This window comes from Manihot esculenta, chromosome 2 (genome assembly GCF_001659605.2).
Source record: "Manihot esculenta cultivar AM560-2 chromosome 2, M.esculenta_v8, whole genome shotgun sequence".
Classification (NCBI taxonomy): domain Eukaryota; kingdom Viridiplantae; phylum Streptophyta; class Magnoliopsida; order Malpighiales; family Euphorbiaceae; genus Manihot; species Manihot esculenta.
Window position 1 is genome coordinate 15,430,347 of NC_035162.2, and position 72,089 is coordinate 15,502,435.

Here is a 72,089-nt window from a genome sequence, read left to right on the forward strand (position 1 = left end):
TGACAACTACTAAAAAAAAACTACTTATATAGCACAAAGGAAAATCTGATGAAAAAAAAAATTATTATCTAATTTTTATAATTTAAAAAAATTATTAATTAATTTATTAATTTTTAAAAATACATTAAAAGTCTATTAATTTTTATATTATTTTTAATCGTTAAATATTAAAAAAAATTAATAATATTTTTAATTAAAAATTAATTAATTTATCTTTTTATAAAATTAAAAGAGTAATTAATAAAATTTTTTATATTATAAAAATTAAAAAATTAATTAATAAATATTTTTATAATATATGTACTAATTAATAAATAACTATTATAAATAAATAAATATTAAATTGTCTAATATATTAGAGGGTATAAATGAGCTAAACCGTTTGTGAGCTATTCGAGGTTCGATTTGATAAAAACTCGACCGAGCTCGACTTGATTTGTAAACGAGCCAAGTTCGAGCTTAATTTTTAGGCTCATTTAGTAAACGAACCAAGCTTGAGCTCCATAGTATTCGGCTCGTTAAGACTCGTGAGCTCGACTCATTTCTGAGTTCATAAGCAGGCTCGTGAATAGGCTTATGAACAGTCTCGTTAAGTAAACTGAAATTACTATCATAACAGAAATAAACTAAACCCTACATATACTTTCATGAGTTAAATCTGAATTTTTTAAAATTCAGCTCTATATAGTTTAGTTATAATCTTAAACTTGCATATATTTAGATCATTAAGATTTAAAAATTCATCTTTATAAGTTTACATGCTAATTTATAGAAATACTTATTTAACTAAAATTATTTTAATTTTAAACTTATTAGTTTTAAACTAAAACTCATTATATTATACATGTAAATAAATTAAATTACTCATGAACTATTTGAGACTCAACTCAGCTCGATAAAAACTCGATTCGTCTAAGTTCGTTTGCTAAACGAGCCAAACTTAAACTTCTTAATACTCGACTCGAGTTCGATATGAGTAAAGTTCGAAAAAATTTTAACGAACCAAACTTGAACTCTTCAAAACTCGGCTCGCCTCGGTTCCTTTACACCCCTAAATATATTAGGGCGTAAAAGAAAAAAAACAAGCTTCCAAACCTAACCCACAGGAAAAGAAAATTTGAATTAAAGAGAGTCTCTGATAGAAAGCTTCCCTTTTTTTCTTCCTCCCTATTTCTAGTATAGGGTTTAATTTATTCTCCACATTGAATTTCAAAAGAAAAGAATCTATAATTTAACAAAACACAAAAATCCCTGAATCTCAAATTTCTTAATCTGAATTCTTTTCAGTTTTTATGCTTTAAATTGATTTCTTTTTAAAGCAAATTATAGTTAAAGAAATGGGTCAAATTCCTCTCCCTGTTTGTTCCCATTATTGAAGCATTCTTTAGACTTTGATGGCTGCGGCGAGGAATCTGATCGGAGATGCGGGAAGCATTAGGCCAACAATGAGGGACGAAGAGAAGGCCAAAGAGAACGATTCGCCTTCCTCTAAGAAGCCCAAGTTGGAAAGGTCCCCTTCTACCAGATGGGAATTCGCTGCCGCTTTTGGGGTCTTCGCCGTCTTCTCCACCGGTTTGTTTTGCATCTACTTGACAATGCCTACTTCTGTCTATGTCAACCTCAAGCTGCCTCGTACCATTTCAGATCTTCGCTTTCTCAAGTATGCTTATTTCCCACCTTTTTGTTTGTTGGTGGGTTTGTTTGAATTGCCATGCTTAGATGTGGGTAGAATTATTTTAGCGTTGATTGCTTGAAGATTTTGATTGTAAGGTTTTGTAATTTTGTGATATGTGAAATTTCAACTAAAAATTGATGGAAAAATAATTACTTTAGTTTTGTGGATTCATTTTCTGGGTTATATGGAAAAAAATTTGCTGGTTTTCATGAAGGGTTGACCGTTGACCATAAGGTGTATTGTAGAATAGGACAGTCATTCAAGTATGGATGAGATGTTGCATAAGATTTGCAACGCTATCTATGAGGATTGTGCTAATAATTTCATGGGTAAGGGCTTGGTCATGTGGTGGGATTTGGAAATGGATTGATTATTCTGCCTTTATGAGTTATGTTTACAAAAAATCCAATGGGAAAATAGCAGAGTATATGTTGTTTATAGAAGGATTGTTTAACTTTTTGTCAGATAATGTCATTGGTGAAATGGGATACGCTTCAGAAATTTATATTTACGCTGATTAGTCATGGTTACACTTTTTTTTTTTCTGTTTCTGATAAGTTATTATATATTGCTTCAAAATTGGTGGCCAACTAATTCTATATTTTCACCTGATTATAGTCTGAAAGCATGTAGAACTCTAATGTGATATATGTATGTTTGTTGTTTTTGGTTTTTAACCTTATATTTGCATTTATTTATGAAAACCTTGCCTTATATAGCTTTTCTTTATCGAACATTTGACCTGTTTGCCAGGAAAGCATTATTGACTTTAGTTTTTTTATATTCTTATTTCAATTCCTCTTTCCTGAACTTCATTTTATTTGTTTCAGGGACCATCTTGCGACATATGCCAAAGATTATCCAGCACAGTTCATCCTGGGTTACTGCTCTACATATATTTTCATGCAGACTTTTATGATTCCTGGAACAATTTTCATGTCACTACTAGCCGGAGCTCTTTTTGGTGTTGTTAGAGGGCTATTCTTAGTTGTCTTGAATGCTACTGCTGGGGCCTCTTCCTGCTTTTTCTTGTCCAAGTTGATTGGGAGGCCTATAGTAAATTGGTTGTGGCCTGAGAAGTTGAGGGTTTTTCAGGCTGAGGTATTATTTCCTTTTGACGTCTTTACATTAACAAACATTACTAAGTCAATTGTCTTCTACTTATTCCTGTCGCCATACCATTTCTTTTAATGCGGCACTCCTTTTTTTTTCTCCCAGATAGCAAAGCGTAGGGAAAAGTTGCTGAATTACATGCTCTTTTTAAGAGTAACTCCAACATTGCCCAACCTTTTCATCAATTTGGCATCTCCAATTGTTGACATACCTTTTCATGTTTTCTTTTTGGCTACATTGCTTGGACTTATTCCAGCCTCCTATATAACTGTCAGGGTACGTTTCTCATGATTTTATATTTATCAAACTGAGTGTTCGTTTTTATGATTGCTTTAGAAAGTTCTCATTCCTTCTCATCAGGATTTTTTTAGTTATCCTTTCTTTGATTGTTTCTCTAAAATAATGTTGCACCTTCTCTCATGTTTTTACTGAATTATTATAGTACTCGACGTTGATCGTTCAGACATATACTAAGTTGAGATTATAATTAATAATTATTACTCCTTATGTTGGTTAGTTTAGCCTATTTCTTGGTGCATCTCCTATTACTTGTCTTGGGATGTTTGGATGAATAGTGATTAGTTAGTAGTAGAAAGAAAGTGCTTCCTGCACAATTCAGCATGATAGTACACAAATATTCTAGAAGTCATTTAAATGTGGTTTCTGTGAATGATAGTTGTAACAGATCTTGTACCTGTTTAGGAAATAGAGAAGAAAGTAGTTGTCCTTCATGAGTATTGGTTGACCATGATTTCTGATGTAGGAAAAATACTGAAGAGATGGGAAATTGGATAGGGGAGAAGAAACAGAGATGAGGAAAATGAAGAAAAATAGAAGAGGAGAGGAAAAAAGATAGAAGAGTGGCTGAATTAATGGTAGGACATGTATAGGGAACAAGCTAACTAAAATACAGGCAACCAATAAAAATTAATCCTAATAATAAAACCTCCCAAAGAATGCCTCTTAACTAATGCTATTATGAAATATTCTTATTTATAGTAAGCATAGTCAAGAAGATAAAATCGTAATTATTAAAATAAAGTAGATAATTAAATTCAAATCTTGGATTGATCTTCTAGGCTTTTTCATCTAATAGGAAATTTCATTTATGTGATCTGCTAATACGTTTCCTCATTTATTTGAGGTGAAAATTTGTTGTCTGTTTTCTAGTTGTCCTATTCTATAAACATTGTTTTAATTCTTTGGATCTCAGACTTCGTAGTTGTGTTTCTTCTTTCTGTCTTTCTAGTATAAGCAAAAAGGGAAATAAAATTTGCTATATGCAATTATGAATATCATAGTTGAGGACCATGTTAACTGAGCAGAATAATGTACCAGATTTTTTTTGGCTAACAAGGGGATTTTTGCTTGATCCATATATTATACCGACACTCAAGTAAATTCTTGGAAACAACTCAGAAAATGATAAATAGTTTGTGTTAAGTTTCTAATTTATAAGTCTATCTTCTTTCATAATTGCATTGAACTGCGTCTGCATGTATTAGTATTCACATGATCGGAGCTTCTGCTGCATCAGCTCTATCAATTACAGCTTAATATTATTGTGCTGCCTTTATTTTTTTTATAGTGTTGTGCATGATTCCTTGTTATCTGTCAAGTGCGGTTTCTTGTCTTCTGTTGTCTGCATGAGAAATGATCTGTATGGTGTGGTTGATTTCTGGACTTTTGAGGTAAAGCATAATGAGTTTGACTATAGTTGTTCCCTACAAGTGTTGCTAAATGCTAGAGTTCACAAGCACTTCAGAGGGATTTCCATAATCACAGGAGAGGCATATATAGCTGCTAGGTTCTTGGCATGTTTGAAATTTATTTCTCAATGAATTGTTGTGCGTGCGTGTGTTTTGTATCTGTGTGCGTGTATTGAAAGGATTGGATGGTTTCTTCAGTTTCCTAATTGATTCCTCAGTACATTTTGTGTAATGGTGCTAATAATTGCGCTGTTATTGTATAATCAGGCAGGCCTTGCTCTTGGGGATCTCAAGTCAGTCAAGGATCTTTATGATTTTAAAACTTTGTCCATGCTCTTCCTCATTGGTTCCATCATCATATTTCCTACCCTCCTAAAACGAAAGCGGATATACGAGTGAAGGTTTTCTTATGGAGGCCTATCTTTCTGAGGTAGTGAAGGAAGATCTCATGATCTCTAGCTAATCAGAGGATTTGAGAAAGAACATAGACAAGTTCTGCCACAAAGCACTGGAGGCTGATTACTCCTCCCTTGTGATGTCCAGAAGTGAAAATAGATATAGTTTTTTTTTATAATTCTATGTGTATATATAATTTTTATATAATGAATATGGATTATTTACAGTCGGGAGGCAGAAATATTCTAGGAGAAAAGTGTGTTGATACTATTACTCCAATGTTAGAATACCTGTTGCTGCATTGCTGTCGTAATGTAACAAATAGTGTTTTTGTAATGAAAAAGTAATAGTGTTTGTTACCTTTTGTTTCCTAGAGTTACAGCTGATACATTTTATTGATATAAGAGGAAGTAGAAACATAACTTTTATATTAATTTCATGGGTAAAATTACAACTTAGTCTTTGTAGTTTAGCAAAAGTTACATGCTACTTCTTGTATTTTTAAAAACCAGCTACTTAGTCCACGTCACTTCAAAAAAACTAAATTAGTTCTACCATAATTTTTCAAAGACTAATTTCCTATATGCATCTGAAACTTGAAATGCTAAATGTGCTGTATGAGAAATTTTTTTGTCGGTTTTTTCAGTGATAAGGACTAAATAGCTTTTAAAAATAGAGGGACTACAATGTGAGTTTTATTGAACTATATGGATTAAATTGTAATTTAATTTCATTGATATGAGAGGAAGCAGAAACATCATTTCAGAATAGACGGCTAAATTAAACACATCTATAAGTTTTACTAAAAATTATGTTCTAAAACTTGATCCATCTTGTTTCATTCTCCATGCGTATAGCTCATATGTAAGCAAAATGGCTGCATATGACTCTTCAGATCCACATTCCACAAAGTAGCTCATTTGAAATTAATTTTTCACAATTCATCATGAGAATTCAGAACTCAACCTAAAGGCAACCCTATAAAGGAAACTACATACAACAAAGAACAGAAAAGAAATCTCAAAAAATATTGAATGTCATCAAGTACTCTAAAGAATCCTACTAGTCAAGCGTAACTGCTGGATATTCTTGATAGCCTGTGATGCCTGTTATCCTTATTCTTGTATTAGGCTGCATAATCAATTACAAACCATATCAAGACATCACAGAAAGCATGAGGCAATAGAAGGTTGCATCAATCAAACTACACAAAACAAACAGACAGATCTTTCGTTGCACCATACTTTCATTCTTCTTGAAATGTATTGGGCCATTATCTGATGTAAAAATGGATTCCTACTGTGTATGTGCATGGGCGTGTGTGTGGGAAGGGAAGCATCCTCCATTTTATGGAGCCTCTCCTTTTCTGGCTGTTTCGATGACTTGAACCCATGACATTCTATGTGTAAAAGAGCAACGCTGTCATTGCACCATTTTATGACAAGGTGCAGAAAGATACATTATGATATTTTTTTCTTATTCTTTAAATTGCTTTTTATGCCAATTCTAGTTCACCTCTGGGCAATTTGGAGAAAGCAACAGTGTGTATCTAAAGCTTTCTGCAAGGGATACATAAATTACTGACAGTTTTGTTATTAATAATAGATGCGCTCAGGTCAGCTGAAACAGATGAAAGCGCTTTAGCTGGAGCTGGAGGTGAATGGGCTTCAACAGGATTAAATGGAAATCAACGAAAGAAAATAGTGACAAGAATGAGAGTTGAAACTTAACTTGAAATATTTGGATTTGTATTTTAGTTTATTTCCTTCACTATAAACAGGAAAAAACCAAAACTAGAACTTGCAAACCTTAAAATGCACATTTGCCACGTGCCAAGTCTCAAAAGCATCATGTTGTCCTCTATGTGAACTTAAAGTATAAAAGAACTGGAAACTAATTCCATAAGTTCTTTTTGTCAAGTGAAATGACACACGTATAGGTAAGGCAAAAACCTTGCTCAAACTCGCGTATTAAAAGAGTTGTCCAATTATAAGAGACAAGTGAAATACATGCATCAACTATAATTGCATTCATGCAAAGGATTTTGTTTTGGCTAGTATACCAATTAAAATGGTTTAGGAGAAAATAATAAAACAATAAAAACGATACCTGTCGATGACCAATATTTCTTCGATAATTTTTCTTCTTCTTATACTTGAAGACAACAACTTTGGGATTTAATCCCTGCATCAGGAATACAATAGCACCAATAAGTGAAGGATGATAAAAATAAAAGGGAAAACAATTGGAAAGAAATAATGCACAATTGCAGTGAAATTACCTGCTCTTCAACTACAGCGTGAACAACAGCATTAGTCACAACTGGTTTTCCAATATAGGTGCTTGTTTTGGTTCCCACCAGTAACACTTTGTTCAAAGCGATCTACACAAGAATCGACAAATTTACATTTTAATTGAGAAAAAAGTGCAAGCAGCCAGAAACTGAAACTCAAAATATCTGCTAGATGCTAAATTCTGATCAGAAGAGAGCATTATCAAGCATTTAACATAGAATGGAGGCAGACACAATATAACATTCCAGGTTTTTGGGCCCAGCATACTACTCTGAGAATCTAATAAATTAACCATTAACTTGAATCAAAATCCCACAGCAGTTTTGGCTAATATATCCTATTTGTTATTTTTGGCATTTGCTTTTTTTATTCTTCACCAATTATTGTGGCAAAAAGAATTAGATATCCTAAATTGGGAAAAATTGCAACAGCCATTCTCTACAAGATAGAAGTCAGCTAAGCATCAAACTGCCTGTGCTCTGAATTGAAAAACTAGAATAAAAATTATTGTAAATTTCAGTACTGTTGGAAGCCGCCTTTGCTGCTAATATCTAATGGAGGGTCACCAACCAGTTATAGTCCCACTCCCACCAAACTGGATTGCAAGGGAGAATTTAGAAACAGAGCTACCCTTCATTTTCATATGAAATTAAATGCCCACAAGACTCAGGCCTTCACACTTGTGGTGGTACGACTGTATCAGGCAATGGCCCCTACATTGATGCTTATGTCACACACTCACACCTTTTATATCATCATGACGGTCTTCAAAAGATTATACATTGATCTACAGATAGACTAAATGATTTTGAGTTTTACTTTCTAATAACAATAAATGAAGCAATTTCAGGTGAAAGAAAAAAATTTCACCCTCCAAATTGAAAGAACAGGAAGGAAAAAAATTGTTAATAAAAGAGAAGTAGGAAGAATAGATCAACAGAATAAAAGGAATCTACTAGACAGAGCATCAAAACCAAATATCATACTCTTGGTTGGTAAACATCTCCTAAGTGCTGTCATTGGCTCCAGCCAGAAAATAAGATAAAGAGTCAAATGGTACTCATTGGTACAGTGAACATGCTACAGAATAAGATAGCTGATTACTTCCCTTATAAATCTAACGACAGTTAAGTTCACCTCATCCAAAGAGGCAGAAATGAAGGGAAAAGAACCCAACAAACCACCTTAAGATGGTAGCCAGAAATTGATAAATATGTTAAGTCCACACATATATTACTAGCAGCAGTTTGTCCAAACCTTCCACAAACAAAAATTGTCCAACAGGACCATATGTTTTCATTTAAAATACAAGTTAAAAGAATCAAAGGATCTCTTCATGTTCATGTCATCCATTGATTGCCACCCACCATTGTCAATCACCATAGACACCCAAAAAGATGAAAATTTTACTCCAGTGGATTACTCAAGGAATGCTTCAGGTCAGAGGTTCTTCAATACCTTTGTAACCAATGCTGCATACCTCCACTACTAGCACTCATTTTTTCCTACTTCAATTTCTTGATAATATGAAAAACATTCCTCTTAGAGTTATCCTCTGTAACTACAGAGCTACAACTTGTATATGCACACAAGTGACTGATAGTGACTCATGATATCCAAAATAACACGAAATATCTCTATTGGTGGTAGTTTCTTACATGGTTGACTGAAATATTGTCCAAATCTACCAACAGCACAAAGAATGGACCTCCTGGTGGACAACATAACAGGCAATGTGGAACTATCATGAAGGCCTGAACTGATCTAGAAAAACAAAGACATAATACTTCTATCATAACTTGTTGACTATGATAAGGACCCTATCCTCATTTGTTTTTAAAAGAACTATAAATGAAAGCAATACTTCATGAATTCCAACTCCTAAGAAAGCAACCTGTTTGAAGACTAGAGTACCACTCCAGGTGATGCGCTAGCACAGGGGCCAACTCACAGTTGCCAAAAATATGTTTAGGCTGCCACATCATTGCATCACATAGTACATTTTAATTCCTGCACAGCTCCCTCTCAGTTGCGACTCCAACATGACACCCAACCAAGACTGTTAAGCTTCAAGTAATACAGTTCCATTGCACAACCCATTGAATAATCAGAATTAAGGCTTCCTCAGAAGCAACATTCAAATAAAAGTGAAGACACTATTACTGCTTTTATCATAACCACGACATTTACCAATAAAAAATCAGATATACCACACAATCTAACAATTCTACAGCATAAGCAAACAATAAATAATATTACTAAAAATAAAATAGCTACAACCATAACAAGATTTAATTCTAAAATAATCAAATTGTTCAAAGAAAACATTGAAACACATACCTTGTCATTGACATTAGCACCTTTCAGCCTCTGGACATAAATATACCGCCCTGGGATGACAATATATTGGCGTGACCCAATCTGAAACAAATTAGAACACCAGCTTTAGGCAATGCTCTACAGCATTAAAATTCATAAAACAACTATAAACAATCTGTAAAACCATAAATATTAATTTATATGACACTAAAAGGGAAGATGGAAAATTTCAGAGCTATCATTGTGATAACCACATTATCAGTCAACCAATTATGGGTGTTTTAAAAAAAAAAAACCACACAACACATGTCAACCAAAATGTTACACTAGAAACCAAAATTACAATTAAAAAGATTAACTTGTTAGCAATCAAACTAGTATTAAAAGGATTAAATTCAAGAGTAAAAAAAGAAACAAGCTGAGAAATCACAAATTACCCATGAGAAATACGAATGTAATTGACAGTGCCAAAACAATCAAAACCCAACTGAATAGCCACAAAATCAAACTACAAATGCTATCATTGCCATTCATCACTCACCATAACAACAGCAAAAACCTCCTCACGCTTGGGCTCTTCCTTGGCAACATCAACAATAGCAGCAGAAGCAGGTTCAGGTTCAGGTTCAGATTCCGGCTCAGGCTGGGACTGAATTTGATCAGCTTCGACCTCAAGAACCGGTGCTTCGGATTCAGAGGATTTGGGAACGGGTAAAAATGAGGGTCTAGTGTAGGTGAGTGTGTGAGTTTTGGAGAGAAAGCCAAAGTTGGGCTTAGAAAGAGAGAGAGTTTTAGAAGGAAAGCAAGGGTTTTGATGATGGAAAATCCTGCATTGAGAAGTGAAGGAAGAGCAGAGAGAGAGCGTTGAAGAAGAAGAAGAAGCCATTGCTCAGAAATGGAGAGCTCTGCGTCTCCCTCTGTCTGCGTTTGAAGCGAGCGCTTGGGCCATGCTGCGTTTGGCTTATCGGCTTATCCTATCTGTTTCGCTTAATTACTATTCTGCCCTTTTAACTCTGTCGTTTTCTTTTTCCACCCATTTTCTACTCTACTATGAATTCCTCAGTTTTGTTTAGCCGAAATGTGAGTATGCCTACTCAAAGAACATTTATTAATTTGTTGTACGTACCCTTTTCGATAATATTCAGATTGAATGTTATCTTGGTTCATCATCTCTAATTGGATGTAAAATGAATGAGTATTCCAATTTATCACGAATAAGGTATGATTTGGTATGCAAGGTGGAAACGCCATTATTTTTCATGGACAAGAAAGAGACTTTATTAAAATCGATTATTCTGACAATTCCATCTTATATCATGAAACACTAAAATTTGCTATCAACTTGAGCGTTTAATGAATCAATATTGATGATAAAATGGTTCAAATGGATCAAGAATTCTATAGTTGAAAAGGGAGAAGATGTGCACTAGGAAGGAAGAAGGAGGTTTAGGGTTTTGAACGGTTCATGAGTTTAATTTAGCTATGTTGGCTAAACAGGAGTGGCCGTTGATATTTTTCACACTCCTCTTTTTTTGAAATCGATTTATATGCTAATCCGAGTTATATATGGCATAGTATTTTTTAGACTAAATCTCTTCTTAGCATGGGAGTGTATCTTTGGTTTTCGGATGCCACTGATCCTTTCATTTCAACTCTACTTCCTTTTTAGGTTTATGGGTAAATGAACCTGAGTCAAGCTTGGTTTTAAAAGATATCAAGTTTAGTTCATTAAATTTTTTTTTAACTCAACCCGAATTTTGATCTAATTTATTTTAAATTTAAGTCAACTATTAATAAATTTAATGTTAGTTTATTTAGCAAACGAATTTAGACGAGTCGAGTTTTTATCGAATTTATTCTTGAATTCACGAAAAAATTTATTTATAAATATAATAAATTTTAATTTAAAATTAAATAATTTTAGTTAAGTATACACGCAAATTAGCTCACAAACATATAGAAAAACAAACTTTTAAATCTTAAGCATTCAAATATTTACAAATTTTAAGTGTAATTAAACTATGGGTTTAGATCATGAATGTTTATATAGAGGTGGAGACTTGACTCGTTTAGAAATCAAGTCGAACTCAGTTGATTTTTTATTGAATTGAACCTCAACTAACTCATAAATAATTTGGTTCATTTACTTTTATTTGGCTAAGCAGACATAGCGGTTATTCACCGATCCAACGTCCTTGATGGCTAGAATTTTAAAAACTAAATATTTTTCACGCTCCTCTTTTTTTAAAGTTGATTTATATGCTAATCGGAGTTATATATGGCACAGTATTTTTTAGGCTAAATCTTTTCTTAGCATGGGAGTTTGTCATTGTATTGGAGATGGTTCTACTACTCGTGTATGACCTTGTTTTCCAGATGCTACTAATCCTTTCATTAACTGTGGCACTGTTGGGTTGGAAGACTTACCGCTGCAGGAGATGATTAATTTAGTCACTAGATAATAGGATATGGCACATTTAACTCTTTGTTTGATGTTAGAGATATGCAACTTTTTCAACATATTCCTCTAAGTTGTCAAGCTTGCATGGATTCTTGGATGTGGTTGCATGCTAATACCTAAGAGAGAATCAAATCGAAAATGGTAAGATCATAACTAGTGTGCATGCAACAACAGCAATATGTAGGTTCTGTCCCTCTTTTTCAATGGCAATACAACAAGAAGAGAAATCGGCATTTGCAAAATGATACCCATGAGGGATTGTGATGAAATCTAGATGACTACTGGTCTAAGGTTCCTTTGTCTTCTTCATTTGTTCAGCTGGAGATCAATGAATCAATGATCAAACACTACAGAAACTTGTATTCCACAAAAGTTAAGAAAGAAAAAAAGAACACTATTATAGAAAATTTGTAACTATTTATTATGAACAAAAATGGGCAGTACATATCAGCAAAAAAACTACAACAATACCATGGCCCCATGGCTACAAAATCGACAATTGTTAGCATCTACACTCACTCAACTTCGATGAATTGCTGCTTCTGTCGTAGTTATGTGATCCTGCAGTTCAACATCATGGAATAGATGAATTGTTACTGTCGAACATATGGGGTTGGTATATCTTATTTTTCGGTCTACAGAACATGAATGAGCTTTTATAAAATATCATCATCAAAACTAAGAATAACAGAATCCTACCAACTGAGCAAAAGATAGCTTTAAAAAAACTTAGCTGTAGCTTTCTTTTCCTCATTGCTGCATGTTGTTTAAACATATAAAAGAATGCCTTCAGTTGGTAGATGCATCTGGTTCCATGACCGATTCATTCACTCCCAAAGCATCAGCTAGATTTAAGCTTAGACTGCTTCTGATGGTTTTCATCCTTCCAATTTCGTCATCTCCCTTTCTCATCATCGCTGTGAACTCTGCATAATCTATTCGTGCATCCTGGAAAACATAGCAAACCAAAATTAACCAGAAGCTTAGATTTTCTCCACATATGGTAGCACGTTTAGACAGCATGAGGATTGCTAATAAGCCATCTCAGGCAGAAAAATGAAAATATGAAAAGAAATGAGTTAAAATAACTATTTGATGTGATCCGATAATACCCGTAAACACTTACATTGTCCTGATCAATTTCTTTGATCATTTCATCCAGTTGAACATCACCTAAACCAAAGTCTTTGCAAGCCTGCTGAAGCTCATCAATTGTGATGTAGCCACTACCATCTTTGTCAAAATAGGCGAAGGCTGCAACTAAATTCTCCTCCCTCTCCATCTTATTTAAGTGCAAAGTAGCAGCAAGAAATTCTCCATAGTCTATTGTTCCACTGTTGTCAATATCAGCCTGTAGAAGTTTCCAATGCAAAAATCATCCAAATCAATGAAGGTGACACCATAAAAAACATGCTCATTTACAAGGCATATCTATGGTTTTTAATAAATCATTTTACCGCTTCCATTAGAGCCTTGATCTCAGATTCCATCAGTTCAGAACTCACTCTCTTCAAACCCACTTTAAGTTCCTCATATGTTATCGTGCCACTATTATCTGTATCAAGCATTTTAAACAACTCTTTCAAGCCACCAATTTCTTCTTCAGAAAGTCTTTCTGCTATGACCTGGAAAAGGATTTTATCATCTTTTTCGAGAAATGATGCATAAACCAGAAACCAAATTATTTATTACCATAGAAACAGCACCATGTGAAAAAGAGAGGTAGCAAGCATTACAACAGCTTTTCAGGCATGTAATAACAAATAACAGAGAGAAATTGGTTTAAAATCTTTTGGTAAAATTCAAGATCACCTTGTTACTTAAATTTAAGAGTACATTCAAACTAAGGTAAAGGTGATGGTATTTATGCACTGTGTTCTAAATAAGGCATATGCTTATGAAATGCAATAAATTGCTAGAGACCAAGTTAACTATAAATCTGAATTATGCCCACCAGCGGTTAAATGATTAGTGTTTCAATTTGAGAAGTACAGAGTTATGAGACTTTTACTTTACAACATCCAATAAAAAAATAGGGAAAGTTTCTCCTTCCTCCTCTATTCATCCCTTCACATCCCAGGAAGCTACTTAATGATTGATTTGTTTCAAATAAATATAATGTGCCATTCACATAATCATCTGAAAAGATAACCCATCAATAAGCTTAAAAAATTTGGTGGCTTCAGAAGCTAATCATTTCATTTCAGGACCACAAATTAAGATCAGAGCCATTCAGAATTTGATTCCTTGCATCAAAATTATACATTAAAAAAAAACAAACAAACAAATATGTAGTGTCATTTTCCCAGTAAGACTTCTCTTAGGAAGCCCATATTTTCAAATTCTAAAAGTCATGTTATTGACTCGACATCATAACTGCTCATGCAAAATGATGCAATTTATAATTCAACTATCTTGGTGACTGGATCAGTAAAATCATTATAGGAAAGGTGGATAAAACATACACGCAAAGCCATTTTTTTAAGCTTATTCATTGCTGAGAATTTCTTCAGGCGAGACAATACTGCAGAATCCAGAGGTTTGTCAGGGGCAACTCTGTCATCCACAATCCAGGGATTACCTGATGCATAAACCAATTCCATTATTATGAATTTACAATAATTTTTCACAAAGATAAAACATTGCTATATTCAAATGATAACAACTATAAACTAAGTTCTTATTATAATAAGAATGAGACAACTAACATAAGACTTCATGTGCAGAAATTCTCCTTCTTGGGTCCCTCTCAAGCATCTTTCGTATAAGATCTTTTGCATTATCTGAGATCTTAGGCCATGGATCAGACTCAAAATCTAGTTTGCCTTTTAAAATTTGTTTGAAAATTCCTGGTTCATTTTCTGCAAGTAAGAGAAACGAGAAACTAAACCTCATATTAACAAAAAGCAAAAGAGAACAAAGATCAACATTACAGAGAAAGAGAAATGACAATTAAGATCATAACCTGCCCAGAAAGGTGGAACCCCACTTAACAAGATGTAAAGAATAACACCTGCACTCCAAACATCTACTTCAGGTCCATAATGCTTAAGCAAAACCTCCGGTGCAACATAATATGGACTCCCAACTACATCACAGAAATGTTGACCTGCAGGGAGAAAACAAAGTTATAGAGGCATAAGTAACCAATATTTAATACTTGGCAAAGCACCAGGCATTGAGACTGGCAGTGGCACACCCCTAAAAATCCAGATACTTGCGACCATTAAAAATTGATCATTTTTCACAAGGCAACTCTCAATTAAGCATGCTCAGAAAGCCTAGCATTGTTGACACTCGCATTATGTTTGAACCGACTGGATATGGAATTCATTCACTTGCAAATTTTTATAGTAAAACTTGTTTGTAAATGAATTCTCAAACTTTAATATTTTATCCATTTCACCCCAATGATATCTTATACATTAATAAACAGAATTCATTTTAAGCACATAACATGCATATGTAATTCAGAATCATTTTTAAATTCTATCAATTTCAATTTGGCCAAAGTAGAATCATTTTCCAAGGCATTAAAGAAGAAAAATAACCACAAAAGAATCAAGCTTGACTAAGTTATACTTCTAAGGAAAATAAAACAACAAAAGAAAAGAAATCAGTGAAGGCAATCTTGTATAAATTAATACCCTGTATTCTGAACCATAGACTGGCATCAACATTTCCACTCCAAGAAAAACACTGGAAAAGAAAATTTCCAAAAAAGGAAATCAGCATCCTACAATCTTTCCCTAGCAATTAGCAAACAATTAACTAAACATAATATAAACTCCAAGCAAAAAACAATTAAAGTATTCATCAATTAACCAGGCTTTCAGCCAAACAGAAAAAATCAAAATTGACAATTTGATTCCCCTAAACAATCAAATATTCATCTGGACCCGAATATAACTCAAAAAGTTCATGGCCTACGAAATGAATCTAAATAATCTACTCAGTAAAGATCAGGAAAAAAAAAAAAAGAAAAGAAAACGACAGCCAAACACAAACAAGAAAAGCAACGAATGCCCAAAAGCCATCCACTTTTCTGATCAATAGAAATTTGAAGATCCCAACAACACATCAAACGGTCAGTCATAAAGGAATACTATGTCCAAGAGCCAATCTAATGAGGAGCAAAAGCCCCCATAAATAAATAAGCAAAGGAAGAACCAAAACACCAACCTGGCTTATAGAAGACAGAGAGTCCAAAATCTGTAGCCTTAAGCTTGGCATCATCACTAGGGGTATCAAACAAGAAATTCTCAGGCTTAAGATCCCTATGCATAACCCCCAAAGAATGGCAATTCTCCACCACCCCAACGATAATTTTGATCAACTTGGCAGCCTCCTTCTCACTATAATGACCCTTTGCCACAATCCTATCAAAGAGCTCCCCACCTGCGCACAACTCCATGACCAAGTGCACAAACATGGAATCCTCATAGGTTCCTTTGATTTGCACCACATTTTGATGCTCAGAGAGATGATGCATGATCTGGATCTCCCTCCAAACATCCTCATAGTCTTCTTTGCAGAGAAGTTTTCTCTTTGGGATTGATTTGCAGGCAAGTTTCTTGTTTGTGGCCTTGTTGGTACAAAGATATGTAGTGCCAAATTGCCCTTGGCCCAGTTTCTTGCCTATCAGATAGTGGTCCCTCAGTCTTGACGTTTTATATGGAAGAACTGATCTTGAAGGCTTTGTTGTTTGTGTTGATGATGATGATAATGATGGTGATGTAGTTTGCTTCTTCATCCTTGCAAGATTTATCTCAGATGATTTTTGGAGTTTATCTATCTCTTTCTCTCTTCCATCTTTCAAGGATCTGCACTTCTTTTCAGCTTTTTCCTTTTCCTTCCTGTCTTCAATAAATAATTGCCTTTTATGATTCTAACCCATTTTTTAAATTTTTTTTCTAAAATTAATTCAAATTCAATTTAATTAGAAAAATGAAAATAAACAAATCAAATTTCATACTTTATAAATTAAATTAAAATCAATAAATTTAATCTAAAAAATTAAGAAATTTTTTTAATATATTCATAAATATACTAAAAAATCATTGGTTTTAATTTACTAATAATTTTTTAAGTTAAATTGAAAATTAAATTAAAAATTTTAAATTAATTTATAAAAAATAAAAATCGGATTAACATAACTTTCTCAGATAATCTTTTTTGAGTTAATTACAAAAATCTCGAATATCATATATTGTCCTGAATGTAAATTACCAGTTTAATAAAAATTTAAAAGATCATAATGTAATTATAAGTTTTAAATTTTTTTATCATTTTATTTAAAATTAAAATTATAATATTAAAATTTTATATTATTATTATTATTTAATTTTATTTATAATTTAAGTCTATTATTTTATATAAATTTAATTCTGAATTAATCTATTTTTTAAATTGTTGAGATTTATTTATATGTAGGTCCAGTGAGTTTTTTTTCTAAGTATGTTGAGTTTACGGCGAAAATCTATTAATTTAATTTTTTAATTTTAAATATTTTTTTATGAATCTTATTTATAAAATGAAAAATAATAAATTTATTATGGGTTTTGACGAAAATCTATTAATTTAATTTTTTAATTTTAAATATTTTTTTATGAGTCTTATTTGTAAAATAAAAAATAATAAACTTATGGGTTTTGAAGGGTTTAGGCTAGTTCAAGTCCTAGTGTCGATCGCCTTAAAATCAATTAGCTAATTTTTGAATTCATATACACGATTTTAATTATTAAAAAGGCGAAATAAATTCTTTAAATTTTTTATAAATTAAATATGTTATAGGAGTGCATCCATGCATTTTAAACTTAAAAATAATATAAATAGATTTTTAAAATAGATAAAAGAAGATAATAGACTATAATTTGTTTCGATTTAAATGTTATGAATGGAAATTTTTCTTGTGCATGAGGTTTCATATCAATTATTTTATGTGATATATTTTATGTGCTTATCACATGATAAGTATTTAGTGTATTATTAGAGCAAATTATTAATTTGCTGATAGTTCAAAAAGTCTATTAAATTTATTTTTTTTTATAATTATCATCACTAATTTAATATGATCTAATAAAATATAATATCAATTATTTTATTCGGAGATTAATGCATAATATAACCCAGCAGACATAACTGAAAAATATTAATTACAGAGCAATAAGATTAGTTACAAAGCAACAAAGTAGAAATTAATGTATATCTAGCTTATTTGAAGTTTTAAAGGTTTTATTTAACACTTTTTAAGGTTTATGTGTCTTTTAAGAGCATATTTGATTTATTATTAAAATTTAAAATTTTATTTAACTTATTTTAATAGTTAAAAAGGTCTGTTTCGACTTAAAAAAAGTTTTAAAATTTATTTTACTGTTAACCTAAAACTTATGAGCTAAAATAGGCCTTTTTACATTTTTTTTTTCTTCACATCATGGTATCATCCTAGGATCAGTTTTATCGGAGAGATAAATGAAAAATGATTTGAGAATTTTTTTTTTTTTTATTTAACGATTTTAAATATGAGAAATTGTGGTAATAAATAAAAGATGAGACAAGTTAATATTTGCTAATTGCTTTCTCCCTTGCACCCAACAAATACACCATAAGGTAGGTCGTCAATTTTGAGTCATTTTGCATACAAATTAAAGTCTTCAAAATGCTTTTTGTAGAACGATGCAGAGTTCTTCCCAATCAACCATAAATATTCTTCCATGAATTCTTTAGAAATTGTATCCTCCAAAATTTTCCTGCAACATGAACAAGCTTCTTCCAAAGAGGCAGTAATGATGTCTTCAGTTGCTTCCAGTTCAGAGGGTCGTTATTATTGCTGTATATTGCAACTTTCTTTTGTTTATAAGCTTAAAGGCCTATACTGAAAGAGTGTAAAGAGTAACAAGAATTTATAAGCTTTTAGCAGCCAAATCAAACAGAATTGATTAATAAGAAAATTTAGAGAGCAATAGTTCATAGATGTACAAGTAAAATTACATATGTAATTTAGATCCAGAGATTTCTTAGCACCTAACACATTGCTTAAGAACACAAACCACACAATAAACTTTCTTACACACAGGGTTATTATCTGATGCAATATTTTATTTAGTTACAGTAAGGGCGTAGAGAGGTCTCAGTGCAGCCTCTCAGGTCCTGAATGCAGCCGATATGTCCCGCTAGGGACAACTTGAAGAACGCCTGGTTGTTCTGTAAAGCACGGAAATTGAAAAATTTTCAATATTATAATACTCACAATTTTTAATAAAGTCAAATAAACAATTTACATTTTGCAAGAGATGAACCCATATTCATTTGAAATGGCTTAGATTTGAATAAAAGATTTGAAAGCAATTTATGGAGATGTAATTTGTCAGAATGCATTTAAAAAATTAAAACAATTGCATCAGTAGCACATTCTGTTGTTATCAGAATTTTTTCACATCATAAGATGAACAAATAGGAGTTAGCATTTGGTTCAACCGAAATGAAATGTCAACTAAATAAATTTTAGGCACTGCTCCAAGACCAAAGTATAAGAGAAAACCAAAAACAGTCGAAAGTGAAACACTTAGTCAGTTATGTGTTTATAACCTGACTAACTAAAAAAATTATAACGATGATAATTTATATTATTAATCAATAAAATAGTGATAAAAATATACTTATAAAAATAATAAATATGACAATTTTTAATAAAAAGGTAATTATAATTAAAAATATTGTTAATAAAATTATAAAAAACTAACCATAAATGATAGATCATTAAGAAAATTATAGTCTGTATAATGATTAATGAAAATCTTGTTAATTCAGTTTCAAATTGGAGATAATCAAACCAATAACTGAAAATCGAAAATTGTAAAAATTGATAACCAAACCAAAAACTGAATATAATATCCTCTAGCTGAAACAACTAAATTTCATTGGTAAAGTTCGATTATTTAGTTAGAACAAAATAATGCATACCTACAGATGAGATAGCAAGCAATAATTAAGAAATTTACATAACATCATAGAGTTTATCAAACTTCCTGGGTATAGAAAGTAAAATCAAACTTTAAAGGTTAAGCAAAGTATTAAAGGTTCCCCATCAAGGACATGTTCATCTACTCTAAGACCCGGGAAAGGCAGAGGTGCATAAACAAAAGTTACACTTGTCAGATGATCCCAAACTTCTCAATTTTATAACTCACAAACTCATCAATGCATCCATTACCATAAGGGAAGTCTCCACCATGGAATTCTCCCTTTGCTCCTCAATTTTTGGCTGCAGAAGTAGACTCACATTCAAGAATGGAGGTTTCCCACTCAAATAGGGATGGCAGCATTTGCTAGGAATTGGATTCTAAGGATTGGAAGTACTTTACTCTTGAAACTTGAAGAAGGTAGATCCCAAAACAAATCTAAAGTGATTTACTAATCAATGAAATCAATGATATCATTCATAATAATGTCTAGAAGGCTTCCCGAAGAAAGAGTCGCCACTAGAATAAGGAATTCGATGGAATGCTGCAAATTTTCCACCAATATCAGAATTGGAAATGTCAAGTTGGATATGGCAGAGAAGTGGCAATCATTTGAGTGATCAAGAATCTTCCTGCATTCCCTCACCATAAAAACTAAGAACCATTGCTAGAAGAGTGTGTTTTAGTCCCCAAGGATCTTACATCTTCTGCAGATGATAATAGTGGGTCTTGACCAATTCATGACATAGAATTGATGAATATATCACCAAAACAAGCAAATATTTGATTTATTTTTTGCAATTAAGCTTAATAATTGCCTAAAAAATCCAACACCCCTGCCCTCCTTACTGTTTCAACCTTGTTTGCCAGCATGTTTACTATTTTCCTTCTATCAAATTTTATTAATCCTACTCTTGATTGTCTACAAAATTCTTTCTTCAGTCCTTAGGACATGCAGAGAAATAAATAATGCATATCATACGGAATTAGCTGAAAATAACAACCATTTCATAATAACGTTAACCGTGGGTTATAATTCACAACAAACTCCAATCAAATACACTGACAAATAATCAAGAAAACTGAAAGGTGAAAGAAAAAAAAATAAAGGGACATACTTGAGATTTGCTCAACCTGCTCAGGGGTGAGCTTGGCTGAGAATCCACTAGCAGCCGTCTTGTAGCTGTACTGCAAAGCCTCCTTTGCAGCCTCATCACTTCAATTCAATTCAAATTAAATCAAATAAACCCACATAATAAAACATTTGATACCTCAATTACCAAATTGATTGATTAATAGATTGAGAATTTACCTGCCGAGGACGGAGGCGAGGGTTCGGATATGGTAGGCCTCAGGCTCCTCATCCTGGGGCCTCTTGGTGTAGACAATATGAACATCTGCATTGGAAGAGTCAACAGCGGGAGAAGGAACAGATTCCGCCATTTTGATCAGAAGGATCGCGAGCAACACGAAGAGCACCGACGCCGAAGAAGAGTTTACGGTTCTCTGCATATGGAATCGAATCGAAACGGGTTTGGGTTTTTTGGATAGTGATGATTGAGTACAAGACCGGAGCATTTATGTATTTTTGTTGGAAACTCTGCGTTTTGATCCCCCAAGGCGTTGGCCTGCTCTGCTTTGTCTCTCGCTCCCAAGGTTCTTTTTGTCTTTTAATTGCTCATTCATTCCGTTTTTCTGTATTTTAATGTTTTGTTTTTCCTTTGTATAACCAGATGCATCCTTGTCAGCACAGCAACCGCCGGGGTTGAACAAGATGTTTGGCTCTTGTGGTTCATTCTCGATTTTGTGAAAATTGGAAGAATAAAAAGAAGGAAAAGAAAAAAAGTGGATTTCCTTAAGACCAACACGAACATGAAGGTTAGAGATAAAAATTATAGAGAACATCAAAGAAGGTGAACCAGATGCAAAAGGAAACAAAAATAGAGACACCAAAATGTTAAGGTTTAAAGATAGGAGCAATAAGCACTTATATAAGTTTAATCTGATAGTAAATAAGTGTATTCGAGAGATCTCATATTTTACTTTTTTAATATTTAATTTTTATTTTTTTAAAAAAATAAGAGCAATAATGCATCAGTAAAAATTGAGGCATCATAAGTAATTTAAAAATCATGTCCAAGTGAAGAAACATCATAAAGAGAATTATTAAAGAAATTATATATAAAATCAACTATTGTGCACATTTTAAAATTTAAAGACGAAAAATTTATGAGCGAAATTTTTTTGATATAATTCATATCTCACCCACTAAAAATACACTCTTTAATCGTATTTTATTAAGTCATCAAGAACTCGATTTTTGCCCTTTAAACAAATTAAGTTGATAACATAGCACTACTTAAATTATTTTCTAAAACTATGTCTGATAACCTCCTGACTTTGCTAGCCCAGGAATAAGGACGGATCCAAGAGAAGGCCGCAAGTCTAACGCCCGTCAGACCATACGCTCGAAAGACGGCCCAACTTCATAAGCCCGGGACCAGCAACCCAGGGCAATTCGAATCAGATATGGACCCAGGCCCAATAGGGAAGCAGGCCCAGTCACTCACCAACCCTGTTCGCATGCGTGACAGGGAGAATTAAACGGCCGCTTGGCGTGGAGAAGGGGTCTGACACATCCGTACATACGGGCCTGAGTGATATGGACAGGTAGCACTATAGAATGGGGGGTCTTCTCTTTCAGGACACTCTCTTCTTCCTCTCTCTCCTTCATAGACTCCATTTTTATCTTCTCTCTACAACTCTTGCTTAAATATACTACTCTAATTCATAAAATCTAACTTGAACGTCGGAGGGTCTCCACCGGGGGCATTCCCGATAGACCCCTGACCATTTTTTATTATTTTGCAGGTCTTTTCGTCAAATAGAACATTGAGAGACCCATTTAATGGACCCATATGATGGACCAAGAAGAAAACCAGACCCATCAGGGAGCCCAGAGGAAAAAAGATTTATCAATGTCAAAGAGCACATTTGCCCGAAATTTGAACATAATAAAAAGACTTGTTTAACAGGAATGGTTGAGTTTCCAACGCTAAATCATTATCACCAATTTATATAAAATTAACAAAATTTTTAAAAATATGAGATCCAATTAGCACTTTGAATTCCATAGATTATTGTCGATTATAAGTACTCAATAATTTTCATTATATTCTAACTCATATTTAACTTATCTTAATAATTTAATTATGAAAAAGTTAACATAAGACCGACCGGAAATGGCTATTAAAGTTAGGTAGAAAGAGTAAGTCTCAAAAGGGCAAATCACTAAAATCAGGTCAGAAAGGCAAAGTCGAAATAATAGACCATCAAGGTCAAATCTTTCAAAAAAAATATTAATAAGGTTAGACACTTCCAAAAGGAAGACTACCGAGATCCAACCTTTCAAAAGAGCAAACCACCAAGATTAAACCTTTCAAATGAGCATTCTACAAGGGCAGAATAACAAAATTAGACTTTTCAAAAGAAATACCACCAAGAGGTAAATTATTAAGGTTAGGCTGCAAGGGTAAGCTATCGGAAGGTCAAGACCCGAAATGGTAGACCACCAAAGTCATATCTTCCAAAAGAGTAAACTACCCAATGTCAGATTTTCTAAAATAAGAACAATATGATCAGACCTTCCAAAATAATAGACCACCAAAGTCAGACTTTTCAAAAAAAAGATCACCAAAGTCCGACCTTTCAAAGGAAGAATAATAAGGCCAAAAGGAAGATTACTAAAGTTAAACTTTTCAAAAGGAAGGACCACCAAGATCCGAAGGTCTTATTCTTCCTTTAAAAGGTTGGACTTTGGTGGTTCTTTCTTTTGAAAGACCTGACTTTGATGGTCTACTGGCTTTGATGTTCTTCCTTTGGAATGTCAGACCTTCCAAAGGAGAACCATCAATGTAAGACCTCCCACAGCCACATCTCCAAAGTAAGAATCGTAGTGCTTCCCATAGTTAGAACTCTAAAGGTAGTGCTTCCCATAACTAGAACTTTAAAGGTAAGACCTTTAGAAATAAAATAATTATGTTCAAAATATATTAAAATGAACTCTAAAGGTAGGACCTCTAAAGTTAGGGTTTCCCCTCTATTTTATAGGATTCACAATACATTGATATAAATTTTATTTTGGCAGTAGTCTATTGGGCAATAGTCTCGGTAAAATGAGCATATTTAAGAGTGAAAAAAAATCATAAATCCAAAATCTCCACATTAATTGTGTTTTACTATGTAGAAATAAAAAAACAAAATTTGTTGTACATGTTGTTCATTAGGAAACTGACTTTTAATGTATCTTCCACTTAGAACCATATTTCAACACATCATAGGAGAGAAGGCTGTCAATTTAAAAGATCCAAATCAAGTGCAATTGTTTATGCATTGTTCCCAAAAAATTGGTGTTTTAATGCACGATTTTGTATGTGTTTACTTTAGCTTTCGTAGGCATAAAGCTTATTAAGGAAATATAAATTGCTACCTTTTATTATGGTTTATGTATACTTTTGTGGTTCTTTTAGTTTTGAATGCTAAACAACTTAAGAGTTTTTTCATGTTAACGCCAAACGTGTTAACATAATTTTTCCATTTTTGAATGAAATGATGTGTATAATATATATCATAATTAATTTCACTTAATTTAAAATATGATTAATTAATATTAATTTTAAAATATCAATTAATTAATAATATTTATTAAAATATTATCGTAGCATCGCCCGAATTTAAATCTATATAGTATAATGAAGAAAATGTCATAACAAAAAGAAAAACTAAAAATCAGGAGTTCTTGATTAAGAATTACTAAGCATAAACTTTCGTAGTCAAAATTTAAAACCACGGAAAAAGCTTAGAAGATTAAAAAAAAAATTCAAATTTTACGAGTTTTTACATTTATAATTTAAACTTTTAATTTTATATCCCAAATTTTAAATTTGTTATAATTGTAGCATGTTTTTAAATTAATTTTTATCAGATTTCAATTAATTTAGACGATAGATTATGTGTCGTTATTTTTATCACGTAAGTAACTTGATTAATTGAAATTAAATTTTAATTAAAATTTTAAACTCTTAATTATATAAAATTTCTAAATTAAAAAATTGAAATACTTAATTCTCTCATATTTAAATAAAAATTTTAATTGAGAATTTTAGGTAATTAAGAGTTTAAAGTCTTCATTAAAATTTAATTCAAGTTAATTAAATTGTTTATATGATAAAAATAATAATATATTGTATGTCAGGTAAATTAATTTAAATATGATCAAAATTAATTTAAAAAATTATTATAATTATAATAAATTTAAAGATTAAGACTTTTTTATTTAAAATTTAAAGTTTGAACCATCGATATAAAAACTTGTCAAATTTAAGTCCTTTTTGTGTCAATAGGCCCAAAAAAATATACTCTTAGAACACCATAGGCCAACAAACAGGAGAGCATCGTATAAAAAACTTGAAAACAGGAAGAGTCCAAAGTCCAAAAGAAACAACACAGGCAACACCAAACTCAAAAAACAAGGGAGACAGATCCTCGCAATTGGAACAAGGGGAGACCATGAGCCACAATAGAAACACCAAAACCAAAAACCAATAGCCAAGACAAAATCCTTCGACCAAAACCCAGCAACAAAGAAACATTGAAAAACAACCCATTAATTTAGAGTTAGCAAAACATGTTTGAGAATCCAATAAAAAAAAATAACATAAGACAAGAAGACATAGCAGAAAGAGGAAGAAGATTGATAACTGAAACACTACTAAGCATTTTTCCACATTAAATGATTAACTATGAATTCAAGTATTTTGTCTTCAGGCTCAGAGAATTCAAGTATTGATCAGTCCTATATCGCTCTCCCATGGTACAAATTCAATCCTAGTTGCCCACTTAACCAAAAAAATAAAGTAAGGAAATATTGCAATGGATTTGCATTGAAAATTTAGCAATTAATAATCAAATATAACGAGGTACAAACTAAAAGGACTTTGCTTGCTGGCTCGATCTTTTACATTTGCCAGCCACAAACTGGTCTAAAAATATATATATTTTTGTTCATTTACAGTTAGTGTGAACCCATTTCTCCAACTAAAAACAAACTGGCTTCTAGACTCGAACCATCAGCTTCTACACCAACCGTCAACAAACACCCACATCTTTCTTGCATCTGTTTTCTTCATTTCAAGAATTATAGTTAGAAGAGGTCCTATGATAATTTATCTGCAGGAGAAACACGAACCCTTTTGGTTAAACAACACAAAATGATCAAGCTTTGATCCTCCTCAGTGCCAGGTAAGCCAATAACCTATACCCCACAAACATCAATATTAGGACACTGATACAAAGTCCAGGGCTTATCTGCCCTCCAACATCTTCTTCCAGGAACTTGCAGCTTGCTTTCTCACTGATTTTATGGTGGGAGCAACCTAGTATTGCTGAAAGTTGCTTCCCTTCACCATACTGGACACTAATAAGCAGCCTATAGCTGTAATATGTAGTTGAAATGTACTTGATCCAAGCCACACAAGATGGTACCTTATGCACATAAAATCCTCCAGTTAGTACAAATGCAAGCATTATTACTGTTACTATAGTTGAAGCTTGCTTAGCATCCATTATAGCTGCTCCAAAGGCAAGGCCAAGTCCCTGAGAGACGAGCACGTAGCTGAGCAGAACCACCAGAGTCAGGAGAAAAGATCCCAGTTCAGGTTTTAATCCAGCCATCCAATAAGCCACGGTTAGAAAAATGGTTGGGAGGATGAGCTCCATTGGCAAGTCTCCGACTATTCGCGACATGAAATAGGAAGAAAGAGTGTACATACCCGAGGCTCGTTCCTTCATGAAGATAGCTCTTTCTTGTGGGAAGGCAAACACCGAGTTAAAAGAAGGGAAGACTCCCCAGAAGATTGACATGAAGAAGAGGAGACCTAGTCGATCTTGAATGTCTCGAAAATTTGAGTGCCACCACATTAGACCGGCTAATAATGCAGCTGTGATTACTTGGAAGACTCTAAGAGTATTGAATGATTCGTGCTTTCTTTCTTTGAGGCTTCTGCGAAGAAGAATGCTGAATTGGTTAAACCATGTGGCAAAGCCAATTCTGTCGCAGCATCTACTTCCTCTGGAAGAATGGCTTCCGCATAAACTTGTCTCTTTTGTTGAAGTAACGGTGGTCTCCATGCAGACAGCTTTTACCTTTGGAGCTAACACATTGTTGTAAGAGGCAATTAGAGATTGTTTTATGTTCGGCATGTCTCTTTCGCTTACACCATCAAGTTGGCAAACACCTGCACAAGATAATTAAGCAAGAGGCTATTATAAATCTGTTCTAAGGATTCATTTTACTTAAGTTTGATCATATACCATCAGAAATCAAATAAAATGGAATTTAACTTCAATAGCTCCTCATGATTCTCAAGCTGTATAGCACAATACATTTCCCAGCAGAATGTATATACAGAGTTGATTTCTTGGCTATAGGGAGAAAATGTATATATATTGTGTCAATTTCTTGGCCATAGGAAGATTGAAAAACACTTTCCCAGCAGAAAACTCTCTGTTTCTAGCTAAAAAATGAAATATCATTCTATGAAATTCATATCATAAATCTCAAGTCATGGTCCAGATTTGTACTTGTCATAATTTTCTTTCTTTATGTATCAACGATGGACATGTAAAACGTAGAACCCATGCAATGGCAAGTTCATAGCAGCATATGGACAAACAAACAACTATGGCATTTTGAAATTTTCTTCCCCACGATCCAGAATGAATTAAATTTCTTGAGTAATGAGGAAAGGTTGAAGGAACTACATGTGTGTGAAAGGCATAAAATATTACAGAATCATAAACATCTGTAAAATTCTAACCAGGCCTTCTTCCTGGAAGCACACATGCATGTGCACATGTGATGCCTTCTTTAGAGGATTAAAAGCACAGGGTGTTTGATAAATTAAAATTTTTTTATTCCCTGAGAATTTGTTCACATTCCCAAGATATTTCCTTAAACAACACTATTCTGAGCATATATTACTCAGCAGGGAAGCAAGAAAGATATGAAAAATCCAAATCTCTGCTGGACCTCAATATAATTCAAGTGTAATATTAGGGACCCAAAAGAAAGGAAAAAAGAAATTTTTAGCTGATAGTACCACATGGAAGGTGGAGAAGCAAAGAAACATTTCCTTCTTAATTTAAAATTCTTTTGCAATATTAAATTATCAGCAAAGATACAGGGATAGGACACAGCAATCTTGGAATCTTTATAAAATAGTGAATTAAGGGATAAGTGTTTAGACAATGGTTGGTAGAGTGGACATGCTTTATTAGGAAGAAAAGTCATATTAATATAGGATTATTATTCATCAAATATCTTAAAAGAGTATGTGTCGACAGTAATCTAATGTTCAGCCAATGAGAATCTATTAAAGGACCACCAGTAACAAGTCTGGAACCTCATTGGACCACATGAGGCAATTTGAAATAAAAACAATTCAAATGAAATAGAAGATTAGTAGGAAGCGCACCAGAGATTAAGAAATAAAAGGTGGTTAAATTAATGGATTTCAAAGATTTAGTGATATAATGTAAATAGAGCACAAGTAATGAGTAGAACAGCATAGCTTACAAAAGCAGACCAATCTTGGTGGTAAGGTGGAAGTCCACTAATGTTGGTGCTGCCACTGAGGTTTAGGCCACCAATTCTTTTTTGTTTTTTCTTCTATTTTTTTAAGATTTTTACTACATTTATGAGAAAATTTCCATGGAAAATGTAAAAAATCCCAACATTTGTTGGTCTCCAAGAAATTCTTAGCTAAAATTTCAAAAAGATGTTTAAATAAGAATAGAAAGGGAACTAAGTAGGGGAAGAAGTTGCAGCCACATTAGTCTTCAAAGTATAGAATGCATCTATTAACAAGTCCATCCATATATTTTCAGAAAATGTCTCTAAATTTTCAGAAAATGGATGAAGGAAATTATGGTAAATCACCCATTAGAAAAATATGTATTGGGCAATGGAGGAAGGACGAGTGAAAAAAAAAAAAAGAAAGAAAGAGAAACGTACAGAATTCCCACATGAAAAGAATGAATAGGAAAATCACTATTAGCACCACCACCAGAAGGATATCAAAGAAGTTGGCCACTATCTAAATACCCTTAACATATTTTCACCAATGATCATGAAAGTCAAATTGATAAGAAGAGCAAAGTCCTCTCAACATCATATACCATGATATATAGAAGACCAATGAATAACAAATTTGACCATGAAAGAAGGACCAAAAACTAAGAATCAAGAAGTTAATCATCAAATTGTAGTCTTTCAAATTGATAAATTCAACTAAATAGAATGGACCAAAATCCAAAACTCTTCTGTAAAACCCATCTTTTCTCATATATATAAATAAATAAATAAAAACCCATCTTTCTTTTCCCTTATTTATATCTATACATTAAGAAAAGAAAAGTAGATTACCTTCCTTTACATGCGTATCTATCTATTAATAGGAATAAACAAATAACTAAAGAAACCAAAAAATAAAAACTCATGGAGACAACAAGTCTAAGGACACACCAATTAAGGGAAACTTTCTTTCAAGTGCTTAGATTAATTAAAGTCTAAACATGGTTTCTAACGTGATCAATGTCGTCATAAAATTAATATACTTTCTTTCTCCACCTTACCATCATGGTCTCCCAAGATGGAAATTAAAGAGGAAGTTAAGAATCCAATAGTTATCTTCCAATGTTTAGTGTTGAAGAAAGTTGCACACACCTAGCCTTAAAAAGGAGGTTTGAAAAGGATAAAAACATCTAGTCAAACTCCACTTAACCTATTTATTTATTTGTAGACTTTGGGTTGTAGTGCCATACTCCACCAATAATTTAACCCAAATCCACCAATAAGTGCCTATAACTCGTATAACTCGACTAAATGAGCACTATTCGATTCAAACCGAAAAAATCAATCGAATTGAATTAATTTAAAAATTTAATTCGATTTTTTATTTATTCCAATTCGATTCAGTTTTTAATTTTAAAATTTTTAGTTATTTTAATTCGGTTCAGTTTTGATCAGAAAAAAAAATCAAAAAAATCAAATCGAATTAATTAGTAATAATAGTATATTATTTTCAATAATATAGAGAGATTAGGTCATATTAAAATATTCTAATTAAATTTTAAAATACTAAAAATAAAGTATAAAAAATAAAAATTTATTAAAAATACAAACCGATCAAATCAAACTGAATCAAACCGAATCAGACTGGTTCTATCCGATTCGATTTCTAAACAAAATCAGTTTGATTCGATTTTTATAAATACTAAAATTTTTATTTTCGATTTATTCAGTTCAGTTTTAAATCAAACCGACTGAATGCTCACCCCTAAACTCGACTATCCAACTCATATAAAACGAGCTTAATCCTATTAATTCATTGTCATATGAGCTCAAGTTCTCCACAGCCTTAAACTATCTAGGATTTAATCAGACACTTAGAAATTATTGATTAGCCTTCATCTAAACTTAATGAAATGTTCATTACAACAGAAGAATCTTATCAAGAATAGGTCTCTCTACGGCTAGCCTATAGCAATGACTAGTCATCATGCCAGCAGAACCATCAATTAGTCAATTAATAAAGCAACACTAATTTCATCTCTAATTCAACGTTGATGAGGACTCAACATCACAACAAAAGTAACTTTCTCAAGCATAGTCCACCATCTCATATTGTTCATGAAACCTTCATTAATATTGAGTAAAGGATGTGACTCAAGGGTCCACGCAAACTCCATACTATATATCATCTCTTCCGCTTATAGTAAGAGTATCTCTCTCTTAGGTCACATCAATCTATTTTGCAGAAAAAATACTTGAAATTGTAGCCAAAAAAAAAATATTTGAAAAGCACTTGCATATGCAAATCTCTCAGTTCACCCAAATATCTCAAACTCAGCTTGGAGAGGCCACCCTAAGTCGCATCCCAATAAAAAGGAAAAGGCAATAACACCTAGGCTTACCTTTCTTAATCTAAGAAGTAGCTGTCCCTATGAGGTGATAGTCTAAGCCAAAAAGTAGACTTTGCTGGTCGTTTTTGGATATTGTGAGTGGTTCTGAACATGGTATCAAGTCTTCTCAAATAATACATTAAAAAAATCGAATCCAATCCACCCTAGTATTAATTTAAAAGTTCTCAAAGCAAAGAAATTAAGGAATTTGTTTAGTATTACTGTTGGAGGTATCATTAAGAAAAAGAGGATATTAGAAATTATTTAAAAATAAACGTGGAAGGTTTTAATTATAATAATACACTTTTCCAAATCGTTTTTTGAAAAATATTGGCATAATGTTTTTTAGAAAAAAATAAAGGAGTTTCGACCCCAAATCTCAATGCAAATATGCAGAGAAAGCTTACCAATTTTCAGATCAGAAAGGTGCAAAGGACCAGGGAAATGAATTAATGGAGGTGAAAGATAAATAATAGTAAAAGAAGTCTGATCCAGTTAAGAGAAAAAGCAGGAGAGAGACCCTCAAGCCCAAGCAAAGATGACACGTGCTCAGAGAAGCTGAACATTATTTTTCTTCCCCACTGAACCAGATCAGAACCCTTTATCCCCTAAAGTTACGTCAGCATAACATAAGCCATCGCTTTCCATCTCATCCAAACAATAAAATAATCACTACCCATCACCACCACCACCCTCCTCCTCCTCCCACCGCCACCATCGCTTGCCTAATGAAGCTAAGGAAACTCTAAATCTAAGTCTTAACAAGAACGCCAAGTCCCGATCAACAGGACATAAGCACCACTTTCTACAGCTAGAGTAGCAGAAAACATTTAATGCATCCCCAGTGGGACACTGTACACAGTGATTCTTTTAAGCTTTTGGATATGGCCCAGATCCTAGAGTTAACAGATGGTGAGTAGTAGCTATAATATTGATATTCAATTCTTGACATAAAGGAAAGGTATGGAGAAGTAGTACATGTATATACTGACCACATGACCACAGTGGTATTGATTTGTATTTTTTTTTTTTGGTAAGGTATTGATTTGTATTTATAATAATAATAATTGAAATCCTTCCTCATGGGCCACCTCACACTCTACCCACCGCAACTTGTACATTTTTTAACTTCTCAAAACGTGAAATTCTTAGATCAACCTATATAGGAATCTACCATCACCGCATCTCATGGAAAACTAAGTGAAAATCTGATCAAGAGATTGAAACAATATACGTGGTGTCTATCAATCGTCCTAATAATGCAGATGTTAAATCAAACAAAAAGTTAAATCCTAAGCATACGAGTCAACTATAGCATAGACAAAAACAACGATTAAAGCATACGTACCATTAGCGAGATCAAGGAGAAAATCAGCAGGATTCATGGGGAAAGACGGCGAGAACCCAACCGACTCAAAATAACCCATGGCTTCACTTCCTTTCCCAAAATACATACACCTTCCCTCGCTCAATACCAACACTGAGTTAAACATCTGGTAAACTCGGCTAGAAGGTTGATGCATGGAAGCAACGATGGTCTTTCCCTTCTGCGCCAGTGAACCCAATGTCAAGAGCAGCTTGTGCGCGGCGGTGGAGTCCAAACCGGACGTGGGTTCATCGAGAATGAGCAAACTAGGGTTTATGAGCATCTCATGAGCTATACTCACTCTCTTTCGTTCCCCACCGGAAACCCCACGTATAAAACTGTTGCCGATTATTGTGTTCTCGCATTTCTTTAAACCCAACTCGTTTATCACCGACTCAACGACAGAAGTCTTCTCTTTTTTGGACAGTGTCTTTGGTAAACGAAGCAAAGAGCAGAAAATTAGGGTTTCGCGGACGGTGAGGTGAGGGTAAAGGATATCGTCCTGAGTAACAAAACCGGTGCGTTTCAATGTTTGTTTGCTCAGCTTTTTGTTGTTGGCGAGTATAGTTCCGGTGAAGCCGTGACCTTGGAGTCTACCTGCAAGCGCATTAAGGAGCGTTGATTTGCCACTCCCAGATGGACCAAGAACGGCCAAGATTTCACCAGGGGAAACCATTCCAGTAATCCCATTCAAGATCGTGCGTTCTTGAATCATAGCACTTGGTGTTTGATTAGATTGAGTGGGTCCATGACCTAATATCCGTCTGATATTACTGCTGCCTCGTCCCTTTTGCTTCTTCTCAATTTTCAACCTATAACACACGTCGAAGAACTGCATGGAAAAAGAAAAAGTCAAAACTAAGTCAAACTGAGTCAATACCGAGTCAAGAATGCTTGACTCGGGTAGACCAACACAAGGGAAACACAGTAAAAGAAGAAGAAGAAAAAAAAAGGCTATGTCCAATAAAAGAAGTACCTTGAGAGTAATGGGATAACAAGAAGACACCATTAAAGATGGAAGATCACGCGGATCTCGATGAACGTGATTGGATTGATCTGGGCCGTCCAATGAGGCTCCATTGTTGGTGGAGAAGGAGGAGGATGATTCTACAGCGTCAAACGCTGGCATTATTTCACTTACTTGCTAGAGAGGGAAAAGGGCAAAAAAAGAAAAGAAGTGGTCGGGGACAAAAAGAGAGTGATGGGAAATGAGGTATTGTACAGCAAGTGTGTGTTTTTTGGTCTGAGAGACGAGAGAATTTGAAAGAGCAAATGTGAATGAAGAAAGAGAGCAGAGGGGGTCGACACAAAGGGGTATTTATTTAGGAAAAAGGATTGGGAATGGTTGCCACGTCAAAGCAAAACGCCTACAGAAGAAGCGAAACGTGGCGGATTTACGAGCCAGTTGGCAGCTTTCCAAGGAAAGTGCTCTCAGTCCAGCGCCGTTCACTTTCATTCAACGATCATTAAAAAAAGGGGAAGAAAAAAAAAAGAGAAAATTAAAGAAAGAAAAGTTGAGTTGATTCTCTTGGTGATTATCTTTTATTATCAGAAAAATTGATGATCTTGGTGTTTGCTCCTCTCGGCTAGCGGAGGCTGAAAAGAGAGAAAGTGGTAGTAATTGTGGATATGGGAATGGGAGAGAGTGGGGAGAGTAATTATTACAGTGGATGACTTCACATTCAGTTCCTTCAATGTTTATGGCTTAGCTAAAAATCATGTTACTTACTTTATTATTTATTTTGTCATTTTATCAAACACTTGGTGAGCAATAATTATCGAGTAGTTCTTTCTCTCATTAATGTTTTTACATAATAATTAAATTACTTAAATTCCAAAAGAAATATCTTTTAATTAAATTATTTTTATTACCATAAAATTATAATACTTTAAAACAAATAAAAAAAATCGAATTTTAGATTTCATCAACATTTTAGTGTGAATAAAAATCAATTATATTATTTTAATTAGCAAAAGTAAAAAATATTTTCTTTTTAACTTTATGGAAAGTATTATATATATTTAAAATAAATATGAATATATTTCTTTCATTTTACAATTTTTATTTATTTTATTTTTTATTTAAAAAATATAATTTTTTAATTATATTCATAGAAGATATTTTAAAAATTTTTTATAAATAAGATAAAATTAAATAAAATTATAATAATTCATTTATATATATTACTATAGTCTTTAAAAATAAAAATAAATAATAATTTTAAAAAAAATAAAAATTACGTAATGAAAACTGTAATTTTTATAATTATATATAAATTTTTTCATAAATTATACGAAACAAAGTCCATTATTTTGATTTTTTTTTTTTTATAAAGAAGAAAATGTTTCAAAAAGAAGGTTTAAGAAAGTTGTGAAGTATGTTTGAAAACTGGGAAACAGTTAAAGTAATTTGAGAAGTCAAACGTAATTAATATCTTGAAACGTAAAACCGTATCACTTTATTCCATACGCTCCATCTCATGTCAATGAAAGATACATTGCAATTTTTTTTTTCACTTGTATTTTCAAATTTATCATTATTTATTTAATTAAAAATATATTTAATTATAAAGAAAAACCTTGTAACTATGTCTTCCTTCCATTGGAGATTTCTTTGAGGCCCACTGATCAAAAGCGCTGCAACAAGAACACAAAAAAAAACTAAAACAAGGCAGGTAATCAAAAATCCTTATCAATGAAGCATAAATTACTAAACAAAAGAAAATCAAAACAAAAAAATTTTACAAACATTGTCCTAAAATCCAACGATAAGAAAGAAAAATCTACTATCAGATAAAAATGAATAAACTATTTCAATCTGAAAAAAGCACGAGCGATTACAAAATTAACGAAAAAAAAACATATATTACCTCACGAAAAAAGTAATTTCTAACAGGAAATTTCTCACTCTAAAAATTTTAACTTAAATTTTCACAATTTATTCTTTAAATTCTAAACATTAGTATTTTAATTTATTAAAACGATTATAACCTTTAAAATTATTGACAAAAAGAGTCCGTTTAAAAAAAATTTTAATTATATTATATTCTTTTAATTTTTTTTAATTTTAACATAAATTATTAATATTAATAACAATTCATTAATGAAGGAAATGGAAAAATACATACAAATCTTATACAATTATATCAATAAGCAAACAAAGAAATATTTCTCTAAGCATATTAATAAGAAATATTCTGAGATGTAAAAGAAAATCATGTTGATGTGGAGATTAATTTGTTAAGATTGTGTGTTTGATAAGATTTATCAACTCATTAGAAATAGAAGCCAGCAATATATACATAGTACCAATCTCTTTGGAAAAGATGCAATTTTGTTGGAACTTTGTAAATTCTGTGTCTGTTTTCAATGCTTTGCTTATCTTCTAATTTTTCTTTTTAAATAAACAAAAATTCTTTTACAAGTGTCATATTTTTATTAAATTCTGATCCGAAAACAAAAATGATAGGTACAATTACTAATAGTTAAAGTTTTTTTCGTGAGACATGTAATACGTGTTTTTTTTCTATTTGGTGATCATTTTTTTTTCGGATCAGAGTAATTTTTATTGCTGATTGGATAATGAATTTTTATTTTGAAAAGAGAAAATTATTTTTATTAAAATTTTTATATATAAATTTATTAATAAATTCTATTTTTTAAATTAATATTTTATAATAAAAATAAATTATTTTATTAAAAAATATTTTTCCTATAAAATATTTTTCACTTAATAATTATACCCGAAACTATTACTAATAGCAGCAGTTAATCACTCAGTTAACAATAGGTACAATTAAAAACAAAAATTTAGGGCATAAATTGAAAAGTGAAAATATTTTTTTTTTGCCATTTTTTTTAAAGTTACAAATTTATCATAATTTCTTTTACTTTATTTATTTTCAATAATTTTACTAGTATTATTACTTTTCTCTTTTTTTTATTTAAACAATAATTTAATTTTACAGTTTCAAGTAAAATGAAAATTTAATTTTAAAATTTAAAATGATAAGATTTATATTTTATACGTAAAATAAGTTTTTTAAAAATAAGAATTAGAGATTGGAGGAGTACAATCTAAGATCTCTCAGATTTACTCAAATATACTTATCATTAGATTAAATCTTTGAGTGCAATAAAAATTAATTTTTATAAAGTAAAACATTTATATTTAATATTTACATTAATAAGAAGTCTTTTAATTTTTTGAAAAGTTATTAAAACAAAGGTGCATGCATTTCTTTTTTCTTACATTAGAATAAAGGAGGGAATATAAAAAGAAAGAATAAAAACTTACTATATAACTTTTTAAATTCAAATGTAAATTATTTTTTTTCTTTAAAAACTAAATAGAAAAATATATAAAAAAATTCCTTTATGAGTGAAAGAAAATTACAAAAAAGTATTTTTTTTGAAATAATTAAAAAATAAATAGAGTAAAAAAATCATAATGAATTTATAATTTAAAATAATGACAAAAAAATCATAATTTATCTTATTATTAATAGTACAAATAAATTCAATGCAATGATATAAGATACAATTGTTAAAAAAGTTATGATAAAATTATTAAAATTTGTAAATTTTTAAATATTTTATTATTTTATTTAAATTAGAAGTCATTTTATTTATAATTTTATTAGTTAATCTGATAAAAAAATAAATATTTTAAATATATAAAATACTCTTATAAATATTTAATTTTTTTTTAATATTATTAAAAATTTTATATTGTATAAATTACATTTTGAATTAACTTTTATATTTTAAAATTAAATTATTAAACTATAAATAAAAATAAATACTTTAATTGAATTTTGAAATGTTAAATAAAAGTGTAAAAAAATTATTAAAAAATTTAACTAGTTAAATTAAATTAAATTAGATTAGTTGGATTCAAATCGATTTTTTTTTAAAATCAATTTAATATAACTTTTATAAATACTAAAATTTTAATTTTTTACGTATTTGATTTAATTTAATTTTAAATTAAATCGATTGAATATTTATTTTAGTTATAAAAATAAAAATATAATGAAAATAAAAAAAAAATATATTTTTTGACTTGTTTAGCGAATCTAAAACTTCCGTTAGTGGCTGTCCGTTGAGATGGCTACGACATATATACTTCAGCATCTTTTATGGAGTGCTCTTTAGGATTTTAAAAATTTTATAAAGATATGGTAAAAAAATTTAAAATTTATAGGAATATTTTAATTTATTATTTAGAACACATCATAATTATAAATTATAAACAACTAAATAATCAGTTTGAAAAATAAGTTAATTAAATAACAAATTATCTCTTTCTTTTTTTTTTCAATTTAAAAACAAAATTATCTCTTTCTTTTTAATTCGTATAGGGAAGGGGAAAAAAAAAAGGAAAAAGTGCACCGGAAATTCGGCCTTTCCGGTTATACGTTCCGGAAACAACACGTCATTATGTTTTCAGTTTCATTGACTTTTGGTTAATCCTGGATCTCTTGCTAACATAACAGCCCAGCTTTATTGACTGTGACGTAAGGATTGAGTCCCATTTAACTTGATTTAGATTGGTCTCAACTTCACCGCTTTCTATCTCCTAATCAGTGACGTTTCCATATTTTTCTCTTTCCCCATTGGGTTGTCACGGACAAAGGTAGAAGTAGTGGCGTGTGGTCCCCATGTTTTGACTTTTCTCGTCTCAATGGCTTTGGGTTCCACATTTAAGTTCCCCCACCCCACCCGATTCCTCCTGATTTAGTCCTTCCTTTTTCTAATTTATTTATTTATTTACATCCACCGTACTTTAATTTATTTTATTTTATTTTTTTATACATATTAAAAAATCAATTTTTTATTAATTTTTTAATTATATTTATATTAAAAATGCTAAATTTTATTAAATATTAAAAAAATATTTTAAAAGATTTTTTAAAAAGCAAAACTAACGATTATATTAATAAAATTTCATCAAATAAAAAGGAATATCATCTAAAATAGAGAGACGATTATGTCTGATAGATTCTCTAGCAAAATTATGAGCTGTTAGAGTAGTATTATGATGAACTCATCTAATAGAAATATCAATTCTAAAATCTAACAAAAACTTACAATCATTCAAAATCAAAATTTTGCATAAGATAATTTGACAAAAATACTCCTCAAGTGCCTGTCTAAACCCCTGCATAAGATAATTTGGCAAAAATACTCATCATTCTTTCTCATCTCTCGAGCATAAATCATTAAAGTCTCCCGAACAGAGCCACAGAAGAGAGCTTCTACGAGATAAAGCTCGAATAAGGTTTCAAGACTGACGTCGTCGTTGCGATTTCGAAAACCCATAATAAATAGTAAACATTTATTGAACATTACCTTTCGAAACAATCGAATCAATAAAATTTGAAGAAAAGCCAACCACAAAAACAGACCCATGACTCTTCCACATTAACGAAAGACCTCCTCCCAATCCTTGTCTATTGACTGAGAAACAACTATCAAAATGTAAAAAATTACGAAAAAATTACGAAAAAATTTCATATGAGAACTAAAAACTTTTGTTTCCATCAAAAATAAAATATCCAACTTATAACTAGGAACCAAATCCTTCAATGCAATAATTGTCTAAGAATTGCCGCTATAAATCTGCCAAAGAGGTCTGCATATTCTGAAAATTGATTGGATTGTATGTGAGAAACATCTCCACCATATAGAAATCATAAGTGACGATCGGAATATCTCTGGAGCTCTTAATAGGAACAACAACATCTTCTTCTTCATCGATAGTCAATTGACGCAGATCATCTTCCACGGAGAAAGAGAAGGAAGAAGTTAGGTTTAAGGAAGAGGAAAATGCGAGAGCATCGAGTCACAAAGGGACCATAGAAGGAAACTTGCATCTTTTAAAAGTTATTTTGAAAATAAGATAAAATTAAATAGGATTATAATAGTCAATTTATATATTATTATAGTATGAAAAAAAAAACTGAATAATAATTTTAAGACAATTAAAAAGAATGAGAGTAAAAATTACGGGATGGAGAAAGTATTATTTAGGAAGATTTACTATTTAGTCTCCGGGTATTGCCATTATTAACAAATCAGCCTTTATATTTTCAAAAATCTATTAAAACATTCTTATCTTTTCTCTCCATCAACGAAATAGTTCTCCCGTCCTCTTTTCCGTTAAAAATAGATGAGAGATGAAAGAGAAAGTTTTTAAAATCCAATTTTGCGCTCAAATAAAACCATTTATTTAGTTCTTGGATATTGCTATTATTAACAGGTCAGCCTCTATATTTTCAGAAATCTATTAAAATGTTCTTATCTTTTTTCAGATCTATTAAAACATTCTTATCTTTTCTCATATCTATTAAAACGTCCTTATTATTTCTCCCCATCAAAGAAATAGTCCCTCCTCCTCAAAAAAGAAGAAGAACAACAAAAAAAAAAAGAAAAAGAAGAAAAAGAAGATGATTGATGATGAAGGAGGAGGAGGAGGAGGAGGAGGAGGAGGAGGAGGAGAAGAAGGAGGAGAAGGAGAAGAGGGAGGGTAATTTGGTCTTTTGCTATATTTTTAACGGTAGAAATAGATAGAAGGACTATTTCATTGATAGAGAGAAAAGATAAAAACATTGTAATAAGTTTATGAAAATGCAAGAACTGACTTGTTAATAATGGCAATACTCAGAAACTAAATTATAAATATCACTATTATTTATGATATTAAAAAAAAACTGAGATCCAGTGGGATCACTAGATGCGAACACCTGGACTGTGATTTGATTAATAGACAGATTAATGAACTGTAATTGGTTTGATGAGTGGAGAACGCCTTTGAGATTTCATATGGGTCCCTCCATACTCGATTTTGAGGAAAAGGTCTATAAAATATGGGAGAAAGGTCAAAGGTCTATCAGGAATACTCCGGTGAAGACCCTCTGACGTTCAAGTCAAATTAAAATTTCTAATATGATGCATTAACACAAAGAGAGAATAAGAATAGAGTATTAAAGAGAAGGAGGAAGTTTCAAAGGGTACGTGTGAGAGTGTGAGAAGAGTTGGCGAGAGAGATTCCCTCCCCCTTTTAGGTTAGATTAGGGATATATCTATTGGTTGATCATTTTGGCACCCCTTGCGTTATATCCCATCGAACTAAATGGGGATGTCTTCTTACAAGCGCGTCAGACAGCTCATTAAAAGTGGGTAGTCGGTTAATAAATACGAAGCCGATCAACCCATACTCTGTCTATCGCGTTCGTTACGTCAGTCTATTTTACTGAACGCACATTTATGATCCTGGTGATGTACCAGGGAGACGACCAGCGTGTTGGAAGTCAACACCTTACCCTGGTTTCATTAGGTCGTGCCCGCTCACTCGATCTATATGGAGGTGGGTTCCTTTCGGTCACTGAGATCGGCCACGCCTGTATTCATTACCTCATTATAGTACGAGCTTTGAAAAGATTTGCTCGTTCGCTCTGGGCTTTAGCAAGGTCAAGGGTGTTGGTGGTCTAATCCTCAAACCAAATGAAAAGGTTCATAAAACCTTTCCGAATCTTGTTTAGATATGTCATGATCTCAAGGGGACCTGTTATTTATATGTTATCAAATGCCCTTTCGATTTTTCGAGGGTTATTTATGATGGTTGGAGAAGGAAATTTGATCTGCTGATTTGACGCCAACTGTTTATTTGGTAGACGCTTATGAATTTTAAAGGGAAGTATGATCAATTGAAGTGATCGACTTAACATAGATCGAACTAAGAAAGTAAATTTTATATTCATTAAAGCGAGAAAATTCTCAATAAATTATTTTCCAGATGTAATATGAGGTAGTTTTTCCCTTGCTTCTGAAGGTCTTTTTATTAGAGGTTTTGTATTGATAGTCTTCCTTTTGAGAGATTTGATCTTGGCGGTCTTCTTTATGGAAGATCTGACCTTGGTGGTTTTTCTTTTGGAAGGTCTGCCCTTTCAGGTCTTGTCCTTCCAGCCTTGCACTTTCGACCTGACCTTAGTAGTTTGCCTTTCTCGGTCTTGCCCTTTCAGTTTTGTCCTTTTGACATGACCTTAGTGGTCTGCCCTTTTGGATCTTCATTTTGGGAGATCTAACCTTGATTGTCTAGTGAAATTGCTTCATTTGAGAAAGTTAAAGAGTAATTTATCTGTAAATATATGGTAGGCTTGTTTTTGCCTTGCCCTTGTTGGTAAAAAAATTTTATTTTTTATAACGCACATCTTTTTATTTAAGGTAATGAAATTGCTTTTGTTTATTGATCGCTATTCAATGTTTGCCCTTCTATTAGATTTTTTTATTGGGCATATTCAGCTCTGTCGTTTATATAAGATCTTAATATCTCGTTAGGTCGACGAGTCATTCATAACTTGTTTTAGCTTTGATGTCGTGTCGGGATAATGATACTTTAAGATTCTTATAAACGAAAGGAGCATCAGACAAACTATTTGACAAAGATCATAACAAAATTATCATAAGTTGCTGTATGGAATCTTTAATCTTTTTTTTTTTATAATTTCGAAAGGTCATGATATATTTCACTTTTTTTTCGTGTTATCAATTCGTACTCCTTTTAAAATTCTACGCTTTTTAGGATCTAAATTTTTTTTTGAGCTTTTTAGCACTTTTATCATCTTTGAGGTTCTTTAGCGCTGAGTATTTTTTATGAGCATTTGAGCTCTTTACCGGGCTCCTTAGTCCTGATTATTTTTACGAGTATTGTAGCTCTTTACCGGGCTCCTTGGTCCTGATTATTTTTCTTTTTTTCCTTGATCATTCGTCTGAGCTTTCAGGCTCCTTGTGGTCTTCTGGGCTCTTTAGTGCTGATTTTTATCCGAGCACTTTTACTCTTGTCGTTCTTCAGGCTCTTAGCCCTAGGTCTCCTTCGAGCAATTTTGCTCTTTGTCCTCTTTCAGGCTCTTAGCCCTGAGTCTTCGTTGGAGCGCTTTTGGCTCTTTGTTGTCTTTTGGGCTCTCAGCGTTGGTTATCTGTCTGGGCATTTTTCGCTCCTTTGTCATCTTCCAAGCCCTTTGGCCCCTATTCTTCATTTAAGCTCTTAGGTTTCCTGTGATCTTTCTGTAACGACCCGAAAATCGGACCGCTACCGGCGCTAGGATCCAGATCGGCTTAAGGCCGCCGGGACCCGTAGCAAGCCAAACATACATCCTGTGAACCTGTTTAATCCCATACATGATCAACAACATACGTAAAAATTTTGAATTTTTCTTTCTTTCATTCACTCACCAAACTCAACCTGTGCATGCACTGAACATAAACATAACCATAAACATTGACCCCTCTTTGGGATCTCATCAATGCCCCAATAGGTGACATAACATGTGTTGAGTTGGTTTACATAAACATCATAAAATATCTGAGATCATGTATTAAAAGGGATAACAACATTCTATGGTCAAGCACACCTCTAACATCCATGAACATCATTACATTACATATCTATATTGTACTCAACATAACATCTCAACATTATTCATGTCCACACTATCTATTACATAACCAAGACTTCATTACTCTTGCTGACCTCCTGGTCTACCCTGTATCTGCAAACCTGGGGGTTAAGGGAGAGGGGTGAGCTATAGAGTCCAGTGAGTAGAATAATAAAACATTTAAAATATATGGTAACATGGAATGCATCACATCACAATCATATCACATCAAGGATGAATTTGTCACCAATAGTCCTCTACATAGTCCAACTGTGCCAGGGGCGTAGAATGGGCCTCACTGGTCTTTCTCTTACATAACATAACATAACATAACATTCCGACTGTGCCAGGGGCGTAGAATGGGCCTCGCTGGTCTTTCTCTTACATGGTGCCAGGGGCATAGAATGGGCCTTACTGGTCTTCCGTACCGTATCATCATCATATCATAACATACGAGGACTAAAGGATCATTCAACATTCATCCGCATCATCAACATATTATGCAATGCAACATATTCGTGAGTTCTAATGTAAACACCCTATTATATCTCATGGCATTCATGATGCGTGAATCATGCTAAAACTGATTTATTTACTTTAAAGCATAAAGAGTTATTCCACTCACCTCTGGCTAGCTCTGACAGACACAGAAGCAGCTGAACTTATTGCTGAGGTCCTCGGTTCCTCGGGTCCGAACCTACACAGGTGGACTCAAATGAGGGACCAAACATACATGAACATGACTTTAACATACTCCCCAAAAACCCCCTAAAACACCTCAAAACATCCATGGAAAACATGCAAAGAAAGGCTGAACAGGGCACTTTCGGCAGCAGGTTCGGCGGCCGAAAGTCCCTCCAGAGCCGAAAGTCCCTCCAGAGCCGAAAGTCAGGCAGGTTCGGCGGCACCTTCAGCGGCCGAAACTCCCAGACAGAGACCAAAGTCCTCTTTCGGGGGCAGGGTTCGGCAGCCGAAAGGCTTGCCTCCCAGGCAGGTTCGGCGGCCGAAAGTCCTTCAGCTGCCGAACCTGGTTTCTGCCAAAAGGGCAGAAACTCGGCTCTTCATGCACAATAGCCTCCCATTCCTTTCAAACATGCATAAACCTGATCTACAACATGCACACTCAAGCATACAAGCTCCTAGGGGCTTCAACTATCTTAAACCCCAACTACAACACATCTGTAACGACCCCAAAATGGACCGTCACCGGCGCTAGGATTCAGGTCGGCTTAAGGCCGCCAGAACCCGTAGCAAGCCTGCTATACTCTCTGTGTACCTGTAAACCTCATACATGATCATACATTTTATGTGAAAATAAAACTCTTTTCTGAACCAAGGCTTAACCTGTGCATGCACTGTCTCTGTACTCTGTACTCATGTACTCTGTACTCTGTATCCCTGACTAGAGCTTGCTCTAGATGGGTTAACTCATACCTGTTAAGCCTGGTTTTCACATACAGGAAAACATATATACATATACAGATCATGTACAAAACATACATCACTAGGTCTAGGTCAAGCAACAACTATTACATCTCTTTAATATTACATGTCCACTCTAAGCTATTACAGATCTCTTCACTTTTCCTGTACTCTGCTGGACTGTCCCTGTACACTGTACACTGAACCTGCAAAACTGGGGTTAAGGGAGTGGGATGAGCTCTATAGCCCAGTGAGTAGAACAGTAAAACATCTCAGCTAGCATGATGACTGTTATTGTAGGCAAACTCCACCAAAGGTAGATGCTGCCTCCAAGAACCGCCAAAGTCTAACACACATAGGCGAAGCATATCCTCTATGGTCTGGATGGTCCTTTCTGACTGTCCATCAGTCTGTGGGTGGAAAGCAGTACTAAAATCCAATCTCGTGCCCATTGCACTGTGCAGACTCCGCCAAAAGCGGGAAGTAAACTGAGGTCCTCTGTCTGAAACTATAGACACTGGAACTCCATGTAATCTCACTATCTCATCCAGATAGACCTGTGCTAGCTTATCCACAGAATAGTTACTCCGAACTGGAAGAAAATGAGCAGATTTTGTGAGTCTGTCCACAATCACCCATATCGAGTCTATCCTGTTGGACGCTACTGGTAAACCCACTACAAAATCCATGGCTATGTTCTCCCATTTCCACTCTGGAATCGGTAATGGGTTAAGCATTCCGGCTGGTTTCTGATGCTCTAATTTCACCCTCTGACAAACCTCACAGGCTGTCACAAACTGCGCCACTTCTTTCTTCATGGCTGGCCACCAATAGACCCTTTTCAGATCCTGATACATCTTGGTGGCTCCTGGGTGAACACTATACCTCGCATTATGAGCTTCCCTCATAATGTCTTCTTTCATACTGTCCCGATCTGGTACACAAAGTCGACTCCCATAGCGAAGGATCCCTTTGCTGTCAAATCTGAACTCTACACTATTGCCTGACTGAACAGTCCTGGCAATTTTCATCAACTCAGGGTCCTCGTGCTGTCTCTGAGCTATCTGCTCCAGAAACACAGGTGTCACTCTCATCTGTGCTATCAACGCACCTGTACCAGACAACTCTAGCTGTAATCCCTCGTCAAAGAGCTTATAAAGCTCCATCACAACTGGTCTCCGCTCTGCTGCTATATGGGATAAACTGCCTAGTGACTTCCGGCTTAGGGCGTCTGCGACAACATTCGCCTTACCCGGATGATACTGGATTTTACAATCATAATCACTGAGCAATTCGACCCATCTTCTTTGCCGCAAATTCAGCTCTCTCTGACTTAAGATGTACTGTAAACTCTTGTGATCAGTGAAGATCTCGCATTTAACCCCGTAGAGGTAATGCCGCCACATCTTAAGTGCAAAGATAACTGCTGCCATCTCTAGGTCATGGGTAGGGTAATTCAACTCGTGCTTCTTCAACTGTCTAGAAGCATAAGCGATTACTCTATCACTCTGCATCAATACACCACCCAATCCCACTCGAGATGCATCACAGAACACTGTGAACTCTTCATTACTGACAGGCAGAGCTAACACTGGTGCTGTTGTCAATCTCCTCTTGAGCTCCTCAAAGCTCTCTTCACACTGATCTGACCAGATAAACTTCTGGTTCTTCTGAGTCAATTTGGTCATAGAAGCTGCTATCTTTGAGAAGTTCTGAACGAACCTCCTGTAGTAACCTGCCAGTCCCAGAAAACTTTTAATCTCAGTCACTGTCGTGGGTCTGGGCCAGTTAGCTACAGCCTCTATCTTCTTGGGATCGACCTCAATACCCTCTGCTGATACCACATGTCCCAAGAAGGCAATGCTCCGTAACCAAAACTCACACTTCGAGAACTTGGCATACAAACCATGCTCTCTCAGTGTCTGTAGAACGATCCTCAGATGCTGGGCATGCTCCTCTGCATCTCTGGAATACACTAAGATATCATCGATAAACACAATGACAAAGTGATCCAGAAACTCACTGAATACCCTGTTCATGAGATCCATAAATGCTGCAGGGGCGTTAGTCAACCCAAACGGCATCACTAAGAACTCATAATGCCCATATCTTGTCCGGAAAGCTGTCTTAGGCACATCTGCCTCTCTGACTCTCAACTGATGATACCCGGATCTCAGATCTATTTTCGAGAAACAACCTGCTCCAGCTAGCTGGTCAAATAGATCATCAATCCGAGGTAAGGGATACCTATTCTTGATAGTGACCTTGTTCAACTGTCTGTAGTCGATACAAAGTCTGAGGGATCCATCCTTCTTTCTGACAAAGAGCACTGGAGCACCCCAAGGTGAGGTACTAGGGCGGATGAAACCCTTATCTACCAAGTCCTGCAACTGTTCTTTCAACTCTGTTAACTCCGCTGGCGCCATCCTGTAGGGAGGAATAGAGATAGGTCTAGTACCTGGCAGTAATTCAATTCCAAACCCTATCTCCCTATCAGGTGGTAGTCCTGGCAAATCGTCTGGGAACACATCAAGAAACTCTCGGACTACTGGTACTGTGGCTGGTTCCCTAACCTGACTGTCTAGCTCTCTCACATGAGCTAGAAACCCCTGACAACCCCTCCTAAGCAAACGACGAGCCTGAAGGGCTGAAATCATACCTCTGGGTGTACCTCTCCTGTCTCCTCTGAAGACACACTCTGACCCATCCTGGTCTCTGAGACTCACTAACTTTTCTCGACAGTCCAACGTAGCACTATATGCAGATAACCAATCCATCCCTAGAATGACATCAAAATCTGTCAACTCTAGAACCACAAGGTCAGCTGGAAGGTATCTACCCTCTATAAACACTGGACTGAAACGACAGACTGACACTGCCACTGATGGGTCACATCTAGGTCCACTGACCCAGAGAGGATACTCTAACTCAGAACTGATCAAACCCAACCTCTCTATGGCTCTCGAAGTAATAAAGGAATGAGAAGCACCGGGGTCCATCAAAGCATACACATCTGAACACCCAATGATGAGATTACCTGACACCACTGTGTTCGACGTGTTAGCCTCCTCCTGTGTCACTGTGAAAATCCGTGCTGGGGCTACCGGATTTCCACCTCGGGAACCTGCTGCTGAAGTAGAGGCTACCCCTCTCCCTCTACCTCTGCCACTATTCTGAGGCATGACTGGAGCTACTGGCCGTACAACTGGCTGTACCACACTGCCTGAACTCATCTGCTGGGATGGTGCAAAAGTCATCTGCGGACAATCCCGAGCAATATGCCCTTCCTGTCCACATCGAAAACAAGCTGTAGATCCCAACCGACAAACTCCTCCATGTGGTTTTCCGCATCGTCTGCAGACTGGAGCTGTGCCAGAGCTTGAGCCACTACCTATTCCCAGACCTGACTTGACTTTATTCCAGAACTTACTCTTTGTTCCTCTCGCTCTATCCCATCTTTTACTGCCTGTTGAACCTGAACTGGGGGCCTTAGAACCCGAAGCCTGTGCCTTTGACTGTTTCTGACTATTAGCACTAGCTTCCATCTTCCTAGCTGCATCTATAATAGAGTGAAAACTCTCCTTTTCTGCTGGAAGGATCAAAGAAGAATACCTGGGATGAAGTCTCATGGTATATCTCCTCGCCTTCTTCTGATCAGTATCATAGGCCTGACCCACGTACTGAAGCAGATCTAGGAACTTATCTGTGAACTCATCAACAGTCATCTCATCTGTTTGTCTCAACTGTTCAAACTCAATTATCTTCATCTCTCTGGAACTGTCAGGAAAAGCCCACCCTGCAAACTCATTGGCGAACTCTCCCCATGACATGCTGTCCATTCTAGGCTCCACATAGTTCTTAAACCATTCTCTGGCTTTCTTGCGCACCTCCCTGTGACTCTCCCATACCTTCCTCAAAACTGCCTATACCCATGCTATCATCTCTAGACTGATCCATCTCCATAGCTTCCATCCTTTCCTCTGATCTTTCTCCCCTAACTGTTCCTCTTCTGCTCTCGTCGACAGACCTTCTAGGGTCCATTGACATACCTTCCCTGTTAGATCTCTGAGACCTTGCCCTTGGCAATGCAGGAGGACGAGCAGCTGGCTCATTCTCTGGTGGGACTCCAGTCAATCGAGCTGATCGACGAGTTCCTCGCATCTTAACTTTCTGAAAAACAACACATAACATAACACTTTAGCACATAAACAACACATAGCAATAAAGCACATGCATACCTCATGGCATATCACAGATAGGACGCAAAACCCTATCCTAGTGGACATGATTTCCTATTGTGCTTGACCACTTCTAACCTATCTGAGCCCAACACTGACTCTCTAGGTCCGATCATGTGAACCTAGGGCTCTGATACCAATCTGTAACGACCCCAAAATGGACCGTCACCGGCGCTAGGATTCAGGTCGGCTTAAGGCCGCCAGAACCCGTAGCAAGCCTGCTATACTCTCTGTGTACCTGTAAACCTCATACATGATCATACATTTTATGTGAAAATAAAACTCTTTTCTGAACCAAGGCTTAACCTGTGCATGCACTGTCTCTGTACTCTGTACTCATGTACTCTGTACTCTGTATCCCTGACTAGAGCTTGCTCTAGATGGGTTAACTCATACCTGTTAAGCCTGGTTTTCACATACAGGAAAACATATATACATATACAGATCATGTACAAAACATACATCACTAGGTCTAGGTCAAGCAACAACTATTACATCTCTTTAATATTACATGTCCACTCTAAGCTATTACAGATCTCTTCACTTTTCCTGTACTCTGCTGGACTGTCCCTGTACACTGTACACTGAACCTGCAAAACTGGGGTTAAGGGAGTGGGATGAGCTCTATAGCCCAGTGAGTAGAACAGTAAAACATCTCAGTAAACATGCTCTCATGGAATGCGTCATAACACAGACAAATCACATCAAGAGTAAACCTGTCACCACATAGTCCCAGTAACTCTGTGCCAGGGCGTAGAATCGAGCACCTGGTCTTCCTGTTATATATGTATATGTGTATATAACACCTCTGTACTTACCATTGCCAGGGCGTAGTCAAAGGCTCCTGGACTTTGCTATACCTGCCAGGGCGTAGTCAAAGGCTCCTGGACTTAGCTATACCTGCCAGGGCGTAGTCAAAGGCTCCTGGACTTCCTGTCTGTGACTATTGGATCATTCAGCATTTACTCACATCAACAGATAACTATGCAATGCAACATATTCGTGGATACTAATGCACGCAACCTATGGCATAATCATGATGCATGACTGATGCTAAAAGCAGTTCATGTTCCAATTAAAAGATTTAAGTTTAGTTCCACTCACCTCTGGCTAACTGGACTGACTGACTGAGCAGGCTCTGAAAACGCTGGAGCAGTACTTACTGCTGCTCTCTCTGGTTCCTCTAGTCTGTACAGATACAGATAAACTCAAATGAGGGACCAAACTAGCTTATGACCACCTCTACTAAACTTCCCAAGACTCCCCTTCAACTCACTCTAAACCTCATGCCAAGCATGCAAAAGAAGGCTGGACAGAACACTTTCGGCGGCAGGTTCAGCGGCCGAAAGTCTTCTCCAGAGACGAAACTCAAGCACCTTCGGCGGCACCTTCGGCGGCCGAATCCCCCAAACAGAGCCGAACATGCACAACTCGCGGGGGCAAGCTGTGGCAGCCTAAGCCACCATGCAAGAGGTTCGGCGGCCGAATGAACCTTCGGCTGCCGAACCTGAGTTCATCCAGAACTCAGCTTCAACGGCAAACCATCTCCTCCTTCCCTTCAATAACTCCAAACATGCATATACCAATTCCTCAACACACATATACATAAGTATATGATCACAGGGGTCCAAAACTATCTAATAACCCCAAACAACAAATCCAACATAACACATAAACATGTATACATACATAAATCATCAAAAACTACCATGAATAACCTAAGCATGCTTCTCCTTCCTTTCACCCTTCAGAAAACATATAAACAGGGTCTAAAACTGCCCTTACCTCTGGAAACAGGAAGATACACACACTGAACAAAGGAAAAACAGATCAACCTCTCTTCAAAAACTCAAAAGCGTAACTTTTGTTTCTCTCAACTCTCAACACCTTTGCAAGCACCTCAATCTGCTGTAAGAACAACCAAAAACATGTACAGATGAGTCATAAGAGACGTGGTCATTCCATGGCAAGAATCTGAGGCCAACACTTGTCAAAAAAACACATGACTCAGCTCACTAGCCAACTCAGCTTCGGCTGCCCAAGCGCATGCGAAACCATGCAACATTCGGGGGCCGAACTTTACCTTCGGAAGCCGAACATTGAGCACTTTCGGCGGCCGAACTTACCTTCGGCGGCCGAACTTGGCAAACATCTCCATAGACTTTTCTCTTCCAATCTTAACCCAACTCAACTCAATTCAACAACAACAACACACATAAAACACATAATAACACTTAAGAACATATCACACACTTCGACATCCTGGATTCCACCGGTAAACAGGAATGCCGACGCCGGACTCTAGCCGGGTATTACAACATCAAGCAACCACAAACATCATACATTGCTCAAAAACTTAACATAACCCATGAAACCAACCAAAACCTAAACATGCATTTCTACCCCATAGATCAACTTAAAACTTGTTTAAAACATGCAATGAGCTCAAGATCGGCTCTTACCTCTTGAAGATCGAGAGAAAGACGACCTAAACTTGGAAACCAAAGGAAAAGAGCTCTTGTGTCTTCCAAGCTTCAAAACTTGCTCAAATGCTTAAAATCTTCAAAACAAAGTTGCAAACGCATAAAAATCATGAAGAATGGAAGGAAGAAACTCAAAATCGGTGAGGGACGGCGGAGAGCTCACCTTGGCCGAAAATGGGGAGAGAAGCTCACCCGTTTCGGCTAAGAGACCCTTTTATAGGTGGCTGGCCAGGCCACATTCGGGGGCCGAACGTGCCTCCGCATGCATGCCATGTTCGGCGGCCGAACATAAGGTTCGGCGGCCGAACCTAGGTCTTCCTCCAAGATTATTTTCATGCAAAAACTCATTTTCTTTCTTGTTTAAAAACATAAAATACATTAAAACATTTTATGAAAATATGATTTTACCCTTCTAGAGGTCTCCAACACCCGAGATTCCACCGGACGGTAGGGATTCCGATACCGGAGTCTAGCCGGATATTACACTTTCGGGCTATTTAGCCTGATTCTTCGTCCGACCTCTTTGGCTCTCCGTATTCTTTTAGGCTCTTTAGCCTTGATTTTTCGTCTAAGCTCTTTGGCTATTTGGTCGACTTCCGAGCTCTTAGCTCTTTTTTTTTTGGAGCATTTTTGCTCTTAAATGTCTTCTGAGCTCTTAATCCTGATTCTTCTTCTGGGTTCTTAGCCCTGAGTTTTTTTCTGAATGCTTTTAGCTCTTTGTATTCTTTCGGACTCTTTTAGGCTGGGTTATCCATCCGAGCTCTTTTGCTCTCTGTCATCTTTCAGGCTATGAGTCTCCATACGAGCACTTTTGCTCTATTATCTTCGGGGCTTTTAGCCCTGGGTTTCCATCTGATCACTTTGGTTCTTAGGCATCTTCTAACTCTTAGCCCTGGTTCTATTTCTGAACATTTTTGCCTTTAGGTGGCTTCTGGGCTCTTGGCCCTGGTTATTCTTTTGAGCATTTTTCCTTCTTTCGAGCTCTTAGTCTTGAGTCTTTTTCTGAGCATTTTGTTTTGAAGCGTTTTCCGGACTCTAAATCCTGAGCCTTCTTGCAAGCATTTTGCTCTGGAGCGTTTTCCGGGGTCTAAGCCCTACGTCTTCGTCCAAGCTCTCAGGCTTCGTGTGGTCTTCTGGGATCTTTAGCCCTGATTCTTCATCCGAGCTCTTTTAGCTCCTGATCGGCTTTCGGGCCCTTTGGCCTGATTCCTTTTCTGAGCATTTTTTCTCTTAAGTGTCTTCTAGAATCTTAATCTTAATTCTTCTTTCGAGCATTTTTGCCCTTAAGCGTCTTTTGTGCTTTTAGCCTGATTCCTTTTTTCGAGCATTTTTGCTCTTATGCATCTTTTGGGCTCTTAGCCTTGATTCTCTTTTCGATGATTTAGGCTCATGGCCTTACTGACGATTCTGAAATTTAGGGTCCTGACCTTACTGGCAATTCAAAGATTATGGCTCGTGGCCTTACTGGCGATTCCGCGATTCAGGCCTGTGGCCTTAATGGCAATTCTGAGATTCAGGCTCGTGATCTTATTGGCAATTCTGAGGTTCAGGCATGATTTCGAGATTCAGGCTTGTGGTCTTACTGGCGATTTTGAGATTCAGACTCGTGGCCTTACTGGCGATTTTGAGATTCAGGCTCGTGGTCTTACTGGCGATTTCGAAATTTAGACTCGTGGCCTTACTAGCGATTCCGAGATTCAAACTTGTGACCTTATAGTAGTGATTTCGAGTTTCAGGCTTGTGGCCTTACTGGTGCTTCTAGACTTTTAGCTTTGCTTTACGCTTGGGTATATTGACCTTCACTTTGCTTTAAAAATTTGCATAACATATATGTAACAAAAACTCACTGTAAATTCAGTAATATTTACCAATAAATGATATATTGCACATGACATTTAGTTTTATATTTCAGATGAATGCAAACATTAAATTTGACTAATAATATACAATCCAAAGTGTTTAATAAATAATATTTTGCACGTATGGATCTCTTCAAAAAATTTTAATTCATAATGTAGTTTGTTTGAATACATAATCTCTTTTCTCAAGAATGTTCGTGCTGATTTTAATTAACAACAAAAATTTTTATACTAGGCTAAAATACCATAATGCTCGTGTCTATGTAGATACAAAAAGATTTCATAAAAAATTTAACTTACGTAACTAGCCATGATAATAAAATATTTTGATTTAGAGAGGCAATTGTATAACTTAGTCAAATTGCGCACGTCTCTTTCTTCCATGATTGGTTGACTGTCTTTACATTGTACTCCTCACATCCTCATTTTCTTCTATCGGGCTTTTATTGTGTGGCTTCTAGATTCAGCCTGTGATCCCCCTGGTCTTTTCTCTATCTCTTTTCCTTCCAGTCTCTCCTGTTGCTATCATCGGATTTTTCTGGTTCACCGTGCGGATCTCAATGGATTTTTTTTGAAAACTCCAGCGACAGAATAGTCTCCTTCATTCCCACAGATGGCGCCACTTGATACAATGAGATCCAATGGGGTCACCAAATGCGAACACCTATACTATAGTTTGATTTAATGGGTAAATCAATAAACTGTTATTGGTTTGATGAGTGGAGAATGCCTTTGAGATTTCATATGGGTCCCTACATGCTCGATCTTGAGGAAAAGGCCTGCAAAATATGGGAGAAATGTCAAAGGTCTACCGGGGATACCCTAGTGGAGACCCTTCAACATTCAAGTCAGATTCAAAATTTCTAGTGTGATGCATTAACGCAAAGAGAGAATAAGAATAGAGTATTGAAGAGAAGGAGGAAGTTCGAGAGGGTACGTATGAGAGTGTGATGAGAGTATGAGAGAGATATCCTCTTTTGGGTTAGATTAGTGATATATATACTAGTGATCATTCTGGCACCCCTTTGTGTTATGTGCCATTAGACTGAACGGAGATGTTCTCTTGCAAGCACCTCAATAATAGTGGGCAGTTGACTAATAAATGCAGAATCGGTTAAACCATACCTTGTCTATCATGTTCGTCATGTCAGTCTGCTTTACTGTACGCGCATTTATGATCCTGGTGATGTACCGAGGAGACGAACAATATGTTGGAGGTCGGCACCTTACCCTGATTTCATCAGATCTTGCCCAGCTCACCCAATCTATATAGAGGTGGGTTCCTTTCGGTCATTAAGGTCGACCGCGCTCGCACTCAATGTCTCATATTAGTACTAAGTTTTGAAGAGATTTGTCCATCCGCTTCAGATTTTGGCAAGGTCACGGGTGTTGGTGGTCTAATCCTCGAATCGGATGGAAAGGCTTATGAAACCTTCCAAATTTTGTGTATACGTGTCGCGATCTCAACGGTTCCCATTATTTATATATTATCAGAAAGTATTTTAGATTTTTTTTAGAATATTTAATAGCTAAAATTTTTTTAGAATATTTAATAGCTAAAATTAATAAGAAATTAATTAGAAAATTTTTTAAAATCACAGTAATATTTTTAATATATGTTTTAAAATTAATGTAGCTTGACTTTTGTGATCATTTTCTTTTTATGTTGTAAGAGGATAATGATAAATTAGTATCTCCTGATGATCCGATGATAATATAACTGGTTAACCAGATAAGAGATTCTGCCGAGTTAACTGATTAGGAATCCCGTGATTACATACGTAACAGGATACGCTGTATTGTGCTTTGCTAATAGTAACTTTAGGCCGAGATTCGTCCTATGTAGGAGAGGGCGAACCTTGATGATGGATCCAGTGTCAAGTTGTCCATGTTTTTTTTTTCTGAGAAGAGACTATATTGTCCACTTATAAGATTTTTGCCATGTAACTTTATTTTGTGACGCCAAATCACAGCCAACAAATTTTATGTAGCATCACTTCTATTAATATTATTAAATTTTTATACATCAATTTTATTAAGAGCTTTTTTTTTAATATTATAAGCAAAATAAGAAGTTTAAGCGACTAATGATAATAAAATTCAGATGAAATAGAAATACTTAACCATTAAGCAGAAGGATGAAAGATATTCAAATATAAAGTTCACTCTAATTTTGTTTCTTTTATTAGTATTTTTAATTTGTTTAATGAAATTAAAAATAACAAAAGTTTATATCATTAATTTTTATAATGATAAAAAGAATAATTAATTTTTCACATTTGACATAAATATTTAATTATTTAACTATTGATCTCACAAGTATATTTTATGAAATATAACTTTTTATTTTAATATATTAATTTGAATTATAAATTCAAAATTATAGAATAATAATTATTATTAATATAACACAATATTCACTCAAGTGTGTCATGCGTTATCATCACGCGACAGAATCACACACTAAAAATTTAAGAAATTATGATATGCCGTTATAGTAAACTCACACGTAAAAAGAAAGATTAGAGAATCGTAATACTCGGTGTTCAAAACGCCAAGATTTGTCCTCTCTTAAATAAATCGAGTTTTCATATAAAATTACTGTTAATAGATACAATCTAGTAAAATCTCATTACATTTATAATTGTGGGATTCTCTGTACATTGGACGGTATCGGTCAAATTTTTAAGAGATATAATAATTAATTTTATTTTTTTAAAATATAAAAATTAATAATCACAGAGATTAAAGTACGCTCTTCTAACACGACTACTCTTGAGTTTGATATATTTCATCATACTTATTTTTTTTTAATTTACTGATTTGAGCATTCTGTGATTGTCATAAATTACGGATTAACTAATCGCAATACACTTTCGTTTCGGGCGCATCAAATTGTTAAAATGGAATTTGGTGGCATAAAGGCACAAAATTAGAATAGAGACATTTGGCCAAACAATCCACCCCATATTTGAAAGTGGGGGCAATTTGGATTCCTCCTTTTGGTTTCCAATTTCTTTTGTATTTACCCTAAAATATTGAACAACATTAGCTAACTCTTCATTTTTTAATAACTTTTTTTTTTTATTTCCCTTATATGGCTTGATGGTAAACTAACTTTTTATTTATGTATTAATAAGTTAATCTCTTTAATGAGTCAAAAGATATTATTTCATATTTAATCCAAATATTTTGAAAATCTTTATCTAATTTTTAAATATTAATCATCTAAGTCAATTCTAAAATAATCAATTAAAGTGTAAACCAAAAAACCACTTGGATTTTCATTGAGTAAAAGTCAAATTTACATCTCAATGTTTAAAATGAGAAAAAAGAGTAAGTTTTTTTTTTTCCCTTTTATACATATAGTTTTCAAATTTTAATTTTTTTTTCTATATTTTGATTCTGTTAAAAATAAAAATTTCTTTATCTCACATTTGAATATAGTGTATTTTTTTATTTTAATAAATTTGAAAAATAATATTTGAATAGATGAGAAATATAGATATTAATTTTAATATAATTCAATCACAAAAAGTAATTTATCTTTAAAGTATTTGTTAATTTCACAGAGAATAAATAAAAATTAAAAAGAGAGAATTCTATTTGGACAAGTAAGAATATAAATAATAAACCGTTAAAATTTTTATAAGTCAACAAATATATATATATATATTAATTTTGATACAATTTAAAGGTGAAAAATAATAATAATTAAAAACATTAAACTTCTTGATGCTCTTCGTACATTTTTTTTTTTGAATATGAACTTAAAAATAAAAGAGAGAATACTTAATGAGTTAGTGAACTTTTTAATTGGTGAGCATTATTCGAATTGAATTGATTCTGAAATTTAGTTTAATTTTTTATTTTTTTAGTTTGATTTTTATTTTAGAAAATTTTATTATTTCGGTTTGATTCAATTTTGATAAAAAATAAAATTAAATCAAACCAATTAGTCATAATAATATATTATTTTTTATAATATAGAGATATTAAGTGATAATCAAGGTTGAAATATTTTAATTAAATTTTAGAATATTAAAATTAGATGTTAAAAATTTAAAAGAAAAATCTATTAAAAAATTCAACCGTTTGAATCAAAACGAATCAAATTAAATCAGACTGATTTAATTTAATTCAGTTCTTATTCAAAATCAATTTGATTCGATTTTTCATAAACTTTAAAATTTTAATTTTTTATTTTTTCAGTTTGATTTTAAACCGAACCGATCTAATTTTTTGCTCTACTTTTCAATACTTAATTTAATATGAATATTTAGTTAGTAATAGAATCGACTAGAAAAAGATTAATGTATCTTATTATGGAGAATAAAATTTAAATATTATTAAAAATATATAAAATAATAGAATTATATTTTATTTTATTTTACCACTTTATTAAAAAAATTATAGAGTATTTAAATAATTGGGATAGTTTCTGAATGGTATGATTTAAAAGGGACCAAATTAGAAAGTGGTAATTAGAGTTGTCAAATTCTCTTTATTAATCAATAGCATGGCCAACATGGCAATAATGTGTTGGTCTTATAATAATTTTGTTTTAGAAAATCCAATAAGGGTTTTTTTTTTTTTTTAAAAAAAAAAACTTTTTAATGAAAGTTCTGAAAGTTCAAAAAAAAAAAAAAACTTTTTAATGAAAGTTCTGAAAGTTCAAATCCTCTTTGTGGCTTCATTTATTTATCTCATATACTATATTTACAAAGTTATAATTATACGATGAATCTCGTCGACGTGAAAAAGGATAATGTACTTTTTATGTGAAATATAGATACTCCTCTTTTAAATTAGTTTTTGAATGAATTAGATCGAATTCAAATTTAATATTGTACTAGAGTTTACACGTTAGTAAAAATTCTGAGTACGAGAAGTGCATTGAATCTCCTCCCCATAAGCTAGCCTGTAGAGTATGAATGATTATACACATTGATTTTTTTTAATGAGAGGTTATTATGTGTTGACTTTTTCTTATTTTCCTTAAAAAAATTTTTTCCATTTTAATTTAGATTTAAATTACATTAACTCAATTAGGCTTTATTTAGAACAAATATTAGGTGAGAAAAGAAATAAATTACATTTTCATAATTTTATATATATATATTTTTAAATAAATTATTTTTAAATTAAAAGAATTTTTTATCTTTTAACTTTTTTAAAGTTTGAAAAAAAAATCAAATACATCTTTTGGCTTATGAATTTTACTTAAAAATTATTCAACACCCACACTTTTATTTATTTACATATGAAATTAAATAATTACACATTAAAATCAAATAAATTTTTATATAAAAATCGGGAGCTAAATAATACATTTGGCTAAAAAATTTATAAATTTATAAATTCATAGTTTCCAAATAGGTTATTAGAAAAATTCAGTTTGAATTGAAAATTTAGTGCGGGTTTTGGAGGCTTGTAGGCCTAATAAGACAAGAGACTCTCATTTGGGCTCTAAATTGGATGGTTCTTGCTACCAAATCATCACTCTACTAGATTTCCATATGGGCCAACATATTCATGCATAATGCTAAAATTTTGATAAAATATTTAATTATATTTTATTTTAGGAAATAATTATTGTCATATCTGTATAATTTATTCAAATTATTTAAGGGAGATTTATAATTTAGTCCTTGAATATTATCATTATTAATAAATCAGTCCCTGTATTTTTAAAAATCTATTAAAACATCCTTATATTTTCTTTCCGTTAACGAAATAGTCCTTCCATCCTTTTCCGTTAAAATTAGATAAAGGATGAGAGATAAAATTTTTAAAATCTAATTTTACCCTCACATAAAATCCTTTATTTAATTTTTGGATATTGTTATTATTAACAAGTTAGTCCTTACATTTTCAAAAATCTATTAAAACATTTTTATCTTTTTCCATATCTATTAAAACGTCCTTATCATTTCTTTTCGTCAATAAAATAGTCCCTATCTTTTCTCATATCTATTAAAACGTCCTTATCGTTTCTTTCCATCAACGAAATAGTCCTTCCTCATCGTTTCTTTCCGTCAACGAAATCGTCCCTCCCTATATTTTTAGAAATCTATTAAAACGTCTTTATCATTTCTGTTTGTCACAAAATAGTCCCTATCTTTTCTCACATCTATTAAAATGTCCTTATCGTTTCTTTTTGTCAACGAAATAGTCCTTATCTTTTCTTTTCTCCTCCTCCTCCTCCACCTCCTCCTCTTCTTCCTCCTCCGAAAAAGAAGAAAAAGAAGAAGAAGAAGAAGAAGAAGAAGAAGGAGAAGAAGAAAGAGGAGAAGAAGAAGGAGAGAAAGAAGAAAAAGAAGAAAAAGAAGAAGAAGAAGAAAGAGGAGAAGAAGAAGGAGAGAAAGAAGAAAAAGAAGAAGAAGAAGAAGAAGGAGAAGAAGGAGAAGAAGAAGAAGAGAAAGAAGAAAAAGAAGAAAAAGAAGAAAAAGAAGAAAAAGAAGAAGAAGGAGAAGAAGAAGGAGAAGAAGAAGAAGGAGAAGAAGAAGGAGAAGAAGAAGAAGAGAAAGAAGAAAAAGAAGAAAAAGAAGAAAAAGAAGAGGAAGAAGAAGAAGGAGGAGGAGAAGAAGGAGAAGAAGAAGAAGAAGCAGAAGCAGAAGCAGAAGCAGAAGAAGAAGAAGAAAAAGAAGAAAAAGAAGCAAAAGAAGAAGAAGAAGAAGAAGAAGGAGGAGAAGAAGAAAAAGAAGAAGGCAAAAATAGATGGAAGGACTATTTTATTGACGGAGAGAAAAGATAAAGACGTTTTAATAGGTTTCTAAAAATACAGGGACTAACTTGTTAATAATGACAATACTCAGGGACTAAATTATAAATCTCCTATTATTTAAAAGGTCCATGTAATTTTAAATTATATTAAAAATGTTGATGCATTTTTATTCTTTTAATTACAAAAGACATTAGTTAGTTTCATTTAATTTTTCTAGAATTTATTAATTAAAAAGCTGAAATGATTTTGATATAATTACTTTGTGTATTTGTAGTTTATCTTAAAATATCTTATGTTATTCGCTTAAAGTAAGTCATAGATTGTCATTGTAGATTGCCATGCGGCAATAATATGATAATATGATAATTAGACGTATGGTTCATCTAAGAAAAGAAAATCAGATATCTCTATATCCGGTTCTTCGTCAAAATTTGCTATTTTTTGAAAAAGTTAAGTTTTCATATAAAATTATCGATAGTAGACACGATTCAGCATACCCTCATTATACCTCTATAATTACGGATCACCGACCAGTTAAAATGGTGAGATCTTTTATCAAATAGTCGACCACATTACCATCAGATTATCAGAAAAAAGTTATATTAAACTTCATTCTCTTATCGTATAAAAGCATATAGTCACAGAGACAAAAATACACAATTCTCTTATATAACTACTATCAAGTTCTATATTCGTTATATTCTCCATTTTACTAATTTGAGTATCGGAGTAACCGCCGTGAGTACCCACTACTTCAAATTCTCTTCCTTTCAAGTTTAACCAATCACAACATAACTCTATGTTTTCATGCCACATCAATATTTATATAGTTCAATAATTATATTAAACTACTCTTATAATTTTTATTGTGTTAATTAAAAAAAGTATTCATTAGTTTTTATCTATTTTAATTGTTAATTATTAATTAAAATTGAAAAAAATTATCTAAATTACTCTCATCATCAAATAAAACTTTCCATCCACCTCCTTTCGATTTATCTTTATATTTTCTCTCAGGCATCTCCTTTCATATTTCTCTTAAAAAATAAAGATTTACTACTAATAAAAGATAGGTGACAACATGGATAATTATCAGCTAACTAACGCGATTGGTGAACAGTGGATGTGTGGTGATTTTTATTTAATATGAGAATAATTTAGGCATACAACAATTTTTTCAGCGACTAATGATAAAAAATAATAAAAATTAACAGTGTATTTTTTACTTAACAAAATAAAAATATACCTTTTAAGTTTCATTTGTTTGTAGAAAAATAATTTGTATTTAGAAAATATTTTTCATGAAAAATATTTTCTAATAAAATAATTTATTTTTTATTTCTTAATTTTAATTTAAAAAATAAAATTTATTAACAAATTTATATATAAATATCTCAATAAAGATTTTAGGGGATGGAAAATGATTTTTTTCTTTTTTAAAGAAAAAGTTATTTTACTTAAAATATCTTACTTTTCTTTTGATTAGGAAAGAATTTTTTATTAAATTTTTTTAGTTTTTTAAACGTTAAAAACTATAAAAAAAATATTGTTTTGAAAAATAATTTCTATAAAACAAATAGAATCTTAGTTAATAAATAAAAACATAAAAATATTTTTAATATAATTGTAATACTATAGGGTAATTATAAAGATACAGAGATAATTATCGGAAAATCTTTTTAATTTTGATTAATAGACTAATTTTTTAACGAATGTCATTTTAATTACTTGAAATGGTAAAGTAATAAGATATTTGAATGAAAATTTTAATTTTTGAACTATCTTTATTTTATCCGTTCCCTTTAACTTTCAAATCCTGAAGTAATTTAATTTTTGTAATTGAAATGCCATTTTCACTCAATGACAGAGGATCATGGTGTGGTGAGCATTTTAAATCCAACGAATTGAATTAATTTTAAATTTTAATTTTTTATTTTTTTATTTGATTTTATTTTTATTTTTATTTTATAAATTTTAATTATTTTAATTTTTTAATTTTTTATTTTTTTTTATTTGATTCCATTTTTATTTTTAAAAATTTTAATTATTTCAATTTGATTTTAGTCTAAAAAATCAGTAAATAGACAAAATTAATTAATAATAATAATATATTATTTTTAATAATATAAAAAAATTAGATTATAATTAATATTAAAATATTTTAATTAAATTATAAAATATTAAAAATAATATATAAAAATTAAAAATTTAATCGATTAAATCGAATTGAATCGAATCAAATCAATTCAATTTAAATTGATTTTTATCAAAATCGATTTGTTTTGAATTTTATAAATATTAAAATTTTAATTTTTAATTTATTTGATTTAATTTAATAATAAGTGCATATAAAAAACGTTGATATACAAGTTAACATTTAATTTTAAAATGGCCTCCTAAATTCAAAATTTTTTGTGTTATTAAGCTTAGATACCATGTATTACAGTGTTAATATAATTACTAATTATATATTAACTATAAATTAAAATTTTAATGGATTAAATAAAAGTAATTATTTAATAATGTAGACTATAATAATATTTATTTTGTACTCACAGATTTAGTTTGATGATAAATGCATCGAAATAAATCTGAAAAATATCAAGTTATACTCTCTCAATCGAAAAATAATAATAATAATAATATTTATTTTTTTAAAAAATAAAAATTTTTTATTTTAAAATAATAATTAATAATAAAAGCCTCGGAAGAAATCTAACTAAAAGTCAAGACTTCCAAAAGAAGCCAAACATTTTGGCTCTCTATCTTCACTCACGTTTTCATATGAAACAGTATTAAAAACTAAGTCTTTCTCCACAAGTTTTTCCGTCCTTAAAAGCTTTAAAGCAAAGAAAAAGAAAGAATTTCGCTTTCTCCATCACTCTCTTATATTTTCTATCAATAATAAAGTTTTCGATCTTAAATTTTTTACCCATCATTTCGTCTGATATGAATAATTTTTAAATAAATTTAAATAAATTTTTATAAAATCATATTGGTAATAATAATTTTTAAAATTAAAAAATAATTTAATAATTTAAATTAGTGTAATTACATTAAAATTATCTTATGATTATGCATGTGATTAGGGTTTCAATAACAATTGTCAGTAGTTTTAGTAACTTGCACGAATATACGCCCAAAAATTAATTTCAGGTTTGAATTCATGGAAAAAAGTCACTATAATAAATGCATTTTAAAGAAAAAATTGTAGAAAATCAAGAAGTTAGAGAAGATCAATCATCTATTAAAATTTAGTTATTAAGCTTCCTAAGAAAGTTCAATAAATTGAAATATTAAAAAGGTTGACATTGACTTTTTTCCGTAATACAATAATTAAATAATAAAATTCTTAATATTAAATTAATAAAATAATTAATTAATAAAATTTTTTAAAATTTTTTAAATATTCCAATTTATTTTTTAAAATTAAAAAATTATAATTTATTCTCAAAAATAATTTATTAATAAAGGACTGATTAGATTCTATCAGTAATTTTAATTAATATCGTTTATCTGTGGGTAGTTTAAAAAATTTTATTGAAATTTTTTAAAAACTATTTATAATATGAAAATTTTTAATATGTAAAATTATAAAAATATTTAAAAAATAATTAAAATATAAAATTAACTTTGAATAGTGAAATTTTTATATCAAATTTTGTTAGGAGACCTGTAACTCTCGTCACTTTTTTTAAAATCATGCGTTTTAAATTTTTTTTTTTAAATTATCGTGAATTTCTATCGAACGTCAGTAATAAAAAGTAAATTTGGTTTAAATTTACCGTAAAATTTAAAATTAGTTGTTACGTGTTATTTGTGCTTTTTTACCACGAGGGAAACCCAAAATTCCAACTTATTTCATAGAAGTGCTATGAAGGCACGTAACATTGGAAATTTCATTGAAAATTATACTTGGAAGAGGCTTCAAGTTTCAATTGATGTGATTTCATTTTAAGCTTGTGCCTTGTAAGGACATGATGAAAAATCAAATTCTACAGTCCACTTATACTACTTTGTTTGTTATGCATTTTTTGTAAAAAAAAAAAATATTAAATAATTTTAATTAATAAAAATTTTTTTTATTTGAAATAAATTTTAAAATATAGAATTTTTAATTGAATTCATTTATTTTAAATAAATTAATAGTAAAATTTAAATTGATTTATTTCTTTTATTATCCTTATTATTTATAAGCTAAGTATAAATATTTGTTTTATAAATAAAAATATTTTTTACATTAAACAAATTTTTTAACACCATTATTAATATTTTCAAAATATTTAAAATTAAACTTTACATAATTTTTTTAACATTAAACAAAAATGGTCACTATTTTTTAAAAAATTAACAAAATAATATAATAATTTTTAATATTCATGTTTGGAATGCTTAATTTTCAAAAAAAAATAAAAATTTTTTCTTTTTAAAATTTTATATTTTGCAAAACTGCAAGAATTTAATTCTTTTGAATGCTTATGAGAATTGATTTTGAATTAAAAGTAAATCTTATCAAAATTATTAAAATTTTATGAGAAATGATTTTACTTTAGGTTATTTACATTAAAATTACTTAATTAGCTCATGGAATACTTTTTATTTTATTTTTTTTTATTCTTTGTTTTTTTAATTTTTACTTTAATTTTTATTATTTAATTAATAATTACTCTTTACAAAATATTAATTTAATTTAATATTGACTGTTAATACTTAATACATTTATAATTAATATTAAGAAATTTATTATATTATTTTGTTAATTTAAAAAAATAATTTTTATATTTTTAATAAAAAAATATAAATTTAGATTTTAAATATTATAAAAATATTAATAATGGTTTTTCACTTAATGTGATAAAAATAATTATTATTTATAAAAATGAATATTTATGTTTAGTTTAAAAATAATAAAAATGATGAAACAAAGGCAATATCAATTATAAAAATATATTAAATATTAGCACTTAATATTAAATTAAATTATAAAGAAAACAGTTATTAATTAAGAAAATATAAATAAATTTGAAATTAAAATAAAAAAAATAAAAGACGAAAAAAATAAAGTTTTCAATGATTAATTAAGTAATTTTGATACAAATAATTTTAAGTGAAATTATTTATTATAAAATATTAAAAATTTTAGCAAAATTTACTTTTAATTTAAAATCAATTCTCACACAAATTTTAAAAAAATCGAATTTTTAGCTTTTTAGTTTTATCAAATATGAAAATTAAGAAAAAATGATTCAATTCGCTCAAAATTTATCATTCCAAATAAGGGATTAAATTGGCTTTCGAAAAGGTATAATTTTTTTTTTTTAATTCATTTTATTTTTTGTTCATAAAGAATTTTAATATCTTTAAAGTAATTATTTTCTTATTTGATAAGTTAGAAGTGTTGATAAGGATCCAATAAATGCATCTTGTTGATGTTATGTAACCATCACCCAGAATAAGTTATGAATTATCACACAGAATAGGTTCACGAGTATGATAAGTGAGTAAGCAATTTGATCCGAGGAAAGGAAGATGCGGATACCTTAACACTCAGTTAATCATTAGGCACAATTCAGCTAATCATTAGGCACAATTCAGCGTATTTTCATTACGCTTGTAATCGCGAAATCACCAACCTATTAACTGATGGTATCTCTTATCAGGCAGCCGACTACATTATCTCCGAATTATCAGGAAATGTTATACTTATTCCTACCTTCTTAGTAATCTTATACTATATAAAATGAGAAAAATCAAAGAGATAAAGGTAAGTTATTCTCTTATACTATTCAAATTCTAAACAATTCATTACATTCTTTTTATTATTCAATATATTGACTTAAATGTTGACTGCCGTGTGCACCTACCACATCACGTTTTTTTTCTTATAAATCTAACCAATTACAGCACAACACTACTTTCCGATTACATCAAATTATATATTTTCTAATCCAACTAGAGATTCTTTTTCTAATAAAATATGAAAAAAAATATTCGTGAAGAGATTACCAAAGAAAAGCAAATGACTATTGTATTGAGATTTGTGGATAGAGAAAGTTTCACATGTAAATGTTCTTATTTTTTGAAAAAACTATAAAAAAAATATCTTATAATTTTATCAATTTTTCATTTTAGAATACGTAATTTATTTCAATACTTATAGTTTAAATTTTATGTCAAAATAGTATTTTGTGATATAAACTCTCATCTAGCATAAGGTCTAGAACTTATATTATTTGTAAATAACACGATATTATGATGTACTATTTAAATATAAAATTAAACCACATATTTTAAATTAAGCTATAAATTTTAAAGTAAAAAATCAATAAAAGCATAAGTTATTTTTTTTATTTTTTTTTTGTACATATACACGACACTGCAACTTTAATTACAGAAAAATATTTTCCTTATTGTCTCACAATATTGTTCATAATATTCATGGACAAGGCCATAATAAAGCTAGTAATATGAGAGTTGAATAAAATGGCTTATAAGCTTTGATATGTAATGAATGCATTCCTGCTTATTATATCTATTATTTAGTTCGTTGCCTACGACTTGTTTTAGTTAGTGCTTCTCGAGAAGTAGCTTCTATTCAATAACTCTTTTCTAGTTTGGTCGTTATTAGCAATATTGTTAGTGCTTCTAGTAAAGGTAGTGATGAATTAAAGGAGGCTCAATCAATTGAAATTTCCTCCAAGATTGGTAATGGCGAACCTGAATAAAAGAGGCTTAATGAAAAAAATACTTTGAAACATGTTGGAGAAACCCATTGGGGTTCTCATTTGAATTCTCTTTGTAGTTTTTGAAAATGCTTAATGCAACTTGTTTGGTCTTAAGTAACATTGCCAAAAATGAAGTTTCATATTCTCAAAGAGAAGATGCAAAGCTTGCTTGAAATCAATTCTTATCTTTTCAATTTGTTTTTACTTTGCATCTAATGAAAGAAACTATCAATTTCAAGAGCTAATTAAATAGTAGGTTTAATAAGAATATAATAGAGTTAGGAGAAATATTCTTTATTTTAATTTATTTTGTGATGGAGAAATATTGTCATGCAGATTCCAATTTCAGGTTTTTTAATATTTTTATATGATTACATATAAATTAATAGGTTTATATAGTTTATTTTAATATTTATTATATCAATTACCATATAATTTATTATATGTCAAATATATATTTACATCTCTGAATTTTACTATAAATATCTTATGATATTTCAGACTTTAAAAATATTGTATTTACAATTAAATAATTTAAAAATATAATTAAGATAACTTGTTAATTTTATTACAAGCCAGTATTAATATAAACCTGTATAACTCGTAATTGATTAATTTCAATATTACGTACGGGGCGAGCAGTGTTCGGTTCAAATCGAAAAAATCAACGGAATCGAATCGATTTGAAAATTTGGTTCAATTTTTATATATTTCGGTTCGGTTCGATTTTAAAATTCAGAAATTTCGGTTCGGTTCGGTTTTGATCAGAAAAAAACCGAAAAAACCGAACCGAACTGATTAGTGATAATAATATATTTTTTCAATAATATAGAGAAATTAAATCATATTAAGATTAAAATATTTTAATTAAATTTTAAAATATTAAAATTAAAGTGTAAAAAATAAAAAAATATTAAAAATCAAAACCGATCAAACCGAACCGAACCAAATCAGACCGGTTCAGTTCGATTCGGTTTCTAATCAAAATCGGTTCGGTTCGGTTTTCATAAACACTAAAATTTCGATTTTCAGTTTATTCAGTTCAATTCGATTTTAAACCAAACCGACCGAATGCTCACCTCTAATATTACTAGTCAATAACTTAAAAATAATAATCATATATAATGTACATATTTTGAATTTAGATTTTACTTTATATATTTTATATTCAAAAAATTTTATTTTAAATTTAAATTGATCTAAAAATATTATAAAATATTTATTTTACATACGAATTGAAACCGCGAGATCAATTTAATTTTACTTTTAAATAATTTAAGTGTATTATGTTACGTTTATAAAATTTATGGTGTTATAATTTTTTTAAATAAAATTTAGAGATATATACATATATAATATTTGTATCCGCTAAAATTAAGGTACATGTACACTTCTAACTGTAAACCCTATTAACTAGGGTAAGAGGACTTGTTGACTCGACCAGGCTAGCCGAGTGTACGACCTACAAGATTCAAAGTCTTGCTGCGAGTCTATAATTATTACTGTTGACTCTAAATATATTATAAATTCTAACAATGCGGAAATAACGTATAATATAATTTATTTAAGTAGAATAAACTATAATTAATAAATTAAATTAATTAAATTATATAATTATAAATTTTTAATAATTATATTCACATATTTAGTCTGGTGATAAGTGTATCCGAGCAAATCTGAGAGATTTCAGGTTCGAATCTCCCACTCCTCATTTCAAAAAAAAAATTTTAATAGTTGATCAATGGCTAAAATATGTAATAATTATATTATATATTGATGACCGCTGGATTCCTTTTTCCCTGGCCAGGGGCTTGACCACAGCCCAAAGCCCATGACGTAGAGGCCCACACACCTGATGTACATAACAAGCCTGGCTCATCCAACCCTCAAGGCCGGGCTCGACCCATCCTCTTCACTCAGGCTTAGCGTCCGGCCCAACTCCTGGCCCAGCCCAGGATCCAGAAAAATATTCACTAGGCAGCCTGGCAGATCCGCTCGAACGTACGCACGAGGAGAATCAGAAGCCGTTACGCATGGAGCAGGCGGCTGATACCCTAGTACCTCCGAATCTGCATGGCAGAGACGCGTGGTCCAATCCTGGAGAGACCTTTACACGTCACCAGCGAGCAAGACAATGTATAAAAGAGGAGTCCCCTCCTCAGAAAGCTAAGGCCTTATTCAGTAATACAAAACCCTTGTAAAACCCTATTCTATTGGATCTCAGATCATCAATTGGCGCCGTCTGTGGAAAACGAAGGAGATCTTTTCATCACCGGAGTTTTCACTTTCAAAACCCACTGAGATCCACAATGGCAAACCACCAAGAAAATAACCTTAACGTCATTCCAAATGACCTGAGCTCTGCCCAAGATGGGCAGCAGTTCTCCTTTTCTAGCCCTACAACGTTGAACAACCAAACACCTATTTCTCTTAATCCCTCGCCAAGCTTGGCAGGGAATACTCCCACCATGACCCTGTCTAACCAAGACATTCAAACCATGGCTCTCCAGCTACAAACCACTGCTCACTGGTTGGGGCAGATAATGCAACAAAGGGGACTTAGCACCCCAGTAAACGCACTCCCAGTAGTGGAGGAACCCAGAACCGATGAACCCCGACCTACCTCTGCCCACCTCCAAACTAACAACCACGATGCCGGAGAAGAGGAAGAACCGGAGGCCCGAATCCATGGGAGAAGGGCAAGAGAGTTGATAGAAAATGAAGAGGTGGACGACTATTCTGCTGAAACAACCAGGGAAACGGGAACTGAAACAGAGGAGGAAGAATGTAGTTTGGGCAAAAGATCCAGCCCGGAAGACGAGAAAATGAACCAAAAGCTGAAAAGGTTGAAGGAGCAGCTCCTAGCCGAGCTAGGTAAGAAAGATCAGAGTCAAACCTCCTTGCCTACTTCCTCTCCCTTCTCAAAGTTAATGCAGCAGGAGACCGTTCCCAAAAAGTTTATGATGCCGCCAATGGCGGCCTATAATGGGGCTGGTAACTCGAGAGAGCATGTCATGAACTATAAGACCTTCATGGAGTTGCAAACTCTGTCGGATGCTCTGATGTGCAAGGTGTTCCCAACAACGCTCTCGGGACCAGCGAGGGCATGGTTCAACAGCCTGGAGGCCGGAAGCATTAAAAGTTTCGGAGATCTTGCCACCCGCTTCATTAGCCGGTTTGTAGCCGGGGTGCCAGCAGATAGGAAGACGAGCTATTTGGAAACAGTGAGACAAAAAGCTGGTGAATCCCTCAGAGAGTATGTCGCCCGTTTCAATACGGAGGCTCTGCAGATTCCCGAGCTTGACGAAGGAAGGGCGGTAGAGGCCATGCAAAAGGGAACAACCTCTGCCGAGTTCTTTGGTTCTCTGAGCAGGAAACCTCCGACCTCACTGGCCGAGTTGATGAAGAGGGCGGAAAAGTATATAAGGCAGGATGACGCCTTAGTAACGAGTAGATTTGCCAAAGGGGTGGCAGGAAAAGAGAAAGCCCCGGAGGAGGGGAGGCCGGAGAAACACGAGAAGAAGCGTGGAAAGAGGCCTGAGCCATACAAGCAGGCCTGGGAAAGAAGAGATCAAAGGCCTCCCCCTCCTCCCAGGGCTCATGAACCACGAGTGCTCCCTCCTTGGGTTCCCGAGAAGCCTACTCCCCTCAACGCTTCCAGAGCCGAAGTGCTCATGGCAGTCCAGGATAAGGAGTTCCTCCAGTGGCCTAAACCCATGAAGTCGGAAGCAGATCAGAGGAATCCTGACAAGTATTGTCAGTACCACCGGACGCATGGCCACGATACAAACAACTGTTTTCAGTTAATCGCAGAGATTGAAAGATTGATAAAAAGGGGGCATCTCAAAAATTTTGTGAAGAAACCAGAGGGGCAGAGGCCTCAACCCGGTCTGGCAGCCCAGATGCCCAGGAGAACTGGAGCTGGACCAGTGAATGATGGGTCCAGTGGGACTATTAATATGATTGTTGGAGGAACTGGAGGACGGATGAATCGTCGAGGAAAGAAGAGAAACCGGGAAGGGGAGACTAGCAATGGCGAAGTTATGCAGATCGTTGAACACTCTCCCATGACCATCGCTTTCTCTTCGGAAGATGCACAGGGCATTCAGATGCCCCATGATGACGCGCTTGTCATTGAAGCAGTCATTCATAATTTTCGGGTGAAGAAGATTCTGGTGGATGATGGGAGTAAGGTCAATTTATTGCCATATAGGATTTTCCAGCAGATGGGAATCCCAGAGGAACAGCTGGTTCGGGACCAATCACCCATCAAAGGGATCGGAGGAGCACCGGTACTTGTAGAAGGGAAGGTGAAGCTGGCCCTTACCTTAGGAGAAGCACCCAGAGCTCGCACCCATCATGAGGTGTTTTTGGTGGTCAAACTCCCACTGAGCTACAATGTGATTTTGGGGAGGCCGGCGTTGTTCAACTTTGAAGCTGTCACTAGCATCAGGTATTTGGCACTCAAGTTCCCAACGGAAGAAGGAGTGGGAATGGTTCGGGGCAGCCAGGAAGAAGCAAGGGCGGTATACTTGGCCACAGTAACAGAGCCAAGCTCAACTGGAGAAGCAATTGACTCGGAAGTTCTGGAGGTCAGAGATGAAACAAAAGAAGCCCGGACAGAGCCAGTCGGAGAGTTGGAGACCTTCCCCTTATCAGAAGCAGATGCAAGCAAAGTCTTCAGTTTTAATGCCAGCCTCACCAAAGAACAAAAAGGTGAAGTCATGACCCTGATTCGAAGTCATGCGCCGACCTTCGCATGGAAGCCCTCAGACATGCCGGGAATTGACCCCAAAGTGATGACACACCGATTGAATGTCCTCCCCGAGGCCAGACCAGTAAAGCAAAAGAAGAGAGTAGTGGGAAGAGAGAAGCAGCAGGCTACCCAGGAAGAAGTGCAGAAGCTAGAAGAGGCAGGCTTTATTAGGGAGGTTATGTACCCACAGTGGTTGGCAAATCCTGTGTTAGTCAAAAAAGCCAATGGCAAATACAGGATGTGTATAGATTTTACCGACCTGAATAAGGCCTGCCCTAAAGATTGTTACCCCCTCCCCGATATTAATAAGATGGTCGACTCAACGGCCGGTTTTGACTATATGTCTTCTTTGGATGCTATGTCGGGTTACCACCAAATCCCAATGGAAAAGACGGATGAGGAGAAGACCTCATTTATAACCGAAGACGGGACTTACTGCTACAGAGCTATGCCCTTCGGATTAAGAAACGCCGGGGCAACTTACCAACGATTAATGAATAAAATCTTTAAGAACCAGATCGGCAGGAATGTAGAAGTGTATGTGGATGACATGGGGTTAAAAGTTCAACTTTTCAACAACACATAACGGATTTAAGGGAGATATTTGGGGTGTTAGATCAATACAGGATGAAATTGAATCCAGCAAAGTGTGCTTTCTTCATCAGGGGAGGAAAGTTCTTGGGATACATGGTGAGTGGAAAAGGCATTGAGCCCAATCCGGAGAAGGTGGAAGCCATATTGAATATGCCAGAGCCGACCTGTGTAAGGGACGTCCAGAGATTAACTGGGAGAGTAGTAGCGCTTCACCGATTTATATCGAGGTCGGCAGAAAAGTGCTTGTCATTCTTCAAAAAATTGAGGAAGGTTCCGAATTTTGAATGGACAGAAGACTGCCAAAAAGCCTTCACAGAGCTTAAGGAATACCTCAGCTCGCCTCGCGTGCTCAGCAGCCCTATAAAAGGGGAAGAACTCCTGATATACTTGGCAGCCTCAGAGCAAGCAGTCAGCGCAGTACTAGTCAGAGTGGAAGAAGGGGAGCAGAAACCTATTTTCTACGTCAGCAAGGTACTCAGAGACACTGAGGTCAGATACTCGAACATTGAAAAATTGGCGTATGCCTTGTT

The 72,089-nt window shown here is 33.2% G+C and overlaps 5 protein-coding genes across 7 annotated transcripts; 1 reads left to right on the plus strand and 4 right to left on the minus strand.

The window, feature by feature from the left end:
- Positions 1-1,094: 1,094 nt before the first annotated feature.
- LOC110608569 (uncharacterized membrane protein At4g09580) lies at positions 1,095-5,252 on the plus strand. The gene is made up of 4 exons (XM_021747831.2): positions 1,095-1,660; positions 2,506-2,776; positions 2,894-3,064; positions 4,765-5,252. The coding sequence occupies exons 1-4, from the start codon at positions 1,395-1,397 to the stop codon at positions 4,894-4,896; spliced, it is 840 nt and encodes a 279-aa protein (XP_021603523.1). The 5' UTR covers positions 1,095-1,394; the 3' UTR covers positions 4,897-5,252.
- A 543-nt stretch (positions 5,253-5,795) lies between these two features.
- Positions 5,796-10,481, minus strand: LOC110608570 (50S ribosomal protein L21, chloroplastic). Of its 2 annotated transcripts, XM_021747832.2 has the most exons (6): positions 10,048-10,481; positions 9,528-9,608; positions 7,175-7,276; positions 7,003-7,077; positions 6,138-6,292; positions 5,796-6,024 (listed from the first exon to the last, which is right to left on the minus strand). In XM_021747832.2, the coding sequence occupies exons 1-5, from the start codon at positions 10,390-10,392 to the stop codon at positions 6,167-6,169; spliced, it is 729 nt and encodes a 242-aa protein (XP_021603524.1). In that variant the 5' UTR covers positions 10,393-10,481; the 3' UTR covers positions 5,796-6,024; positions 6,138-6,166. The 2 variants fall into 2 exon arrangements, with proteins under 2 accessions (XP_021603524.1, XP_021603525.1); XM_021747833.2 differs by lacking the exon at positions 6,138-6,292 and having other exon boundaries at positions 10,048-10,480.
- Positions 10,482-12,340: 1,859 nt separating this feature from the next.
- LOC110608568 (calcium-dependent protein kinase 11) lies at positions 12,341-16,845 on the minus strand. 2 transcript variants are annotated; one of them, XM_021747830.1, is made up of 8 exons: positions 16,150-16,518; positions 15,615-15,666; positions 14,933-15,076; positions 14,676-14,828; positions 14,433-14,548; positions 13,425-13,592; positions 13,094-13,318; positions 12,341-12,915 (listed from the first exon to the last, which is right to left on the minus strand). In XM_021747830.1, exons 1-8 carry the CDS (start codon positions 16,201-16,203, stop codon positions 12,757-12,759), a joined length of 1,071 nt encoding a protein of 356 aa, XP_021603522.1. In that variant the 5' UTR covers positions 16,204-16,518; the 3' UTR covers positions 12,341-12,756. The 2 variants fall into 2 exon arrangements, with proteins under 2 accessions (XP_021603522.1, XP_021603521.1); XM_021747829.2 differs by lacking the exon at positions 15,615-15,666 and having other exon boundaries at positions 16,150-16,845.
- A 2,040-nt stretch (positions 16,846-18,885) lies between these two features.
- On the minus strand, positions 18,886-21,576 carry LOC110608571 (subtilisin-like protease SBT3.4). The gene is made up of 3 exons (XM_021747834.2): positions 21,241-21,576; positions 21,047-21,144; positions 18,886-19,170 (listed from the first exon to the last, which is right to left on the minus strand). The coding sequence occupies exons 1-3, from the start codon at positions 21,504-21,506 to the stop codon at positions 19,097-19,099; spliced, it is 438 nt and encodes a 145-aa protein (XP_021603526.1). The 5' UTR covers positions 21,507-21,576; the 3' UTR covers positions 18,886-19,096.
- Positions 21,577-25,844: 4,268 nt separating this feature from the next.
- Positions 25,845-33,807, minus strand: LOC110608552 (ABC transporter G family member 25). Its single transcript, XM_021747806.2, has 3 exons — positions 33,293-33,807; positions 32,299-33,148; positions 25,845-27,223 (listed from the first exon to the last, which is right to left on the minus strand). Exons 1-3 carry the CDS (start codon positions 33,443-33,445, stop codon positions 26,202-26,204), a joined length of 2,025 nt encoding a protein of 674 aa, XP_021603498.1. The 5' UTR covers positions 33,446-33,807; the 3' UTR covers positions 25,845-26,201.
- Between the last annotated feature and the right edge of the window lie 38,282 nt (positions 33,808-72,089).

Excerpts from the sequence above, each read along its gene's own strand:
- LOC110608569 (XM_021747831.2), top strand. The coding sequence starts at position 1,395 with ATGGCTGCGGCGAGGAATCTGATCGGAGATGCGGGAAGCATTAGGCCA. Across the intron at positions 2,777-2,893 it reads TGAGGGTTTTTCAGGCTGAG|ATAGCAAAGCGTAGGGAAAA; the intron begins GTATTATTTCCT and ends TTTTTCTCCCAG. Across the intron at positions 3,065-4,764 it reads CCTCCTATATAACTGTCAGG|GCAGGCCTTGCTCTTGGGGA; the intron begins GTACGTTTCTCA and ends TTGTATAATCAG.
- LOC110608568 (XM_021747829.2), bottom strand. The coding sequence starts at position 16,720 with ATGAAGAAGCAAACTACATCACCATCATTATCATCATCATCAACACAA. Across the intron at positions 15,077-16,149 it reads CTCTGTCTTCTATAAGCCAG|GTCAACATTTCTGTGATGTA; the intron begins GTTGGTGTTTTG and ends TTCTCCCTGCAG. Across the intron at positions 14,549-14,675 it reads TTCTGCACATGAAGTCTTAT|GTAATCCCTGGATTGTGGAT; the intron begins GTTAGTTGTCTC and ends TTTATGCATCAG.
- LOC110608570 (XM_021747832.2), bottom strand. The coding sequence starts at position 10,392 with ATGGCTTCTTCTTCTTCTTCAACGCTCTCTCTCTGCTCTTCCTTCACT. Across the intron at positions 7,277-9,527 it reads GTGCTAATGTCAATGACAAG|ATCGCTTTGAACAAAGTGTT; the intron begins GTATGTGTTTCA and ends ATTCTTGTGTAG. Across the intron at positions 7,078-7,174 it reads ACGCTGTAGTTGAAGAGCAG|GGATTAAATCCCAAAGTTGT; the intron begins GTAATTTCACTG and ends TTCCTGATGCAG.
- LOC110608571 (XM_021747834.2), bottom strand. The coding sequence starts at position 21,506 with ATGCTCCGGTCTTGTACTCAATCATCACTATCCAAAAAACCCAAACCC. Across the intron at positions 21,145-21,240 it reads CTCGCCTCCGTCCTCGGCAG|TGATGAGGCTGCAAAGGAGG; the intron begins GTAAATTCTCAA and ends ATTGAATTGAAG. Across the intron at positions 19,171-21,046 it reads GCAGGTTGAGCAAATCTCAA|AACAACCAGGCGTTCTTCAA; the intron begins GTATGTCCCTTT and ends CGTGCTTTACAG.
- LOC110608552 (XM_021747806.2), bottom strand. The coding sequence starts at position 33,445 with ATGCCAGCGTTTGACGCTGTAGAATCATCCTCCTCCTTCTCCACCAAC. Across the intron at positions 33,149-33,292 it reads GTTATCCCATTACTCTCAAG|TTCTTCGACGTGTGTTATAG; the intron begins GTACTTCTTTTA and ends TTTTCCATGCAG. Across the intron at positions 27,224-32,298 it reads TCTCCTTGATCTCGCTAATG|GTGTTTGCCAACTTGATGGT; the intron begins GTACGTATGCTT and ends TATCTTGTGCAG.